The sequence below is a fragment of the Anomaloglossus baeobatrachus genome, chromosome 5, assembly GCF_048569485.1.
Source record: "Anomaloglossus baeobatrachus isolate aAnoBae1 chromosome 5, aAnoBae1.hap1, whole genome shotgun sequence".
Lineage (NCBI taxonomy): Eukaryota > Metazoa > Chordata > Amphibia > Anura > Aromobatidae > Anomaloglossus > Anomaloglossus baeobatrachus.
In genome coordinates, this window is record NC_134357.1 from 400,710,049 (window position 1) to 400,782,137 (window position 72,089).

Genomic DNA, 72,089 nt, shown 5'->3' on the forward strand with positions numbered 1-72,089 from the left:
TTCCTCCAGACTCCCCTCTTCCTCTCTCTCTCTGCCCTGCTTCCTAGCAACCAGCCCCTGAACACACCCCCAGCTGGGAATTGAAAGTTAACCCCTTCTGGCTACCCAAGGGTCCCCTCTGGTAATGTGGGAGGCCTGGTCACTATATGTTTGTGTGTGCACCTCATCCTGGCCTTTGGAGATTACCTGGAAGCATTGCTCCCGCATGGGTGCAATACTCTGTGGTGCCTGACCAGTTCAGGGGCGCCACACATGCTGGTCTTAGCACATCACTGGGTGACACCTGGAACCAAGGGAGAGATGGATGCTGCACGGAAAGGAAAATTGTGCAACACCCTGTGACGGCCTGATAGGCCAGCGCGTCACACGGACATGCCTGCGTGTGTGCGTGCGGAGTCATGGGAGGTCACACGGTCCATGTGAAAACACGGCCGTGTGAGTAACGGCAAATAATGACATGGGTACGTGTGGCATCCGTTTTAAAAACGTACGTCACTCATACCTAAAACACGGATGTCTGAAACCATCCTAAAGGGTGCTTTACACGCTGCGATATCGCTAATGATATATCGTTGGAGTCACGGTGTTTGTGACGCACATCTCGCGTCGTTAGCGACATCGCAGCATGTAAGACCTCTGAGCGACCTAAAACGATCACAAAAGAGGTAAAGATCGTTGGTATTGGAGAGGTCGCTCCAACACCAAAAATTGTTGACAGGTGAGCAGCGAGGTCGTTGTCGTTCCTGCAGCAGCACAAATCGCTATGTGTGACACCACAGGAACGAGGAAACTTACTGTACCTGCATCCCGCCGGCAATGAGGAAGGAAGTAGGTGGGAGGGATGTTTGGCCCGCTCATCTCCACCCCTCCTCTGCTATTGAGCGGCCACTTAGTGACATTGCTATGACGCCGAACAAACCGCCCCCTTAGAAAGGAGACGGTTCGCCGGCCAGAGCGACGTCGCTAGGCCGGTAAGTAGTGTGAAGGGTCCGAGCGATGCTGTGCGCCACGTGTAGCGATTTGCCCGTGTCGCACAACCGACCGGGGAGAACGCCGCCGCTGCGCTTGCTAACGCTCGGGTCCGGCGCTGCTGCGGCTGCTGCTCGGTGGCTCGAGCGGTGCTCCTCGCCCATGAGTGAAAAGGGTGGTTGGTTTTGGGGGGATTTAGTCCGTGACGCCACCCACGGGTTGTGGTGAAGATGGGCACCACCGCTGCTGGTGACGGGGATCCCGGGAGCGATGGTAGGGAGCAGCTGGGATGTTGTTTTCCCCCTCCGTGGGTAGGGGTCGGTGGTCCCGGGGCTCGGTGGTGTGATGGGAAGGCAGGGTTGGTGAGGTGCAGGGTTGCAGGGACAGCGCGGCACGGTGCCGGATGGCACGGGTGTACTCACTCAGTAAGAGATGCACAAAGTCCTCGGTAAACCAAACGACTGGATGGACGGGTCCCGCAGCCGGCTGCAGTGTTTCTCCCCGGACAGGTGATGGCGGCTGTCTTTCCCTGCACCTTTGTGTACTGTTTGACTACGATGGGTCCCCAACGGTAGTCCGCTCCCCGGTGTATGGATGCCGGAGGAGTCCATTTGCCCGCAGGCACTGGCCCTTGGGTCTCTAGCCTTAGGCGGGAGCTGTATACCCTCACGGTGTGGACGGTTGCCTTCTAACGGGTCTTTGGCTGTTAGGAAACCCCGGGGGTTCCTGTCACACTCGGATTTGACTGTTGACAGCGGCTCCAAGCCTAGTCGGGGCCCTGCCTGTGTGTGCTGGCTTCACTTAGCTCCCCGGTTGGTACCGGCGGGCCTCCGCCCGTCCCCGGTCCTACGGTTCCGCGTTGATTCACCACTCCTGCAGACGGCCACCACCGTCTGCCAACCTTGTTGTCAGTGCCTGGGTCACAAACCCAGACACTCTCCACTATACTCCACTCACTTCAACCTCCTCCACTGTTGTGTCACTTTTCCCGCCTCCAGGCCTGTGAACTCCTCGGTGGGTGAGGACTAAAGTACCCTTTAGTCTTACTGAAGCCACATCCATGCACATCCAGTGAAAAGATGACCACATAGGACAAGGGTCAGGGCAAAATAGCCACCCATAAAAGGATCAGCAGACACTGGCTCGAAGCTCTGTGTGTGAGGTATGGGGCAGGCGGGATAGGCCAGCGCAGGAAGACGACCAGGGAAGGAACACAGAAGGGTGAACCGTGTTGTACCTATGAACTACCCGGGCATCGGCTGGGGCCCATCACAGCAGAACTCAGCACTCCAAGGGCAGTGGTTGACTGTCCAAAAGTGTTAATCTGGAACTCTTAACTGTGAGTAAAGACCTTGTGACTGCATCCCTGTGTTGCCCAGTTATTCCCTGTGCGTCCAGCCCTGCACCCCGCCATTACTCTACAACTCCATCCTCAGTCCCGGGGCTCAGCTCTACCTGTGGAGAGCTACACCAACTCAGCTGCATCACCATCGACCCCAGGGGAAACTGAATAGCAGCAGCGGCACCTATGTTGCCACATACCACAGGTGGCGTCACAAACTATTTCCACTTGTAAATAACTCCCTTCATTTAAATGACATCGCCAGGGTCACAGAGTCGGGCCTAGCCGCCGTGACATCCCAGAAACCTAACCAGCCAGGTAAAGAGTGCCCCCAGCCCCTGGTGGGGCGTGCCAACTTGACGTCACGAACAGGATTTCGTGCCCATTACAACGGATACTGTGCGCCTAAAGACTGTTTGAAAAACCGTGTAATCGCCGCCATTAAAAACAACAGGCGCCATTCACCACACGGCGTGCCGGAAGCATTGGGGCGTGCCATCGTGGGTGGAAGCCAGTAAAACGTGCGAAGAGAAGCCCTGCCAATGGAGCCTGGCTGAGTAGGGGAGGAACATGTCCAACCCGGATGAAGACCAGGTTGTCGCTGCAGCCGCAGCCGTGGTGCCTGTAATGCCGCTCTCTATGCCGTACATGCTGGGAGTGGCGTATTCAGGGGAGTCGCACACCCTGAGCGATTTTGAGAAAAGACTGAGCAGTTTATTCAAAGTATACCCCCTGGCTGAGGGCCAGAAAGTGAGCATTCTAATCGGCAGTAAGCCGGAGCGGCTCAGCGGGAGGTAAAGTCCTGGCCAGACACTGACAAATGACCAGTGAGGCAAATCCTGGCCAGGCTGAAGGACACCTTTGATACCCGCACAGTAGCGGAGATAAAGATGAAGTCCTTTGGGTTCAAACAAAGGGTGTAGCTCACTGTACGGGAATATGCTCTGAACCTTCAGGAGGCAATGAGGGTTATTAAGCAGGTGGACCCCGGGAGTGTGCAAGACGAGAACCGACTGATGCTGATGCTCACCGGACACAGCTGCGTATTATGGCCCTACAGAATCCTGATCTCAACTTTGCACAATTTAAGGAACGGGCCGTTCGGATGTTGCGAGAACTGACCATGAGCAACTCCATGCCCCTTCAGTCCTTTATAGCTCCGTGCACTGAGGTGTTTTTCTTCACCCGGAGAATGGCGGGAGCAGAGGCACAGACCCTCGGTAATGACCCCACCACAGATTTAAGGCTTCAGGTCCAGGAACTGAATAAGAGCATGGTTGCCCTAATGAAAATCGTGCAGTCACTACAAGTGGCTCCACAGCCAGTAAACATCGAGCTGGCCTCCAGTCCAGAAGACATCCCATGGCGACGGCAAAGTAGGATTCCACCTGCACAGAGAAAAGACATTGATCATTATGATGCGGTTGGTCAGCCGATTTGTCACTGTTGCAAAAAGGCAGGGCACTATGCCCGGGGCTGTCCTCTAGGCGGGCAGAGTCAGGGGCCAGCCCCCAGAAGTAGGAAGAAGCATTAGAACAGTTGTATGTAAAGAATGTAAATAGTTACCGGTTTAGAACCAATAATAATTTTCTTTTTCTAAAATGTGACAGTATTTCAGTAAACTAAACTGTTGTTTTTCAAAGACTGTAGGGATGTGGATGGTGAACAGCCTGAACTGTTTGTATATCGTTAGCACCATGTTAGAGTGCTCCCTAGTAGATTTAACAGACCACAGGAGTTAAACCCCATCTGGCGTGGCCGAAGAAATTAAGTGTGGTCAGGAACACTCTGTCGCCCGCCCAGAGCCTACGTTGGGGGTTTGTTGGTGGCGGGTCCCTCATTTGTTATACTGCTTTTATTGCTTATAACCGGAGAGGTGTAAATAACATTGGCATCATAGAGTCCTGAAAAGTGTTGATAATGTTGAAGTGATGTTTTATTACAAAGTTTTATATTTTATTGAAAAGTTTTATCATGTTCGAAACGTTATAGAAATGGTGTCTCCAATAAAGGGATGAAGTGTTTTAATGTTACCTGTTGCACTGCATATCAAAAGTTTGCATGTCATAATACCAATTGTATTTCTTTTTCTGTTCCAGCACGCAGACGTGCTGTGATTTGCTGTGGGGAAGTGTGGCGCCCCTGAGGCTCCAGTCGCCACAGAGGTACTGCACCTCCGCCAGAGGTGTGGTATCCCATTCCCGGGTAAGGAAGAGGTCACAAATCGGTATACACACAAATACAGACAAACTCTTTATTTAGCAACACTCCATTAGGCCATAGTTAGGGCAAGTTGCACCTTTGCAGTCGCCTTAGGAACGCACAGCCCAAAGCTAGTCTGGAGGTGGAGTTTAGTTAGTGGGAGCAAACTGTAGAACGTTAGTCAGTGAAGAAGTGGACGCGGAGGACAATGTTCCTGGGGTCTGGAGCTACACAGGATCCCAGGATCAAGAGAGAAGGGGTCCTAGACCCACGGGAAGTGCGCCATACACCCGTGGACTATTTTCTACAGCCAGTATACCAGTGTGGAGGGACTTGGCCACATAGGGGACCGGCCCCTCAACTAGTGGAGAACTACAAGACTCAGCTAGCAAACCGGAGGCTACTGCAAGTACCGAAGCCACATCCACACACATCCAGTGAAAAGGTGGCCATATAGGACAAGGGGCAAGGCAAAACAGCCACCCATAAAAGGATCCGCGGACACTGGCTCGGGGCTCTGTGTGTGAGGCGCGGGGCAGGTGGGAGAGGCTAGCGCAGGAAGACGACCAGGGAAGGAACACAGAAGGGTGTACCGGGTTGTGCCTCCGAACTATCCGGGGATCAGCTGGGGCCCATCACAGCAGAACTCAGCACTCCAAGGGCAGCGGTTGACTGTCTGGATGTGTTAATCTGAAACTCTTAACTGTGAGTAAAGACCTTGTGACTGCATCTCTGTGTTGCCCAGTTATTCTCTGCGCCTCCGGCCTTGCACCTCACCATTACTCTATAACACCATCTTCAGCTCTGGGGCTCTGCTCTGCCTGTGGACAGCTACACCAACTCAGCTGCATCACCATTGACTATTTCCTCTTGTGAACAACTCCCTTCATTTAAACAACACCGCCAGAGTCACGGAGCTGGGCCTAGCGCCGTGACATCCCAGAAATCTTACCAGTCCGGTAACGAGTGCCCCCAGGCCCTAGCATGGCATGTCAGAACCGATGGGGTGGGGGGGCATATAGCACTGGCGGACACTGGCAGCGCTACAGCACCTTTCTTCATCTGTAGTACGTGAGTGGATTGTGCACTAACTCCACCCACAGATGAACTTCAGTGCATGTGCAGCACGGTGGCTCAGTGGTTAGCAATGCAGCCTTGCAGCGCTGGGGTCCTGGGTTCTAGTCCCACTAAGGACACCATCTGCAAGGAGTTTGTATGTTCTCCCCGTGTTTGCGTGGGTTTCCTCCGGGTACTCCGGTTTCCTCCCACACTCCCAAAAACATACTGATAGGGAATTTAGATTGTGAGCCCCAATGGGGACAGTGTTGCCAATGTATGTAAAGTGCTATGGAATTAATAGCGCTATATAAATGAATAAATATTATTATTATATTATCATTATGTACACACACCGTTCATCAGTGAACGCTAAGTGCAAGTGAGGATTTAAAGGTTCGGCCTGAGCGCTGCGGTCCCTGGAAACTGGCCCCAGGGGCTGCAAAATATATCACCACCCCTGAAGATGAGTAGGCCCCCCGGCTGTCCAGTGCCCCGGCTCCGCACTATGCTGGAGACTCAATTGTAAAGAAAGAGAGGCTTTTTTTCCATAAATGAGGGAACTGATTAGCAAATAAGGACATTTTGACTAGTAAAACATGCAGTCAGCTTCATAAATCCTTGTGCCCATTAGTATTGTGGCCAGTATTATTGTGCTCAGTAGTATTGTGTGTGCTCATCCTTGTGCCCAGTATTATTGTGCTCATCCTTGTGCCCAGTAGTATTGTGCCCAGTAGTATTGTTCTCATCCTTGTAGCATTGTACCCATCGTTGTGCCCAATAGTATTGTGCCCATCCTTTAGTAATACGCAAAAAAAAAATTCTCTTCACCTTTCATCCATTCCCTCTTTTTAGGCCCATGATCAGTGTTTGCAGAGTTTTGGATGCAGCATGTTTCAGCTGCGTCCAAAACGCTGCGTTGTACAGTACAAGCACAGTAGATGGGATTTCTAGAAAGCGAATACTGACCTGCGATGAGGCTTTCAAAGGCCACAGCATGTCAATTCTTTGCTGCGGAGTCACAAGCGTCTTCTGTAGGGAGGACACAGCGACAGACCGCAGCTCCCTGAACACTGATTGCGGGCGTGGGCAGCTGCGGTCTCCTGCAGGAGACTTGCGGCCCCGCAGGTCAGGACCCGCTGTGTCCAGGACGCAGCGGGACCTGATCGTGGGCATGGAGGTGATGTTGAAGTGACCAGCCAGGGAGGCCTCTGGCTGTGTAGTCGTGGCAGCACTGTATTCAAGGCACATCCCTGACTTTGGTACTTCTTTAATGTTGAGCAAGTGTGTGTCAGTATCTTCATCGGCCGATGCACAAAGAGTCGGCAGGCAAAAGTCCAGATGCAATAAAAATGACATTTATTCACAAGGATAAAACACTCCGGTCAGCAGATTCCGGCAATATTAGTGGAGCTGGGGACAACCTGCCCAAACGCACCCTCTGGTGGGGATATGCCCTAGATACTCTTCTTCTCCGGGCTCCCACTCTCCGGTCAAGCACGCACTGGACCCACACCAGCGGAATAGACCCTGAGGTTGTGTCCACCTCCTGTTCTCCGGTGTCCCTTGATGGTCCGCTCACACACACACTTGCCGCTGCAGATGTTCACTGTCTGCTGTCCCGGATCCTCTCTCTCACACACACTCAGACTTTTCCTAGATATCCGGCCGACTCCTCCTCCCCGGTGGCAACAGCCGTCCCACCCGGCCACTAGGGGGTGCCCTAACACACAAAATCACATGTAATAATAAAATGCAACATTTTTAATAATAACAATGCTGGGTAACCTGTGCTGAACTTGTAGGGGGTAGGCCCACCCACTACAATGTCATACGGCAACGTCACCTCCATGCATCTGATTGGCGGGTGGCAGCCCTTGCTAGAGCGCAGACAGCTCCACTGCATGTCACCGCAAATGATTCAACTGTAGTAAAGCCCTGCCGGCACCGACCCCCAGCATAGGGCCATCATCGTCACCGAGTCTGCAGGCTGCAACAAGCAGCATCAGGTGCCGAATGCGGGCCGCGTGTTTGAGACCTCTGGGTTACGGTATCACAGACAGGGAGGAGAAGACCCAGTGTACAGTCCAGCCCTGTACACTGGAATCTAATTAGCAAAAAACTTCAAATATTGATTGAAGAAGAACAAAAAGCAAATTTCTTTACCAACTATATCGATTTAATTAGTATTACAGTGCCATTACAGCCATGTCTTTACTTTACATTACAAAATTGCACTGACAAGTTCTTTAGCATTAATTATGTCCCCTTACAATTATTTATGCCCTATAATGCTATGTTAAGGCTGGAGTCACACTACCATATGACTCGTGCAAGTGTGCCGCCCCTGTGTCAGCAGCCGGGCTGCTCGGATCCGGATCCGCGGTGGCTCGAGGGGTGTCCGGACCCGGGGGTCGTGCGGCCACTCAAATGAAGGGGGGATTTACAGGGGATTGTATTAGAGTTTGTGACGCCACCTGTGGTATGTGATAATTTAGAGTACCACCACTGCAATTGGGAGTACCTGGGGGTGATGGAATGGGGCAGCCAGGTGTTAGAACCCTCCACGAGTAGGGGGGATGCCCCGGGACTCAGTGATGGTGTTTGGGGAGTGCCGTGGGGAGTGAAGGGGTCACTTACGTACTCACTCAGTCCATTAAGCTGACACCGACAACAGGATAAACCAAAGTTCTGGATATCGCTGCCGCTGAGGGGAGCTAGTTCAGGTCCCATCCTCAATGGTGCTGCCTGGTGATCCGTGACCTGCCTCCTGGCACTAAGTTCACTTCTCTGTTGGTCCCTGTAGTATGGAACTTGCCGGGTCCTGCTCCCCACTATGGCTAAGTGTAGGAGCTTGCTCTCACGGTTCACGCTTGGAATTTCCTGGACTATTTTAGTGGAAAGTCCTATCCCCCTCGTTGCCCAAGTACCCCGATTTTGGAGTGGGTGGAGAGCGGATCTTGAAGACTCCGTCCTCGTTGGGTAAATTGTCAGGTTGCCTGATGCTACTCCCTGACCTAGGGTCCACGTTCCCCGTCGTGTCCTGGTCCCAGCCCGGTGATGGTGCAAGGCCGCCGGCTGTCCTCCTCGACAGTTCCGTGCCCCTTGCCACGATCCCCTGTGACCAGGGGTCTAGCTCCTCTAGGCCCAGACCACTGTCTGCTACCTAGATGGCTTCCAAGGAGCCCTGCCCCTGACCTCCTCTTTCCTTCATTTCCAACACACTTCTCCCCCCTCCTGACACTCCTGACTTCCCCTAACCAACCCCCCAAGTGGGCGACCCTATTCCACTCAGGCCGTCCACTGGTGTGTCTGGTGGGTGGGGTGCAGAGTGTACCTAGGATTTTACTTAGCTGATGTAGGCAACACCATGTAGTTGGGGACCCATAACCAAGAAGGAGGTGGATATTGCACGGGAGGGCAGATTGTGCAATACCATGTGACAACCTGATAGTCCAGGGGCGTCACGTTTCCCCTTGGTTAAACGTAGCTCGTCCTCGAGCTACAGGACATCAGAGGTTTATTTTTTTTTTTAACTGCAAAAATAGAAAAAAGAACATTTTTATTTACAAGATTCATCCAACATTAGGGAGGCTGGGTACTTAAACGTTACGCAACTTTAGAGTTCGTTATTTCAACAATGGAACGCTACTGATTAGGTTAGTAGCGGAGGCCACCTAAACAACATGACCCGCTGCATACCTATTCGTGGGTCCTTGACCAGGTTAAGGTCCCGGGTATTGCAAAAGACGACTCTGGTGGGCACAGGAGGTGCAACTATTTACAATACACAAGTCTGTGTTGGTCACAACCAGTCCCATGACCATGGTCCATCTTTACTATAAACTTTGGTGCATAAATGTAACGAAGTCCATGCACCCGGGGTACACACTATAATATCTTCTCGTCAATCAAGTAACTTTCTCTGTTCATTCAAACCTTGTTTATTAAAACACTTTTTCCTAACATATTCTCTGTATGAAAAATAACAAACTTTGTAAAACAATAAAAGAAACACAGATGCCTAAGAGCGTACAATTACATATTACAGGTATCATCAATATTCTTCCCTATACCTCCGTGGGGGATGACCAAAGTTAACCCAGGTCGACCTCCTCAGTTCTAGACCCTCATCCACCTCTTGTGACATGGCTACAGGTTCCTCGCCCTCAGTGTTAGGTGTAGCTGGTAGGACTCTACGTGTAGGTGGCAAGGGTACAGGTGCTACTCTAGATGCTGAAGTGGGTGCAGTGTTAGTAAGTCTCTCCTTTTCTGGTTCTTCCACGGGTTGTGGGAATATTAACACAGGGACTATTACTGCTCCATTCTGCATAGGCCAATCTTCTGGAAAGTCGCCTAGAATAGTACGGCTTATTCTCTTCTTTCCTTCTACCACTTGAGGTTGGGGTTGAGGTCCATCTGCTACTCTTAAAGGCTCTGGACATTTTTTTAGATGTTCTCGGGATACAGTAGCTGTGGTCCTTCCATGATCCTCGCTGATTAGGCAGGTCTTCTGGTTATTGAAGTTGGATGGTTGTACCACATATGGCTCCTTTTCCCACTGATCATCCAATTTATGTAGCTTTTTCTTCCTTTTCAGCACAATCTCACGCGGTGAGAAAGGGGTTGCTTTTGCCTGTTTGTTAAAGTTCCTCTCTTGCCGTTCCCTGGTTTGATTCAGACTTTCTTCAACGTACTTTTGAATCTGTTTATACTGGATCTGGCGACGTGAGTCCCAATCTGCTCCGGGCAAGTAGGTTTCAGGCAACGCGACCTCCATTTCTAAGTCCACTGGAAGTCTTCCAGGTCTGGCTCTCATCAGGTAGGCCGGGGTGCATTTAGTGGATCTCACCGGAATGTTGTTATAGATGTCCACAAGGTCTAGTAGCCTTTCAGGCCACTGGTTCCGCTCTTCAAGGGGAAGAGTTTTCAGCAGATTAATCACTAGATGGTTCATCTTTTCGCACATCCCGTTTGTCTGTGCATGGTAGGGTGTGGTGCGTATCTTCTTGCACCCATACAGGTTACAGAACTCCTGGAAGATTTCTGCCTCAAATGCCGGACCTTGATCGGTGAGAACTCGATTGGGATATCCATGCGGCCTACAAAAGTGCGCTTGGAACGCCTTTGCCGCTGTGCTGGCAGTCAGATCTTTAACAGATACCACCAGCAGGAACCGAAAGTAGTGGTCCACAATCGTGAGCGCGTACGTGTACCCACTCATGCTGGGGGTCGACTTGACATGATCCAGGGCCACAATCTCCAGGGGCTGTTTGGTGACTATCGGCTGGAGTGGTGCTCCCTGACTGGTGCCATCCTGCCTTCTCAAGGCACAGGGACCGCAATTCCTACACCAGGCCTCTTTGGAGTCTCTCATTCCTATCCAATAGAAGTGATTTCTCAGCAAGATCTCCAATTTCTTCCATCCAAAGTGCACGGCTCCATCATGGTACGCTTCCAGCCAGGGCCGGCTCTAGATTTTTGTGGGCCCTGGGCGAAAGAGTCTCAGTAGGCCCCATCCACACATAGACATGCACAGATACATACACATACAGGCATACGTACACATATATATTTAAAGAAAAATTCACAAAAACACACATATATATATATAAATACATATATATATATATATAGACATAAATCTAGTCTAGACACGGTCAAATACACTGACATACATAGATGCAGATCATACATGCACACACAGACACATTAGAGATATTTCTAATATTGGGAAGCCGGCAACAACCTTCATTCACCTCCCCACTTGTGTCCATCCAGCTCCTCCTGGGCATGTGTTGGTGCCACACTGATTGGTGGCCATGACTGACAGACATGGCCGCACACAGAGAACACTGACAATGCTGTATACATCACAAGAGAGGTTGGGGACATACACAGTACTGGGGGGCATACATATTACTGAGGAAAGGGGTATACAGCAAAGGGGGGTATACAGCTCTAGAGAGGGGCAGTGGCTCTGGGGTGGGGGATCAAAAAGCTCTGAGGTGGGGCCTCCATATTGCACTATGCAACCCCGATATGGCATTATGCAGCCCCCATATGGCACTATGCAGCCCACATATGGCACTATGCAACCCCCATATAACATTAAGCAGTCCCCATATAGTACAATGCAGAACCATAAAGCATTAGGCACCCTCATGTAGTATACAGCCCCCATATAGCACAATGCAGACCCATATAGCATTAGACACATTCATGTAGTATACAACCCCCGTATAGCACAATGCAGACCCAGATAGCATTAGGCACCCTCATGTAGCATACAACCCGCATATAGCGCAATGCAGACCGAGATAGCATTAGGTACCCTCATGTAGTGCACAGCCTCTATATAGCACTGTGCAGACCCATATAGCATTAGGCACCTTCATGTAGTATACAGACCCATATAGCATTAGTCACCTTCATGTAGTATACAGCCCCATATAGCACAGTACAGACCCATATAGTATTAGGCACCCTCATGTAGTATATACCCCCATATAGAACAGTACAGACCCAGAGAGCATTAGGCACCCTCATGTAGTATATACCCCCATATAGAATAGTACAGACCCAGACAGCATTAGGCACCTTCATGTAGTATACAGCCATATATAGCACAGTACAGACCCAGATAGCATTAGGCACCTTCATGTAGTATACAGCCATATATAGCACAGTGCAGATCCAGATAACATTAGGCACCCTCATGTAGTATACAGCTATATATAGCACAGTACAGACCCAGATAGCATCAGACACCTTCATGTAGTATACAGCCATATATAGCAAAGTGCAGACTCAGATAGCATTAGGCACCTTCATGTAGCATACAGCCATCTATAGCACAGTACAGACCCAGATAGCATTAGGCAACCTTCATGTAGTATACAGCCCTATATAGCACAGTGCAGACCCAGATAGCATCAGGCACCTTTATGTAGTATACAGCCCTATATAGCACAGTACAGACGGAGATAGTTAGTATTAGGCACCTTCATGTAGTATACAGCCCCATATAGACAGTGCAGATCCAGATAGCATTAGGCACCGTCATGTAGTATATAGCCCCCATGGTCGTCTGGCCACAGTAACTAGCACAAACTCACTTTTCCCCGTTCCCCCGCTGCTCCGGTCTCCTCGGCGCGTCCACTGCTGTCACTCGCTCTGACCTCACTGCGGGCGAGCGGTGGTAACGTCACCGCGCTCCGCTGCAGTCCTGTCAGAACGCAGACACTCCAGATACAGGGGAGAGAATGATGAGAGAGGGAGTGTGCTGCTCCGTCTCTCATCATTGCTTTCAATTGTATCGGCAACTGCGATACAAGTGAAAGTGCAATCCTCGGCGGGGGGGGGGAGCAGTGACAGCGCGGGCACCAGGCCCCCTGCCACTGCGAGTGGGCCCCCCGGCAGCCCAGGGCCCTGGCATTTGACCGGGTTTGCCGGGTGCTGATGCCGGCCCTGCTTCCAGCACTACCGGAACATACGCCCGAGGTATCACGATCTGGCAGATTCTCTCATGTGTCTTGAGGTTGGTTAAGCTTTTGCACAATTTGCCCTGGTGGAGATAAAGCCAACCTCGGTCCTGCCACAGTTTTCTGTCTTCTTCTGGGGCGCCCGGCTCAAGACGGGCATCAGCTCTGGCCAGCAATGCTTTAACTAATCTGATTGTAGAGTCCCTATCTTGGGCTTCTTGCCAACTGTGATGAGGCAATGGATCACAGGTCATTTCTTGCTGATGGGTACATGGTCGAGGCCGCTCCATGGGAGTGGGCTGATGGAACGCAGGCAGTTCAATCTCCTCCAGGTCATCTTCATCCCTCTCATCGTCAAACAGATGGGGGATCCTAGACAGCGCATCAGCATTAGTGTTCTTGCGGCCAGCCCTGTACTTTATGATAAAATCATAATTCACCAACCTTGCGACCCAGGGTTGTTCCAATGCTCCCAGCTTCGCCGTATCCAGGTGAGTCAATGGGTTATTGTCCGTGTACACAGTAAACTTGGCGGCAGCAAGGTAGTGTTTAAACCTTTCCGTTACAGCCCATACAAGCGCCAGGAACTCCAGCTTGAAAGAACTATAGTTCTCCATGAGCATAGCAACCAAAAGCTCTTCTGCAGTTGCTTGGAGAATGTAGGTAGCAAATGCTGTGCCATCATTGTGTCACCTGTGCGGGAACACTGATGACCTGAGGAAGGCCTCAGCATTTTGTAAATCACAGTTCAGCAGAATGGAGAATATTGATCCCGCTTGCTCTGCAATCAGTTTCAAGTGTATTGCCATCTAGCAGCACTCACCCAGTAATCTGAGGTACCGGGTGGGCCCAGCTGAGCCTAAGTCAACTGTCTCCCCCTACTCCCTTGCTAGCTAAGCTACTGGTTTGTACCTATCATCAACCCTTTTAGATTACCTTTATTCAAGGAAGTGACAACCATTAGGGGCCACTGTTGTAAGGGTCAGCAAGTATTCACTATGAAAACCATAGGGAGAAAGTGCAGATTGTGATTAGCCTAGAAGAAACTAATAATTGCACAGGACAAGAAGATGAAGGATATTGAATAGGGGGATTCACTGCACTGAGAAGTCATTGAAAAGGAGAAAAGCTTCAAACTATAAGATAAGTAAAAATTTAAAATTTCCCTTTTTCGATTTATGGTACAATAGGGTCCTAGTCCCATTTTAACTTTGGGGCCTTAAGTATATTTGTTTCACCCCTGCCCCCATTACTGACAAAGCAAAGACAACGATCCTTCTGACAACCATCATACAGATTATCAATCTTAGGGTATGTGCGCACGTTGCTTTTTACCTGCTTTTTACCTGCTTTTTTGCTGCTTTTTCTTCTGCGCTGTTTAATGCCAAAATGGATGTGTTCTTCTATTCAAGCAAAGTCTATGGGAATTTGGGTTTCTTGTTCACACTATGTTGTTCAAAATGCTGCCTTTTTGAGGCAGAACTTTGGTCAAAAACTCAGCTTTTCAAAGAAGCAACATGTCAATTGTTTTTGCCATTTGGGTTTTGCACTGCAAAGCTGAGTTTTTGACCAAAGTTCTGCCACAAAAAGGCAGCATTTTGAACAACATAGTGTGAACAAGAAACCCAAATTCCCATAGACTTTGCTTGAATAGAAAAACACATCCATTTTGGCATTAAACAGCGCAGAAGAAAAAGTAGCAAAAAAGCAGGTAAAAAGCAGGTAAAAAGCAACGTGCGCACATACCCTCAGTCCTATAATTGTGAGTACACTTAAAGTGCTTCTGGATTAACTCGTAGGGTGGAGGGAGTGAATGATAACCCGGTCATACTTGCTTTGGATGCTTGCATGAAAGATCCCATTGTGATGTGTTGAACCTGTTCCATCACGATGCTAAAAGCCCCAGAGGTACAATAATTATTAGATAAAACATTTTCACTACATCATGACAAACAAGAACATGACATTTACTCCCTTACGGGATACAGTCATGTCCTCGGAGATTGTGGAATCTAAGAAATAGACTACATTCTGTTATCCATTGTTTTACCGTTTGGTTGTCTCGGCTGTAATGATTTAGTTCCTTATAAAACCTTTTCTGTTTCTGACCATTTCAAATATATTAATATATTTTCATATTTCCCTATGCAACATACTTTTTCCTATATTGATCTTGCATTTCAAATATTGTGGGGAGAAGCTGTAGATTACTTGTAAGAAGGGTGATTTGAGAAGTGCCGCCACACCCCTAAATAGAAAGATGTATCATTGAACTCTATTATTATATTGACTCACCTGAGTTATGTTTTGGCATGTTTTATGATGTTCTGTGTTTTTCTAGTTGCTTCAAAGTAAGGTGGGCACTTGCCCTTTAAAAATCTAGTCACCTTGAGTGAAATGGCTTTTTTGAATATAGTAAGCCAGGGAAACTGTCCTTCAAGATTTATATACTGTAAATCGCTTTTTTGGTTATTTATGTAAACTTACATTTTTTTGTGATACAGGCATCCTCTTTTCACTGTGCCATGGGAGCAGAGTTTGCAAGCTGGTTGAGGTCACAGATCTCATGTGCAGGACGCCCGAGTAGGGTACTACAAAGGCGCCATTCTAGGTGGGTATATGGCGCTCCTGAGGCTCTGGTCACCACAGGGTACTGCACCTCAGTTAAGGTGTGGTATCCATCTCAGGTAATGGGGGTTTAACCATCGGTGTCACCACATTTCATCTCACATACAGTCAGGTGCTTCCCACTGGAGAGCTGTCATGGGGCAGACGGGGGGGTGACCATATAGAGTCATGGGACTTTACAGTTGCTTGGGTAACCGCCGGGGGCGGGCACCATTGGGGGTAGAAGTAGGCGCAACGCACTCACACACAGCAGATGAGTCGGGACCATAGTTCTGACAAGACACATTTAGAACTCTTTGATCTACACAGGGCCTGGGGCTTGGAGCTACTCTTTTGTTGCCCTTTCAGTGTTCTTGGGATCATTATCATGCTGAAAGACCCAGCCACATTTCATCTTCAATGCCCATGCTGATGGAAGGAGGTTCACACTCACAATCTCGCGATACATGGCCCCATTCATTCTTTCATGTATACGGATCAGTCGTTCTGGGTCCTTTGCAGAGAAACAGCCCCAAAACATGATGTTGCCACCTCCATGCTTCACAGTAGGGATGGTGTTCTTTGGATGCAATTCAGCATTCTGTCTCCTCCAAACACGAGTTGTGCTTCTACCAAACAGTTCTACTTTGGTTTCATCAGACCATATGACATTCTCCCAATACTCTTCTGGATAATCCAAATGCTCTTTAACAAACATAAGAGGGGCCTGGACATGTACTGGCTTAAGCAGAGGAACACGTCTGGTACTGCAGCATCGGAGTCCCTGGCGGCGTAGTGTGTTACTGATGCTAGCCTTTGTTACGGTAGTCCCAGGTCTATGCAGGTCATTCACTAGGTCCCCCCATGTGGTTCTGGAATTTTTTTCTCACTGTTCTCTGATCATTTTGACCCCACGGGGTGAGATCTTGCTTGGAGCCCCAAATCAAGGAAGATTATCAGTGGTCTTGTATGTCTTCCATTTTCTTATTATTGCTCCCACAGTTGATTTCATCACACCAAACTGCTTGCCTATTACAGATTCAGTCTTCCCAGCCTGGTGCAGGGCTACAATTTTTTTTCTGGTGTCCTTCAACAGCTCTTTGGTCTTCACCATTTTGGATTTTCGAGTGTGACTGTTTGAGGTTGTGGACAGGTGTCTTTTATACTGATAACAAGTTCAAACAGGTGCCATAACTTCAGGTAATAAGTGGAGGACCGAGGAACCTCTTAAAGAAGAAGTTACAGGTCTGTGAGAGCCAGAAATCTTGCATGTTTTTAGGTGACTAAATACTTATTTTCCACCATAATGTTAAAAAAAAATCTAGCCAAATCAGACAAGGTGATTTTCTGGATTTGTTTTCTCATTTTGTCTCTCATAGTTGTGGTCTACCTATGATGTCAATTACAGACCTCTCTTATCTTTTTAAGTGGGAGAACTTTCACAATTGGTGGCTGACTAAATACTTTTTCCCCACTGTAGACTAGCTATTGCTCGCATTAATGGAAATTGTACAGCCAGAATATATAGGAGGGGAGCAAATATGACTGGCTCCCCCACAACATGTAAAAAAGAAGCAAGTAACATGCAGCCCAGCAGGTATTAACTTTTACTAGCCTGCCTATGAACTACAAGTTGATGCCTGAGTCTCCCTGCACTGATCACAGACATCAGAGAAGTTAACAGACAGAGTGCCAGAATCTGTAGTCTGTACAGATCTATCTTGATGCTGCCATGACAGTTGGAAATGCCCGCAAAATGTGACAAATACATCACCAAAACCACCATCAGTACTTGGTACATCAATTGTAATGTCAGATCAGAGTCATATACATTTGTTTTGCATGAACCTACAACTCTTCTAATACTATATGTCCTTAATAATGGTACAAAGATACTGGGCGTTGTTCTGATCAGTCATCACCAAACTGCAGACCATTGGGAGTACTGTTGAGAATTAGTCAATATTACAAATCATCCAGGGTCTTTATAGATGACGTTGTCTCTGATCACAGTCATTCTCTTCCTTTTATTTAACTTGATGCCATAATGACTTTTCACATTCACAGCTCATCTCTGCAGAATTCCATCTTCTCCAGTCATGTGTAGCACATCCCGCCACAATACCCTTAAAAATAGTAGTGTCAATATAATGCTGAGTCCTGAATAAAAATATCTGCCCTATGCTGCGCCTGAATAAATAATTATTCATCATTGTGTTCCTTGCACAAAATATGACACACACTGTCTCTCTTATGATACATGCGCTCTACACTGCCTTTTCCTTTCCATACTGGGCTCCCTTTTCACAGTGTCCTTTCACATTGTACCCTTCCCTATACTGTACAGCCTCTATACTGTGCCCCCTCATCACACTCCCCCTCCTCGGCATACTGTACATTCCTGGCTATACCCTCACACTGTCCTCTCTCCATACAACCCCCCACACATACACACTAGAGCCAGTCTCTATTGTGTCGCCCCTTCACATTTTTCTCATGCCATAGTGTCTCTTCACTACCCCTGCACTCGTTACCCCCCTTACTCCTCATACTCTGTCTGCATAAATTCCCCCCCTGCTCCCCATACTGTGTCTACACCTATGTCCCCTCAATGCTCATAATGTGTCCGCATACATTACCCCTCTCATTCTGCATATTGTGTCCACACTCATCCCTCCTTACTTCTTATACTCAGTCTGCACTCATTTCCCCATCACTCCTCATACTCTGCATACATTCACCCCTTGCTCCCCATACTGTGTCCACACCTATCCCCTCTCAATCCTCACACTGTGACCGCAACCATCCCCTTTACTCCTCATACTGGGTCTACATACATTTATCCCTCGCTTCCCATGCTGTGTTCACGCCCATCCCACCATCGCTCTCTCCATACTGTGTCCTCAAATTTCTTCCCCTGTTTGTAGAAATTGACCAGGAATACCTTTAAATAAACAGTCTTTTTCTCTATTACTGGGAAAATAATATTTGAATTGATATGCAAATGGGGCTGAAAGGCTTTGGTAGATCTGAAGCTTCTGTGACTCCAGCTCTATTCCCCTCCCAGCATCACCTACTCATGCTTTAGTGATAGCTCATTTGCTAGAGTCACACAGCCTAGAGGATGTCAGTCAAAAAGGAGGAGATGGTGCTTGGTGGGAGATAGACCTGGAGTGACAGAAGCTTAAGGTCTACAAATAGCTCTTCAGCCTCACTTGCATATTAATTCAAAAGTTGATTTCTCAGTAATGGAAGAGCAGACTAGCCATGTAAAAGTACTGATGGTGTTTTCTTTGAAAGAGCTACATGCTCATAGACATAGTTTGGAGGTGAAATACTGCTGACAGAGTCCGTTTAGCTATATTACTATGTTTGCAAACGATTGGAAGACATGTCTGCTTTCTTCCAGAAATAACGCTACAGGTATCAATGGGTTGTCTCTGGTATTTAAGCCGAGCTCCACTCAACTGAATGGAACTAAAGCTGCAATGGCACAAACAATCTGTTTTGTCAGAATGGAGAGTTAAAAGGTACTTTACACTCTGCGACATCGCTAGCGATCTCGTTAGCGATGTGAAATTCTAGATCGCAAGTGCGATCTTTCGAGATCGCACATGCGTAAAATGACCTATGTGCGATCCCAAAAGATCGCACTTGCGATCTAGAATTTCACATCGCTAACGAGATCGCTAGCGATGTCGCAGTGTGTATAGTACCCTTTAGGATTACAGTTGGCTTCATTGGGTCACTAAATTGGAAATATCAATCTTTGTAGATGACCATGATCAGGACAATTTTAGGTGGCTGTTATATATCTATACTGTATAGCTGTTCAGGAGAAAAATACTAAAGGACAATAATATGCTAGTGTGATGCCCTGGCAAAACCAGGTTGTCACAGGAGACTGCATCCATCTTCCAGATGCAGGATCCCCTCCTCCTTGTCCCACCAACACAACCCCACACACAGGTACAAACACCAGCCACAAAGCCTAGTCACCCCCCCAGGACAATAGGGACACACCAGTGGGCGGGGCAAGGCAGATGGTGATGCCCACCTAGGGGTTCTGAGGTGTCAGGGGAGGGAACAGTTGAGTTGTGGAGACAGATGAGTCTGGACAGAGGAAGTGAGAGGAGTGAAGTGGTAGTCGGGGGTTGTAGCTCCCGGACTACCGGACTACCTGAGCTGACTAGGTGGCAGACGGCAGAGCAGGGCCACAGGCAACAGAGATCCGGTCGCGGGAGACCTTAAGTGGACCAGGCCGGGTTGTAGCCCGCCGGTGCCAACAGCGATAATCCGGTCTGGAGGCCGTGCACGGTCGGGGTACCTGGACCCCAGGGCGAGGACAGCTTCAGGCACCTTTCCAATTAACCAGCAGGGGACAAAATTCCACGTCTTGTCCCACGAGTAGCCCAGATAGAGCGAGACGGAAGCCCAACGCGGGGGATAGGGCGTCTGCAAGTGCCTGCAAAAATCCCAAGGGTCAGATCTCGCAGGCCACAGCTCCCACAGCAAAGACACCGGGAGTGGACTTACCCCGTTTCATGCGAACTAATCAACACACGAGACACCAAAATAGAGTGCAGGAGGAAGGGCCCCTGTTCTGATCACCGGTGTGTGGGACCCGAGCACACCCCTCTGGAGACTACCGGTATCTGGCACTTGGTTTACTACTTGGACTTTGTGTGACTTATTTGAAAACTGTGAGTACACCGGTGTCATCCGGTCCAGCATTCTACTCCTACCGACACCTGGGCCCCGGGACTACACCTCCTCTACCCGTGGAGGGGATACCATCTTGCTGCCCCGCTCCATCAGCCCCGGACGCCCCATACAAAGGCAGCGGCGGTGTCACTAAACTATCATCGCAACCCACGGGTGGCATGACTGACAAACTCTCCCCTGTAAATAACCCCTTTATTAAGTTGTGGGCGACGGGCTGCTGCACGAGCCCCGGATCCGGCTGCCACTCGAGCCACAGCCACGATCCCGGATCCGAGCGCCTCGAGTAGCCCTCCCCCTGACGTGGTCAGCGCCCCCGCCTGCGACACTAACAACACCCACAGTTTTCTTTGCTGAAATAAATAAATGTTAAATGCTACCTTTACTTTCAAGTAACGTTAGAGAACAATCTCTCCTGTGCGTACATGAGGAATAACACTACTTCTGGCAATTAGATGACTTGTATACTGCATTTTCAATAATATCAATAAAAAATGTAAACGAAATATAATGAAAATATGAGAAAGGAAACTAAAAGTTCAAATCACTTCCCTTCTGCCCATTTGAAAATCTATCTCCAAACTCGTACTGACCTGGGAAATCATATTGTCACTTCAGTTTTACCATATAGTGAACACGGTAAGTAAAAAACCCGAATGACAATTGTGAAATTGCAGTTTTTTTGCAATTTCACTGCACTTGGAGCAAAATGAATGGTGTCGTTGAAAAGTACAACTCGTCCCACAAAAAACAAGTCCTCATGTTATGGCTCTTCAACGAAAGGGAAGGAAAAAATGAAAACGAAAAACAGAAAATCCCCGGGGGGAGGGGGTAAATATATATATATATCTATTTTTAAAAAACGGCTTGGGATTCCCCCTATTTTTGATAACCAGCTAAGGTAAAATGGAAAGCTGGGGCCCGTATTTATTATCAGGGTGGGAAGACCCATGGTTATTAGGCCCTTCTCAGCCTAAAAATAGCAGCCCACAGCTGCCCCAGAATTGGCGTATCCTTTAGATGCTCCAATTCTGGTCCTTTGCTCAGCTCTTCCTTATTACTCTGGTGCTGTGGCAATTGGGGTAATGGTTTATGAGGTTGATATCAGCTGGTAATTGTCAGTTGGCATCAAGCCCGCGAGTTAGTAATGCAGAGGCGTCTTTCAGACACCCCCATTACTAGTCCAGTAGAGAAAAAATAAAGAGAAAAAAAACACAAAAAAAATATTTTATTTAAAAATAACATCCTAGACTCTAGCCCTCATTTACCAATTTAATAAAAAATAAAAAAGCCATGAAGATCCAATGTAGTCCAACAAATTTGAAGTAGTACAGAAAAGTAAACCTGAAAGACATAAAAAGGGAGAATTAAAGATATAAAGACAGGACACAGTCCCTCATTCACCAATTTATTCCCCCAAAAAGTTCCAAGCAGCTCCAACGTAGTCCACATGAAGGTCGCACAGCGTTCTCCAACTAATTTCCCCAGCATATCGAGCCTCAATCAGAGAACAAAGCCCTATAGGCTTTAACAGCAGCCACTGCCAGACTTCACGATGCACTCCACGAGAGATGGCGAGTGTGCCGATCAGTGATATCATAAGGTATCTGTAGTTCATAGCGATTTGGTCATATAGAAGATAGCGCGAGAGCCGGCCACTGTAAACTGCAATAACCTTACGATGTCACAGTTCGTCACTGCCTCCGGCTCTCGCGCTACCTTAGCCTACGGGGCTTTTTTCTCCAAACGAGAGTAGCAGAAAGGTGAGGGTAGCGGGGGGGGGTGTAGCAGCGGCGGCCCAGCACCAGTACTCACACATCCCGAGCAGGTGACTGGGGGAAACTGCAGCATACGCTGTGGGCTCCAGAGATGGCACTGATCTCCTTCCTCTGCTGTGATCTGGACAGCCCAGGAGGCTTGTCCATTTCACAGCAGAACCTGTCTCTGTGTTACGTATAGGGCTCGGAGCCCGACAACGGTCTTCTATGCCTAGGGCGTTAATCACAGCAAATCCAAGATGGCAGCACCCAGTGTAATTTGCCGCACCGCCTTGTGAGAAGCCGGGCCCACTACCTCAGAGGATGTTCAGGTCACGGTGGCTCAGATGGCTCCAGCAAATCCCTAGGTTAGGTGGCAAATTATAAAGAGAAAAATAACAGAGATAGGAGACTGAGTTGTGGTGATATCTGCCAGGTATAAGGCCGCTGAAGGAAGACAGACACCAAGGATTCTGTGAAAACGTAAATGATGAACTTTACTGAAATCTTGTAGCCAACCTTTAGTCAATCAAAGTTGTTTTTTCCATTTCCAATAGACAGTTATTTCCTAGCAATAAATAAAGAAATCTCTTACACAGTGGACTAGTTCAAGCGTTTTTCCTATCCCGGCCTTGGGAGGATGGATGTCACTATCAATTGGATTAACTGCGTTTTTCAGTACTCTGTTGTTGCAGAAACGGGGCGCTCCGAATAGGGTGATAATTACACTCCCCGCATATCTCAATGGAGGTCTCTTTTTTTTTTTCTGCTGCATCACAGCAACTCAACCGCATCTAACCGTTTTTTCTTTTAACTGCCTCCTCAAGCTCCGCCCCCAACAGCCACTTCCTTGCTTTCAAATCAATTGCAATACCAAAGCAAGGCAGTAGAGGGCAGCGCAACGCTAAATAATTTACCTCCTCCCAAGGTGGGGAATAGGTGTCACAAATGTAATCACATAGATAATACAGAACACACATTAGTAGTGGCTTTTCTGGTCACTACACCAGTATTTCAGTAAAACTAGAATTAAATAAAAACTAAATAAACAGTGAATTTATTTTTGTATTAAAAATACTTGATTTCATAATCACTATTATTGATACAAAAATAAAAAAAGCGGCACCTTCCCTTTAAATATACTTTGCTGCCATCTACTGGTCAATGTATGCTTTTGAAAGTTAGGTATTCATTCTCCTCACAACAAGCTGCCATGAAAATGGCTGGGAGGACTCTCCACCTCAGAGCTGACACCATACCTCCCAACCGTCCCGGATTCTGCGGGACTTGCACGATTTCTCAGGGCTGTCCCGCACTCCCGCGGCTCACAGCTGATGTCCCAGCTCCTCCTCAGTGGAGTGAAAAAATTAAATTAAATTATCATCGGCTCTGGATTTTCGGGGCAGCCGGGACGCGAACTCGTGAGTCATTGGTTCAAAGGCAGCAGCTCTAACCACTGAGCTACTGCCTCTATTGAAACCAAAAGGAAGATTTTGTTATCTTGACCTATATACTGCAGGTCAGACACCAGAAGCCGGTTATTCAGCTGCAAAGATGGATGGAGGGATGAATGGTGGGATAGAGGGAGGGATAGAGGGAGGGATGGATGGATGATAGAGGGATGAATGGAGGGATACAGGGAGGGATGAATGGAGGGATACAGGGAGGGATGAATGGAGGGATAGAGGCAGGGATGGATGGATGATAGAGGGATGAATGGAGGGATAGAGGGAGGGATGAATGGAGGGATAGAGGCAGGGATAGATGGATGATAGAGGGATGAATGGAGGGATGAATGGAGGGATAGAGGGAGGGATGGATGGATGATAGAGGGATGAATGGAGGGATAGAAGGATGGAGGGATAGAGGGATGAATGGAGGGATAGAGGGAGGGATGAATGGAGGGATAGAGGGATGAATGGAGGGATAGAGGCAGGGATGGATGGATGATAGAGGGATGAATTGAGGGATGAATGGAGGGATAGAGGGAGGGATGGATGGATGATAGAGGGATGAATGGAGGGATGAATGGAGGGATAGAAGGAGGGATGAATGGAGGGATAGAGGGATGAAAGGAGGGATAGAGGGAGGGATGAATGGATGATAGAGGGATGAATGAAGGGATGAATGGAGGGATAGAGGGAGGGATGGATGGATGATAGAGGGATGAATGGAGGGATGAATGGAGGGATAGAAGGAGGGATGAATGGAGGGATAGAGGGATGAATGGAGGGATAGAGGGAGGGATGAATGGAGGGATAGAGGGATGAATGGAGGGATAGAGGCAGGGATGGATGGATGATAGAGGGATGAATTGAGGGATGAATGGAGGGATAGAGGGAGGAATGGATGGATGATAGAGGGATGAATGGAGGGATGAATGGAGGGATAGAAGGAGGGATGAATGGAGGGATAGAGGGATGAAAGGAGGGATAGAGGGAGGGATGAATGGATGATAGAGGGATGAATGAAGGGATGAATGGAGGGATAGAGGGAGGGATGGATGGATGATAGAGGGATGAATGGAGGGATGAATGGAGGGATAGAAGGAGGGATGAATGGAGGGATAGAGGGATGAAAGGAGGGATAGAGGGAGGGATGGATGGATGATAGAGGGATGAATGGAGGGATGAATGGAGGGATAGAGGGAGGGATGGATGCATGGATGATAGAGGGATGAATGGAGGGATAGAGGGATGGATGGATGGATGATAGAGGGATGAATGGAGGGATAGAGGGAGGGATAGAGGGAGGGATGGATGGATGATAGAGGGATGAATGGAGGGATAGAGGGAGGGATGAATGGAGGGATAGAGGGAGGGATGGATGGATGATAGAGGGATGAATGGAGGGATGAATGGAGGGATAGAGGGAGGGATGGATGGATGAATGGAGGGATGAATGGAGGGATAGAGGGAGGGATAGAGGGATGAATGGAGGGATGAATGGAGAGATAGAGGGAGGGATAGAGGGAGGGATGGATGATAGTGGGATGGATGGATGATAGAGGGATGGATGATAGAGGGATATATAGATACACGACAGATAATAGATAGATAGAGATAGAATCATAGATAGATAGAGGGATAGAATCATAGATAGGTAGATAGATAGATAGATAGATAGAGAGATAGAATCATAGGTAGATAGATAGATAGATAGAGAGATAGAATCATAGATAGATAGATAGAATCATAGATAGATAGATAGAGGGATAGAGATAGATAGATAGATAGATAGATAGATAGATAGATAGATAGAGGGATAGAGATAGATAGATAGATAGATAGATAGATAGATAAATACTGTATCTCACTGTTGGTGAAAGAGTCAGATTCATTTGTTCCCATAAAACTACTATAAAGAAATGAAGAAAAAAATACAAATACAATTTTTTTTTTTATCTTCACCACCTTGGATTCAAACCAGCAACGTTCAAAACTTGTGTCCAGCAACCTCCTGGCTTTCCTAGCTGCTCTAGCTGTTGAGCCACTAGGATTGATGATGTCAGAGGGAGGATTTCACATAAATGAACCTACAATGCAGCCTCTTACACAGCAGATTACATAGGACACAGCTACATTGTACAGAGCAGCATCTCTATCTCCTGTATTCTGGAGGGAGAGGAAAAGAGGATTTTTTTTTCTTCTAATAAAGTTACTAAAATAATAAAAAAAATAGAATAATGTAATTTTATTGCACTTTTTTATAAAATAATAAACATCACAAATCAGCAAATAACATGGACATATTTGGTGTCCCTGTAATCGTAATGACCTGAACAACACAGCGATCAGGTTATTTATGGGGATCGGTAAATGGCGGGAAAAAAAGGCGCAATTTATTATTTTTCTTTATTAAAACCCATAAAAAATGTAATAAAAATGGATCACTGAGGCCGTGTTCACACATAGCGTAAATGCGGCATTTTTTCTGCAGGTGTCCGCGCCACGAGTGCAAAAACAATGTTCTCTGATTATTGCGTGTTTGCGGTATTTTTTATGCATTGTTCCCCTTATTTGATACATGTTTGTTGCTGATGTGAATCCTGAAGCTTATAAAGAAAGAAACACCAAATCCGCACCGTTCAGCGGCGTCTTTCCACGCACCAGGAGCGGAGATTTCAGGATGTCTCATCCACTTTGCTTGGAAATTTAGTCCTTGTTCACATGTAGTGTAAATGCTGCATTTTTTTCTGCTGTTTCTTTGCACATTTATTCTGCTGTGTTTAATTGTCCAAGTAAAGTGGATGTGATTCCATGAAAAGACGCTCCTGAATTCTGCGGTTTTCGGGGGGGGGGGTTTCTCTGGAGGTTTCTATGTGGAGCTTAAAAAATGCAGGAAAAAGCTTCTCTGTACGATAAAAACACTTAAAAACGCAGATTCACATCTGAACCAAAAAAACAGAGAAGATTGTTATTGTGTAGTTTGGTGCAGACAGAAACAAAAAGAAACAGAATTTATGCAACGTGTGAACACGGATTGATAGGCACAAATAAGCAACATGTCATATAGTGACACATAGAAATATAAAAAAATTCTGACTGCTATAAATATGAATGAACAGTCCAGGGCATCTGCTGAATGACCCTTACTGCTAAATGGGTGTGGCTAGGGGTGTGGCTAGGGGCGTGGCCAAAAATTGCCGCGGCGCGCAGCGCGCCGCATACTTTGTCCCTCTTTCCTTTCTTGAAAAGTTGGGAGGTATGCTGACACGTCCAGTAAACTGGTACAAACATGTTTGGTCCAGTCTAGTCAAGAGAGAGTGAGAATCACTACTGTTCACAGAATCTCTATCTCAGCCATGTTGAGGGGACAGCTTTCTCTCCATATAATCACCTCCACAAAGGACTGAAGCTTCCTACAGCCAGGAGAGATAAGGCTGAACACACGCTCTCCTGCATACTGGTTTCCTATGGGCTTCCAGCCAGAACCAGCGTAACATGAGTTCTTTGCCATAAACTCTGTCTATCCTACCCCCTGCAAAAGGGAACGGTAGCACCAAAACTGTGAATAGCTACATACCACCAGCCAACCCATGAAGTTCCCTACATCAGCGAAGCATTACCTGGACTAGGTCACCATATTGGAGCTCTCTAAACTATTAATATAGGCATGCAGTTTATAGTATGCTGAAAAATGTTATACCTGTCTGCTTCATATCAGATGACTTTGTTGTGGATAAATTATCTTTTTATCACTTTATGTAAATGACCTCTTCCAGGCTATGGGGCGGATGCTGCCTGGAAGATAACTCCGCCTCCAAATATTGTTTTCAATAAAAAGGGCCTTACCACTGTGGCTCCAGCTCCATTAACTTTAATGGAGGCAGGTTTTTTGGCAAATAACCGTAAAGCGCGGGGTTAACATTTCTCCTCAAAACATAGTCTATGACATTCCCTGAGTCATATGGAGTGTCTGTGCAAATTTCGTGATTGTACATGAAACGGTGCGAATTCCTTTAGCGGACATACATACATATATACATACACTCCGCTTTATATATTAGATAAAAGATGATTTATCCACAAGACATCTGATATGAGACATACATGTATGACTTTTTTCAGCATTCTATAACTGGTATGCCCATATTAATAGTTTAGATAGCTCAAATGTGGTGACATTCCCTTTAACCCCTTCACAAGCAAGGATGTGCCGGTGGATCTCCGCATCCGTTAGCTCCTTTTAGCCCCTTAGATTGCGCTGTCAAAGTCTGAGACTGGGATCTAAAGCACTCCAGCTGGGATCGCGCCGCAATCGACGGCCACGTGACACAATCACGGAGCACCGATGCCACTACCCTATCCCGGTCCACCACGGATCCACCGAGCCATCTTCCTGGCTCCTGTAGGCTAAGGCCACTGTTTAACTCCTAGCCAAGGTACCAGGGCTCCGACCCCGGCACCTGTCAGACTGTCACAGGCCTGTCCTACAGGCCTGACCTCCTCCACTCCTCAACACTAAGGCCATGTGCCCACAGGAGCTTGTTTCTGCGGAATTTGCCGCGGAAAACCTGCGGAATTATCTGGATTTTCCAGATAAATCCGCAGGTTTTAGCATGTACAGACACTCCCCATGTTATCCTATGGGACATGGGGAGTGTCTGTGTCCACGTTGCGGAATGTGCGGCTGCGGAACATGGTGTGGATGTCCCTCAGCCACACATAACTGCATGTCAATTATTCCCGCGGAATTACCTGCGGAAATCATGGCCCTCCACTATGGAGATAGAGGCCGGGACGTCCGCAGGTAATTCGCGTGAAAGTCCGCAGGTTTACCGCTGCTATATCGCTGGAATCCCGCTAAAAATCCAGCTAAAAATAGCTGCGGATGCCGGCGGGCAGCTGCGGGAAACCTGCGGCCGTACCTGCGGATACATCTGCAGGTGCGATCGCCTGTGGGCACATAGCCTAAAACTCATCTGACTGTGTGTTTCCTGTCTCAGGCCCTCTGAACTCCTCGGTGGGCGTGGCCAACCGCCTGGCTCCGCCCCCTGGTGTGTCCATCGAGCACTGAAGGAGGTGACAAAGTTTTACTGGTTGGCTAATGTTACCTTATTGGGGGACAGGTGTAATGTGGGGGTCTACCTGTGACTACCTGGCTAGTTCAGGGCATCACAGATGCAGCGGGTCCGTGAGTCTCTCGCTTGTGTTTTTCCTATGGAGGACGCATGCGAATCCACAGCAAACAATTGACATGCTGCGATTTGGAAAGACGCACCGTAGGTCAGTGTTTGCTGCAGAAAAAACAAGCACAGTGGCCACTGACCTTCTAGAAATCCCATCCACTGTGCTTGTACTGTACAAGGCTGCATTTTGGACGCAGCTCAAGCATGCTGTGTACAAAACGCTACAAACACTGATCATGGGCACGCACCCTATGAGACAGACGGTATCCTATTATTCCCTTCAGTAAAGTGTTATGTTTGTAAGTTCACCCATGTGTCTGGCTGGTTGTGATTGTACAAACATCACAGACGCTCAAACACCTGTACCCAGACACCACCTCCATAGGAGCGCTCTCGGGAGGTCTTGTACCATCTCTGTAAGTGCCACCTCCCACTATTGACAAATGTTGTTGTGGCGCCCTGGACAAGCCAGGACGTCACAGGAACTACATCAACACACCCCACACCCCGGTCAGGCACACCGAAGTCAAACACAAATCCTTGTTGCCTTCCTCCAGGGGATGATGTCCACACCAGGGGGTGGGCCAGGCGGTTGGTCCCGCCCACCGAGGAGTACACAGTCCTGGAGGCGGGAAAACAGTTCAGTTAAGTGGAGTTCAGTTTTGGAGAGGAGTGAAGTGAAGTGGTAGCTGAGCAGTCTGACAGCGTCCGGGTGTGTGGCCCGGACGGAACAGCAAGGTTGGCAGACGGTGGTGACCGTCTGCAGGAGAGGCCTATTGGAGCAAACTGTAAGGACCGTGGACGGGCGGTGGCCCGGCGGTACCGGACCGGTGAGCAAAGAGAAGCCAGCACCATCCGGCAGGGCTTACGGACCCCGACAAGGTTAGGAGTCGCCGTTGAAATTGTCAAATCCGTTAGCGAAGGGAACCTCCGGGGTTTCCCAGCAGTCAAGTCCCGATTGAAGGCAACAGCTCAAACCATAGAGGGAAGCACAGTCACCGCCAAGGCTACAGTTCCCAGGGCCAGAGCCTCACAACCTCACCACAACCGTGGGTGGCGTCACGGACAATATCCCTAAACCCAAACCACCCCCTTTCACTCACGGGCGAGGAATGCCGCTCGAGTCCCCGGATCTGGCCCACCACTCGAGCCACCACCGAGCAGCAGCAGCCGGACCCGAGCAGTGGGTGAGTGCAGCGTCCACTCCTCCGCCAGCGACATTGTGGACAGGAGGGAAGTGTTTAGGGGTCTAGTGACCCACTTCAGCTACCGTGACACTACCCTTTACTGCCATTGGAACTAATATCCAAGCTGGCCCCTCTGCAATATCTGGTGCCTCCCCCATGGATCACCCCATATCTATCTATCTATCCTTTATGTATCTCTGCACACATTTTACACAGCCAAAACATTAATTTCAGCGACATGTGTTTTTCTTCCAGTACATGTCATAAGGATGTCACACGGATAGCACACTGATGACACATGAATGACACACATGTACACACAGATGGATAAATGGACCTTGAAACCAATGTGTTTTTGCAATGGATGTGTGAGGTGGGCCCAACACAGAGATGAACTGTTTGGTTTTTCTTCAGTGACATTGGTGAGTTCAGGGGCAGGAAGGAAAGGAAGAAGAGTCTCATACTGTATGTGGAAAAATAAGTTCTTTGATGAGATATATTACATAGTTTCATATGTTGTCATGAACTATTGATTTGTGCAAAGTTTGTTGAAAGTACAGTTCCATTTTAATTTTTTTTAAAACCATTTGTGATCTAAGCTCAAGTCAATAGAACCACAAGCGTTCTGGCAGCATAGCCATGATATGATCCCTAAAATGTGTCCACATTACAGCCATCTGTACCTGACTTAAATATACATGTATGATAATGTAGTGCCCCTGAAGCCATCAGGGAGCTACAAGGTACGGCATCCCCACCGGGATGCAGGGCCTACGCCCTTAGGGACCCGGAAATCCAGTGCCAGAGCTACACAAACACTACACAATCCCAGTTTTCCCAACAATCCCCCATACAATGGTACCCATCTTAGGGTCAGACCCAAGGATGGCCGCCTAGAGGTGAAGCCAGTCCAGTCCACTAGTTGACCAGGTTGGAGGGGCGGACTGTGGTGAAAGAGAAAGAGATAGTAATGGAGTAGGAGTAAGAGAGTGAAGGTGAAGGAATGAAGGTATGGAGACGGACTGTCCTGTAGTGAGGAGTAACCTGGTGCCCAGGAGAGTAGTTGCCGGTGGAGTATGGTGGAGTATGGTGGACTACTCCCGGAACTACGCACCGACGGGGTACAGGGCCTTAGGACAAGCAGAAGCTCCAGGCAGACTTGTTAACACCTGCACAGCAAGGGGACCATCAAGGACCTTGCTGACCCTAAGAATCCGAAGATTCAGTAGCAAACGGAGAACCGGGGACAAGACCAGAGACTCCAACCCCACAGGGTGCACGCTACCGTCAGGCAGACAGCAGTGAAATAATACCACCAGACGGGGACCCCCAGTTTCTCTACACCACGGGGACCCACTAACCAGAGACAGGTGCGGAGGAGGAAGGCACCAGATTACTAACTGGCACTGGGTACAAAGGAACCTGAAGGTGAAACCAGCCGGCCTCAGGTAACCAGTTACAATCACCGGACAGGGAGTACAACCAGTTGCACTGAACTTTTATGTGAACTCCATTCTTCCAGCATCTGTCACAACACCTACCCTCTGGGCCCCGGCCCTGCTTGCGGACGGCGTACCATCCAGGCTGCCATTAACACCAGCTCCAGCAGTGGACATAGTGCAGTGGCGGCTCCATACACATAGCCGCAGCACCGCAAGTGGCGTCACATGTGAACATTATAATCCCCTGTAAATATACCCCCCTTTACAAAAAGCTCCCAGGGCACGGAACCGGGCAACGGCCACCATCCTGACACCCTCCAGATGTACACTGCCCGGGACCGAGTACCCGATATCCCTGGGCGACACAATGATGTAGAATATGCACTAGTCTAAGAACCCTTTTTTCTGGCATGCAATAGCATCAAATGTTGAATGCGAAGTACAGTCAAGTATGAACCAATCCTATAACTTTAGTTTCTCTCATATAAAAATTTATGACTGTTGGCACGGTGTGTTTTTTACGTTTCTTCATGACTCCTACATTCTCTAAATGACAGTTTTATATTACACAGGATCAAAGGAATGGATGAGATTACTGGCAAACTGCCTAAGCCATGATGATGAGGTGCATCCATCCACACAATAAATGTTCCAATCAGAATATTGGATGAAATTCATATAGCAAAGCTTTATTAAAGACTTCGAGAAGACTCCTGCATGCAGCGAGAAGTATACATAGTGAAGAACCACTGAGCCAAAGAACAATGTGGTACGGCATTATGACGTCAACTGTGGATAAAAGAGTATGTGTATCTATACTAAGCGTTCGGTTCTTGAAAATCTTAAAGGGTTTCTCTGCTTTAGACAATCCTTACTTGTTTGAGGGTCCACTAACAATAAGCTGATCTCAAAGAATTCCCATGTTGGGAGCCTCAAGGATAATCTGTAATCTGTGGGCAAACTGTCAACAAGTGGTGAATTTTCCCGCAGCGCCACTAAAGGGGATATTATGCAGTACATAGTGCAGATCGTCAGATCAGTGGGTTGTTTGTTTAAAACAGGACAAGACTAGTCCTTCAGAGCAAGAGATGCTCTTTGTAAGTGATCTTTGCTCTGACCAATAGATAATCCTAAATAGAAGAGCTCCACACCCTAATTTACTCAGAGTTTTCTAAAAGGGTGCATGAAAATGGGTTTTCTAAACTAGACAAGCCCTTTAAGATGATCAATGAATTAGGTTGTTTTACAGAAATATAATTTTTAGGCCATCAACTCAAGCATCCTATTGGTTTCTTGATAGACTTGGAGAAAGAAGCATCCATAAGACTAGAGCCCGGAAATGTTGCTAGCATGGGCGCTGAAGTCAATTCACTTTCTGTATCCAGATTGATAGTTCTGCTGATCACGACTGCTCGAATGGTAGGAGCCACCTAAATTGGACAAGAGACACAAGTTTTCTCTGAGTTTCGCTTCTTCACAGATAATCAGCCTAATCTTCAGTCAGTATTCATCACCCAGCCCAGAATAGAATTACATACACAATTGTTCATTACATATTCTGCAACAGTATAATTATAAAAAAAAGACTATAAAATAGATAATGGGATTGTCACAAACCACCGGGGGGTCACTCAAAAATCCCCCGCGCTGGCTACCAGTACGTCACAATCGGGGGGTAACAAGTGGGGGTCACCCCTCCTTTATACCTCCCGACCGACAGACAGAGCACGTGACGCGCTCTCTAGCGCCCCTCTTATAGTCAGGCCAATTATGGAATTGCCCGACAATAAGCAAGGAGGCCGCTATACTACTTATGCCGATTATTGAAGGGTCCCCGGTGAGAGTAGGGTATATATTCCCCCGACCTCCGCGGGCGGAATATATAAAATCTCCCCGAATCTCACTGGCCTCCCCACAATAATCCTTGGCACAATTCGCTGCCACCAACCGATTTACGGTAACTATTAGCCGAACACACAGACGTGGGATTCAAGATCGAGATAACAAAACAGCCCAAGATTAATTATATAATTTAATCAGCCTAAAGCCACACTAGAAACTACAATATATACAATAGGGAATCTACAGAATATACATATGTCAGAGTACAGTTACAATCAAAGCATGGGTTACAAACAGGCATACACAGTTCCAGCAGTTACCTTGTTGCGTCTGGCCACAGGGGGGCGCTGTACCCAGGTTTCTAGGATCCTTCCCACAGATGTTTCCTACACGTGCCCCCAGCGAAAGAACCCTGGAAAATGGCCGAAGTAGGGTTATCAACCTGGGCAGATCCAGGTCCCCTCCTACCTTAGTGACCTCACAGGGAAGCACTGCCACTCCCCCTGCATGGATCAGAATTATCCAGCAAAGGGGATATTGGCCATAACTTTGCCTGGGAGCGTCGTAGGCAGACGCCAATGCTCTCATTGTGACAGTTATGAATTTAGCTACAGAACGAGGGGACTCATGACCTGTCTGCCAGTTCCCCATTGGCTGATATCACGCCTGGGGCATTTCCCAATGTCCTGCTCCCATAAAAAGGGGGTGCCGGCATCGTCCACATGCGGAGACACCATTTTTATGGTTGCCATATTTATCGGAAATATGGCTTGCGAGATATGAACCATTTTTTACTGGAGTCGTTCTGTCTGGCTATTTCCATAGCCTTGTAATGAGATACAACTCTTGTTACAGGGTGACGGCAGGGAGTCATCCTGTGTCCTTTGTTCCCACATCACCTAATTTCCATATCACAGGACATGGCCATGGGATTTGTTGCTAAACCAGTTGTGTGAAGGAAAGGGGGGGTGACACCAGGAGAGGGCTTCCTGACATACTTGAATATCATGATTTATCGTCATATCTCCGGATTTACCTCACACCTCCCCCCTTTTGAGGGCGCTAGGGGGCAGCACACTCCGGTGTTCCCCCGTGCGCCCGTCCACGACCTCTCCTTGTCGGGACAGCCCGTCTGCGTTACCGTGGTCACGGCCCCTTTTGTGGCGAATGGTGAAGTTGTATTGCTGGAGCGCAAGGCTCCATCGCAACAATCGCCCATTCGTCCCAGAGACGGTGTGCAACCAGCTGAGGGGATTGTGGTCCGTCTCCACGATGAAGTGGCGCCCGTATAGATAGGGTTGCAGACGCTGCAGGGCCCACACTATGGCCAGGCACTCCTTCTCCATCGTGGAATAGGCAACTTCCCTTGGTAACAGCTTCCTGCTCAGGTACAAGACTGGGTGCTCTTGGCTCGCAGAGTCCACCTGGCTGAGCACCGCACCGAGGCCGAAGTCACTGGCGTCGGTCTGTACTACAAACGGCCGCGTGAAGTCGGCTGCCTGTAGCACGGGCGGGCTGGACAGGGCGTCCTTTAGGGCCCGGAAGGCTGTCTCGCAGTCCATTGTCCAATCGACTGCAGAGGGCAGCTTCTTCTTGGTGAGGTCCGTCAAGGGCTTTGCCAGGCTACTATAGCATGGAACAAACCTCCTATAGTACCCAGCGGTCCCCAAGAAGGACATCACCTGCTTCTTGGTCCTGGGGGTGGGCCAGGATGCGATGGCTTCCACTTTCTCAGGCTCGGGCTTCAGTGTTCTCCCACCTACCCGGTGACCGAGGTACTGGACCTCGCTCATGGCCAGCTGACACTTTCCCGGCTTGATGGTCAAACCTGCCCGGTGGATCCGCCTGAGCACCTGTGCTAGATGCTCTAGGTGGTCCTCCCAGGTGGGACTGAAGACGGCAATGTCATCCAGGTACGCGGCCGCGTACCCTTCAAGTCCCTTGAGCAGGGTGTTGACCATCCGCTGGAAAGTGGCAGGGGCATTCCTCATCCCGAATGGCATCACCGTGGACTCGTACAGTCCAAATGGGGTAATAAAGGCAGAGCGTTCCCTGGCCTTGCGAGTCAGGGGGATCTGCCAATATCCCCGGCTCAGATCCATGATGGTCAGGTACTGAGCCCCGGCCAACTGATCGAGCAGGTCATCGATGCGTGGCATTGGGTACGCATCGGCGACCGTGACCGCATTGAGCCCCCTGTAGTCCACGCAGAACCGAGTGGTTCGGTCCTTCTTAGGGACGAGGACTACAGGCGAGGCCCAAGCGCTGTTGGATGCCTGGATCACCCCCAGCTTCAGCATCTCGTCAATCTCCTGGCGCATGTGTTGCTGCACCTCCAGGGAGACCCGATATGCTGAACGCCGGATCGGGGGATGATCCCCAGTGTCCACGTGATGGACAGCCAAGTCAGTCCTTCCGGGCTGGTTGGTAAACAACCCCCGGAAGGGGTGTAGGGTGGCCCACAGCTGGGACCGTTGGTCCTCCAAGAGCTGGTGGCCAACCTCCACATCCTCAATGGATCCGCCTGCCCTAACCTGGGCTAGCATATCCAAGAGGGTTTCCGCTTCTCCCTCCTCGGGCAGGTTGCACACGGGGAGCGCACATGCCTCCCGCTCATGATGTGCCTTCATCATGTTCACATGGAAGGGCTTCCGCCTTCCACGGGCAGGGTCCAGGGTGACCAGGTACGTTACAGGGTTGAGCTGCTGGTACACGAGGTATGGGCCTTCCCAGGCTGCCTGAAGCTTGTCCTGTGGTACGGGGACCAGTACCCACACCTTTTGACCCACTTGGTAGGTCCTCTCACAAGCGTTCTGGTCGTACCAACGCTTCTGATCGGCCTGGGCTTGAGCCATATTGTCGTGTACCAGTTGCGTCAAGGCCTGCATTTTGTCCCGGAAGCGCATGACATACTCGATAACCGACACTCCAGGGGTGGCCAAATCCCCTTCCCAAGCCTCTTTCACCAGAGCCAGGGGGCCCCGCACACGTCGCCCGTACAGGAGCTCAAACGGTGAGAATCCTGTTGAGGCCTGTGGAACCTCCCGGTAAGCAAATAACAGGTGTGGGAGATACCGCTCCCAGTCACGCCCATGGGAGTCGACCAACATCTTAAGCATCTGCTTTAAGGTGCCATTGAACCGCTCGCACAGGCCATTAGTCTGTGGATGGTACGGGCTGGCCACCAGATGTCGCACCTGGACTTGCTTACAGAGGGCCTCCATCAGCTGGGACATGAATTGGGTCCCCCGGTCAGTGAGCATTTCCTGGGGAAAACCCACTCGGGAGAAAATCTCCAGCAATGCGGTGGCCACCTTGTCAGCCCGAATGGACGACAAGGCCACTGCTTCTGGGTACCGGGTGGCATAGTCCACTACCGTCAGTATGAAGCGTTTCCCGGAGCTGCTGGGGATGGCCAGCGGGCCGACCAGATCCACAGCCACCCTCCTGAAAGGCTCATCGATGATTGGCAGAGATACCAGTGGGGCTTTGGGGCGTGGCCCCGCCTTCCCCACTCTCTGACAGGTTTCACACGAACGGCAGTAGGCAGCCACATCGGCCCCCATTTTTGGCCAGTAGAAATGCTGGTTTAACCTGGCCTTGGTCTTAGCGATCCCTAGGTGTCCGGCCATCGGAATCTCATGTGCGATCCGCAACAACTCCGTCCGGAACGGATAGGGTACCACCAACTGTCGGTCCCTGGGCCACGCCTCCGGTGAACCCTGCTGGACCGTGGCCCGGTACAGCCGTCCTTGGTCCCAGACCACTCGCTCCGGGTCCGAGTCCGAGGGAGGCTGTGCCGCCTGCTCCTTAAGAGCTCTCAGGCTGTCGTCAGCTTCTAACGCTGCCTGAAACCCCTGACTAGATGTAGCCAGAATCGACGAGACTGTCACATCTTCAGTCAGTACCCCGGGACCTGTGTCCTGGCCTCCACCTGACTCGGCTGCCACTTGGTCAGAAGGGGAAGAGCTATCGGACCTCCGGGAGGCCCCTTGGCTTCCAGCACTCCCACTGCGGGTGACAGCGGCCACAGCCGCTGCGACCGTGGGTCGTGCCTGCTCCTCCTCCGTTCCTGACCAAGTCGCCGGTTCAGGCAGACCGACCTGGCTTCCTGACACCCCGGTTGTGGGGGAACCATGCACCGAGATCTTACCTGGGAGCACTTCCGCTCCTGGACCGGCCCCAATCTCACCTGCCTGTTCCCCTCCTGCAGCAACAGAACCCCGCTGTGAAATCTCTGGGGACCCCACATTGGCTGTGGTAGCCCCCACCCCACACACTGGTCCTCCCCCTGCAGCACCCTGCTCTCTGCTTATCCCTGCAGAGGGCAGCAGATCCCAGCTCACAGGCTGATTACTTGCGGAGGCATTGTCACACCTTTCTCTGACCCCCTCCCCTGTCACAGCTGCAGCTGAGTGTGTGTCTATGGTGTCTATGCAAGCAGAAATATCAGAGTTCACTCCCTCCTCCCTTACATCATTCATAGATGACACATTAACATTGTCCGGAGGCATGTCAGCACTGGCTGAAGGTTCAGCCCTTGGTTGGGGCCCAAACTGGGAGGTTATCTGCCCCAAATCTGTCCCAAGTAGCACGTTTGCAGGGATCCGATCAGTTACCCCCACCTCCCTCACCCCTCGCCCTGCGCCCCAGTCCACATAAATGTCAGCAACAGGCAGCGCCGGGTCAATGCCTCCAATCCCGGAGACAGCGAGGGTTTTTCCAGGGATCAAGTCTTGGGGGGACACCATCTCAGGCCGCACCAGAGTCACCTCCGAGGCGCTGTCTCGCAGTCCTATGGTCACAGACCGGCCGACGGTGACAGGTTGGAAGCTGTCCAGGGACCTACCACCACCCCCACCCACACAATACACCTTGGGCGGACCTTGGGACGGGGACGGAGCCGGGGCCTTGGGACGCTGAGGGCACATGGCCTTGAAGTGTCCAGGTAGGTTGCACTGGTGGCACCGTCTTGGTTCCGCCACGGGCCTGGAGAGGGGAGTTGAGGGGGACACCCCCTGCAGTCTAGGGGCAGGTGGGGCAGTCGCAGAATTCATCTTACCCCCTCTCCAGGTGCTGCTGGTGGCCGCTCTCCTGGCCTCAGGGGCCCGGTTGTTGGTGTAGTCATCGGCAAGGGCAGCTGTAGCCGTGGACCCCTTTGGCTTCTGGTCTCGGATGAACTGGCGGAGATCCTCAGGGCAGTTCCACAAGAGTTGCTCCGTGATGAACAAGTCCAGGATCTCCGGTCCGGTGGAAAGCTGCAGGCCTTGGGTCCAGTGGTCGGCAGCTCGGGCAAGTGCCCGCCGGTGGTCAGCCCAGGAGTCCTTTGGTCCCTTCTGTAGGCTCCGGAACTTCTTGCGGTAGGACTCTGGAGTGAGGTTGTACTGTTGGATCAGGGCCCGCTTGATGGTGTCGTAGCCCTGATCTGCCTCAGCAGGCAAATCCCCAAGGATATCCAGGGCCTTACCCCTTAAACGGGGGGTCAGGTATTTGGCCCACTGGTCCTTGTCCAGATGGTGCTGCAAGCAAGTCCGTTCAAAAGCAGTCAAGAAAGAGTCCAAGTCTCCATCCTTCTCCAGCACTGGGAAGTCCTCAACACGGACCTTTGGAAGTTTGGTGTCTCGAAGGTCACATGTGGCTGATGAGGGCCGGAGCTGAGCTAGCTGCAGCTGGTAGTCACGGTCTGCCTGTCGCTCTCGCTCTTCACGCGCTGCCTGCCGCTCTCGCTCCGCAGCCTCACGCTCTGCGTGCCGCTCTGCCCTGCGCTCTGCCAGGAGTTCCTTGTAGCCCTTCTGGTCTCCAGCCTGGAGAAGGGCCATAGCCATTTGAAGAAGGCTATCCGAGCCTCCCAGGCTCGGTGGAATGGCACGTGGTGATCTGCGGCACGCTGCAGAGCTAGGCGATTCACTGTCCCTTTCAGAGCGGAGGGCTGGCATCTGGCTCGTTGAGGAACCTTGGGTGAGCTCCTCCTCATCTTGTCCAGCAGTGCCAGGTTGCGCAATGTCCTCGGCAGAACGGTTTTCTGGCGTCGAGCTCCTGGAGGACTCGTGGGCAACCTCCTCATTGCTGTCCACAGCACCGTCCTCCCTCTCTTCGGCTCCTGCCTTAGCATTGGCCAGTTGCATAGCTCTGCTCCTGGTGCCATCAGCCATTCTTGCAGACTTTTGGTCACTGACACAGAACTGACACCTGATGCCTCCACACACCTTACAGTATCTGCACTCTGACACTCTAGTGTTGAGCCAGTCTGAAGACCCCAGCAGCCACAGCTGCTGCAGGCAGTCTTTAGTGTCTGGGAGTATGGGTCTCACACTCACACACACTATTATCTCGATCCCACCGCTTGCCACCAATATGTCACAAACCACCGGGGGGTCACTCAAAAATCCCCCGCGCTGGCTACCAGTACGTCACAATCGGGGGGTAACAAGTGGGGGTCACCCCTCCTTTATACCTCCCGACCGACAGACAGAGCACGTGACGCGCTCTCTAGCGCCCCTCTTATAGTCAGGCCAATTATGGAATTGCCCGACAATAAGCAAGGAGGCCGCTATACTACTTATGCCGATTATTGAAGGGTCCCCGGTGAGAGTAGGGTATATATTCCCCCGACCTCCGCGGGCGGAATATATAAAATCTCCCCGAATCTCACTGGCCTCCCCACAATAATCCTTGGCACAATTCGCTGCCACCAACCGATTTACGGTAACTATTAGCCGAACACACAGACGTGGGATTCAAGATCGAGATAACAGAACAGCCCAAGATTAATTATATAATTTAATCAGCCTAAAGCCACACTAGAAACTACAATATATACAATAGGGAATCTACAGAATATACATATGTCAGAGTACAGTTACAATCAAAGCATGGGTTACAAACAGGCATACACAGTTCCAGCAGTTACCTTGTTGCGTCTGGCCACAGGGGGGCGCTGTACCCAGGTTTCTAGGATCCTTCCCACAGATGTTTCCTACACGTGCCCCCAGCGAAAGAACCCTGGAAAATGGCCGAAGTAGGGTTATCAACCTGGGCAGATCCAGGTCCCCTCCTACCTTAGTGACCTCACAGGGAAGCACTGCCACTCCCCCTGCATGGATCAGAATTATCCAGCAAAGGGGATATTGGCCATAACTTTGCCTGGGAGCGTCGTAGGCAGACGCCAATGCTCTCATTGTGACAGTTATGAATTTAGCTACAGAACGAGGGGACTCATGACCTGTCTGCCAGTTCCCCATTGGCTGATATCACGCCTGGGGCATTTCCCAATGTCCTGCTCCCATAAAAAGGGGGTGCCGGCATCGTCCACATGCGGAGACACCATTTTTATGGTTGCCATATTTATCGGAAATATGGCTTGCGAGATATGAACCATTTTTTACTGGAGTCGTTCTGTCTGGCTATTTCCATAGCCTTGTAATGAGATACAACTCTTGTTACAGGGTGACGGCAGGGAGTCATCCTGTGTCCTTTGTTCCCACATCACCTAATTTCCATATCACAGGACATGGCCATGGGATTTGTTGCTAAACCAGTTGTGTGAAGGAAAGGGGGGGTGACACCAGGAGAGGGCTTCCTGACATACTTGAATATCATGATTTATCGTCATATCTCCGGATTTACCTCACAGGGATCATGAACAATCTCAGGGCTGGTGAGAAACATTGTACAAAGAAGCTATACACAGAAGACATTTTCACAAAGGAGATCTATATGGTCATCCTGTAAGGTTGCCATCTCTCCACAAATTCCCAAACAGCCCATAAAAATAGGCTACTTTTTAGCCCTGTCCATAAAAAAATGTAATGTGTTCGTGATCTATGTTAAACTGGAAAGACTTGTACAGATTTTTTCTGCCCAAACAAAAGAGAAAGAATAATCACAAAAGATATCTTGGGAAAGTGTAATACCCCTTTGAAATCTATCCACCTGCTCAAGTACTCAAAGCCTGCAAAGATAAACATAGTGGCCCTAAGGATCTATATTATGAAGCTGTCATGCTCTGTGTCACCATATAGTCTTTATATGCCTCCGTACTATGAACATTTTCTTCCCTAGAAGTAATGTGACATTGTTTGCCTCCAGATGAATTAAGAGACATACAGGGGTCCATTATGGCCCTGTAGACATCTATGGGCACAATATTATGGTTCTCCCCAACTTAGGGCCTGAACAGAGTTCTTATACTGTGCATGAAGATTAATGCCTCTTTTCTGGATTATATAATGTCCCATATGGAACATCTTGGGTCATGATGACCCACCTCTAGTGTAGTCACCTGGAGGTATGATAATATTGTGAACCTTAATCCAGTAAGAATGCATCCTCAATGTGTCCTCAATTGATGTTCTGCTGAACATAGACCCTAAAATGTATAAAAATTGAACTCTTCATGAATAAAGACACACTAATAAGGATGATCTCGGTAATTACAGGAATTTCTCCCTAGCAGAGTTCAGTCCATAATTTTTGGGTTAATAACCAGAAGGTTCTTCATGCTAAGGTAGCACCATAAATGGTCTGTCTAAGATGGGACAAGCATCCACCAGACTTGGACATTACCTATATTTTACTCAACTGAATAAGGCTATGTGCACACAGTGCGTTTTTTGCGGCGTTTTTGCGCGTTTTTCGGGTGCGTTTTTGGCCTCAAAACTGCAGGACTTTGCTTCCCCAGCAAAGTCTATGAGTTTTAATTTTTGCTGTCCCCACACATCTGTTTTTTTTCAGCTGCGTTTTTGTGGTGCCACAAAAACGCAGCATGTAAATTATTCCCACGTTTTTCACTGCGCTTTTCATCCATTGAGTTCAATGGAATGTTGAAAGACACAATGAGAAACGCAAATAGCTGCGTTTTGGTGCGTTTTGGTGCGTTTCTAAGACCAAAAACGCAGCTATAAACGCAGGAGGTGGGTAGTAAAGTGACGTGTACAGGAAGAGGATTCCTTCTGTCAGTAAACACAGAAGCGTGAATCCTCCCGGTACCGTCACCGCCGCTTCCACCTCCCGTCCTGTGCATGTATGCTGCCGTGAGGCGCCATGTCTGGGCGGGAGGTGGAAGCGGCTGCGAAAACAAAAGTTAACAGTAGAAAAAAAAAAAAAAAGTTATACTCACCTGTCTACAGACTCCCAGTGCCATGCCCGCTCCCATCTCCTCTCACGGTATCGCCGCTCCGGCTGTGTGCAGACGGCCGGGAAACCTCCGATGGATGCAGGACCTGGCGATGGATCACCTGATGCAGTCACCTGACGCATCAGGTGATCGTAAGTATCGCGGTGACGCGGGCGCCCGGCCGGTATCAGCGGATGCGTCAGGAGACTTCATCCCTGATTACCGGCAGCTGCTGCAGCGATCGGACGGGATCAGACTCCCGCCCCATCGCTCCAGGAGCTGCCGGTAATCAGCACATAAGTGAGTATTTTTTTTTTTTTGCACCGATGCATCTGCTGATTGTATAATCGGCTTTTATACAATCAGCTGATGTGTGATGGGATTCAGGCACTTGATCCTGACACATCATCTGATCGCTTTGCCTTCCAGCAAACCGATCAGATGATATTGGATCCGGATTGGACGGCGCGGGACCCTGACCCAGGATTACTGCGGAGGGGGGGTTCTTTATTTCAATAAAGATGGAGTCACTAATTGTGTTGTGTTTTATTTCTAATAAAAATATTTTTCTGTGTGTTGTGGTTTTTTTTTATCTTTACTAGAAATTCATGGTGGCCATGTCTAATATTGGCGTGACACCATGAATTTCGGGCTTAGGGCTAGCTGATAATATACAGCTAGCCCTAACTCCATTATTACCTAGCTAGCCACCCGGCTTCAGGGCAGCTGGAAGAGTTGGATACAGCGCCAGAAGATGGCGCTTCTATGAAAGCGCCATTTTCTGGGGTGGCTGCGGGACTGCAATTCACAGCGGGGGTGCCCAGAAAGCATGGGCACCCTGCACTGTGGATTCCAATCCCCAGCTGCCTAGTTGTACCCGGCTGGACTCAAAAATTGGGCGAAGCTCACGTCATTTTTTTATTAAATTATTTCATGAAATTCATGAAATAATTTAAAAAAAAAAGGGCTTCCCTATATTTTTGGTTCCCAGCCGGGTACAAATAGGCAGCTGGGGGTTGGGGGCAGCCCGTACCTGCCTGCTGTACCCGGCTAGCATACAAAAATATGGCGAAGCCCATGTCATTTTTTTGGTTTGGGGGGGCAAAGAAATCTTGCATACAGTCCTGGAAGGAGGATGCTGAGCCTTGTAGTTCGACAGCTGCTGTCTGCTCTCCTGCATACACTATTGGATGGAGTATGCTGAGCCTTGTAGTTCTGCAGCTGTCTGCTCTTCTGCATACACTAGTGGAGAATGAAGAACACATTGAAGAAGGAAATGACATCAGACCTTTTTTTTTTGTTTACTGATAAAAAACGCATAAAGACACAGTGAGCAAAAACGCAGCAAAACGCAGCAAAAAAACGCACCAAATCGCGGCAAAACGCGTGCGTTTTTTGCCGTGTTTTTTCGACGCAGGTGCATTTTTGTGCATTTTTAGCGGCCAAAAACGCACAAAAACGCAGCGTCAAAAAGACGCAGTGTGCGCACATAGCCTTACAGTTACCATAAGGTCCAATACTGATATGGATTTTGTTCCATAGATTTATAGGTGGTCTAGGTTCTTCTGTCATACCACAAAAGTTAATATTTAGCTATGGTGTGGTGTCCTGAAAAAAATTCATACCTTGTTTATCAGATTGGGAACCTGATGAATAATTAGAGCTGGAGGAGAAAGAGGAGGAGCCTTTAGGAGTTCTGTAAGAAATGAAACAATTTTATTATTTACATCAGTGGATGAAAATCTCCAGTATATGACAAAATCATATTTTTTTCTAACCCTATACAACTATATTAATGAGTGGGTTATTTCTGCTTACATTCTATTTATATCATAGGAGGTGATATATGGAATAACTGAATGTCCATAAGGAATCAAGTAAATACTACTACCAAGTTTTCCTTAGCAAGATCTAACATATCCTAATTCAAGTTTTTCATATCCTAACTATATAGCAACATAACTTTTATCAATACTTTTAAAGGGAATCTGTCAGCAGGTTTTTGTTACCTCATCTAATGCATGATGTAGGCAAAGAGATTCTGAATCTAACAATGTATCACTTAGATTAGTGGCTGCAGCCATTCTGACACAGTGAAAAATATTATTTTTATCATGTAGCAGTGCTCTGAGAGCAGCCTCTGCCCACACCAGGATTTCACATCAGGCTTTTTCTATAGACAGAAGCTGCTAATTACAGAAGGGGGCGGAGTCGGACTACAGCTCCTGAGACCCACTAAAGATAAAAGGTTTAAACAAACATTGTAGGTAAACAAAATCAGACTTTGAGATAAGAGAAGGCTGGCTGTAAACTTCATGTTAACTTTTACAGCATGCTAGCATGCTTCAGATTACGTAGAAAAAAATGTCCTGACAGACTCCCTTACAGGGTGTTCAATGCTCCACTCTTTTACTAAACCTTATCATATAATATGCTGACTTTAGTCCAGATCCATAGATGGAAGATTATTCCACTTACTGGCTTCCCTGGCCATCCAGAAGACTACGATAGGTGTTGATCTCTTGTTCCAAACGAGACTTGATATCCAGAAGATTCTGGTACTCATGACTTTGGCTTTCAAGATCACAGCGGATTTCTGCTAATTCTTCCTCCACTCTTTGGATGAGTTCCTGGCGTTTTGCCAGTTGCATACAGTAGCGTCCCTCTGTCTCCGCCAGGGTGCTATCCAAAGCAGATTTCTGCAGTAAATACATTTGTAGGTTTTAGAAACGCTTGATGAGAAATAATACTTTGCATACTTCTAAACAATGCCATTACAATGTAGTTGTGGCAGTGTTTTCAAGCACGGCCATCATCATCATCCATTAAAACATGTTTGAGAAGATCAGGCTAAATGTATGAAAAATAACCATTCTGTTTTGATAAGGCTAGCTTTTAGAAGAGTCACTTGCCATACTGATCTGGGACTGAAGGTCAATCTCAAGGCTCTGGAGGGTGCGCCTTAACTCTGTGACTTCAGACTTGGTTGTTTGGATTTCATTGGAGTCCTTGTTCATTTGCTTACTCAGCTCAGCAGTCTGAAGAATAAATATATTATTTCAGTAGATGAATTAAACATAGAACCTATACATCAAACATTTTTTTTGTAACTGTAACAACTCACCTTATCATGATACCAAGCCTCAATATCTTTCTGGTTCTTGGCAATGAGTGCCTCATAGTCCTGTCTCACTTCACCAAGCACTCTCTGCAGGTCAATTCCTGGAGCTGCCTTCATGTCCACATTAACAGTACCCTGGACTTGTCCACTCCTAGCCTTCATTTCCTGAGCAATCAGATAATCATGAGATGTGTTAGGTTATACAAATACACAGCGCCTCCTTGTGCTTGTCATCTACTATAGTTTCAAATTATGTTATACCACTCAATAAATGAAGAGATTTAGTAAGATATTGTGCTACCTCCTCATGGTTCTTCTTCAGGGCTACAAGTTCTTCTTTCAGACTCTCTAGTTGAGATTCTAGGTTGCTTCTTGAAAGAGTCAAGTCATCAAGGACTCTCCTCAGACCATTGATATCAGCTTCCACTGATTGACGAATGAACAGCTCATTCTCATACCTATGAAGATATAAATCATCATTCTTTGCAGTCTTTTGGTCATCATACTGTATATCAATAAATTGACATCATGTTCATCTTACTTGAGTTTGAAGTCATCAGCTGCCAGTCGGGCATTGTCAATTTGAAGGACCACACGGCCATTGTTGACAGTGGCTTCTTGGATCTCAATTTGAAAACAAAAAATTAAAACTTAAGACTTAGCTTTATTTCAAAAAGAAAACACAGTTGACCTGGTATTCAGCACTTGTCCAAAAACCAAAGTTCCTTGGGAATTATACAGTGTGTCCCCCGCCATTAACTTGAGAACGGCGGCAGCTATAGGCATAGAAGTGGTGTCTAGGTATAGTAAAGTAGCCATGCGCTACGCAATGAAACCACCTATAGCGCCACCTGGTAGAAAACAACAGAGTTAGAATTTTTATCTCAAAATGGAACGAGATAGAGAAAAAAGGTGAATTACAAAGTTGTAGGGCATCATCAATTCAATACAAATCGACACCTTGCATGCAGAAATGCTATGAATAGAATGTGTAAAACTCACAAGGCTGCGGATGTGAAGCGATACCTCATGGAGACCTTCCTACAAGTCATTGGGCATGTGGCTGCGTGGAGTGGCCTCCACGCTCATCTGACCTGACCCCATTGGACTTCTTGCTGTGAGGTCACATCAAACAGCAACCAACAACATTGCAGGACCTACGACGATGTATCATAGATGCTTGTGCAAACGTGTCACCTATTATATTGCACAACGTGCAACAAGATACAGTATGCTGTCCAGAGTCCAGATGTGCATTGCAGCTGATGGTAGCCACTTTGAGCATCAAAGTTAAATGAGCACCATATGCATGACCAGCATTCAATGTTTTGGGGGGTCATGGGTTTCATATCATAGCATTTCTGTATGCAAGGTGTCGATTCATATTGAATTGATGATGCCGTACAACTTTGTATTTCACTTTTTTCTCTATCTCGTTCCGTTTTCGAGATAAAAATGCTAACTCCGTTGTTTTCCACCAGGTGGTGCTATAGGTGGTCTCATTGCATAGCGCATGGCTACTTTACTATACCTAGACACCACTTCTATTCCTATAGCTGCCGCCGTTCTCAAGTTAATGGCGGTGGACAGGATATGGTGGACACACTGTATACAGACAGTGACTTAAAGATGCCAGTGCTGGTAAGGAACCTTTAGCACACATGTGGTTAATTTGTATGTCTTTGCCAGATATGTTTTTAATCTGTGACAAGTCTATACTATGATCCCCTACAAGAAAGGAATTGTCTGTGCTATGAGTAGGAGGAACAATATTTTTCAAGATGATCCTGCAAAAGAAGTGAGATGCTGCCCTCTCTCGCTCATCCAAATATTAAATTGTAGAATATGATTCAGAGGTATCTGAGAGATATGCAGTGCACAGCAATGATAGGAGACAGTTCGATAGATAGATGGATGGATGGATGGATAGATAGATAGATAGATAGATAGATTGATTTTAACACTTGGAAGAAGCACATAACTGCAAAATATGATGGAACGTGAATCCAAGCACAGTGCAGAGGACCATCAAAGGATATATTTTTAATGTATTTTTTTAGAACATCTGATAATCTCAAATATTTGCTAATACTAAGTCTTTATGGCCTCAATGATGCTAAAATAGAAAGATAGAGAGATAGATAGAAAGATATAGCAAAAAATGGCAGCACTTCCAATAGTGTGAACAGGTGTGGTAATATTTACCAAGAAAGGAACAGTCGCACACTATAATAGCAGAGCTTTAAACTACTAATAATCTAGAAAAAAAATTTTTTAGGTCTTTGGCATAATAGAATGGCCATTTCAATACCTGCCCAGCAGCCACGTCTCGGCAACCTCATTATGCTGGGTCCTACTCTTTCTTTCTGCCTCTGACTGCCAAACACCTCAAAAAACATCTTTCTAGATTGTTATTAGTAGTTAAAAGCTCTGCTATTATAGTGTGTGACTTCCTTTTCTTATTTAGTAGTGGGTCTATCTTCGCCTACACATGTAGGTTTTTTCAACCCAGTCAGAGGCAGAAAGGAAGAGTAGGACCCAGTATAATGAGGTTGCCGTGATGTGGCTGCTGGGCAGGTATTGAAATGGCCATTCTAGTATGCCAAACACCTCAAAAAAACCTTTTTTTTAGATTGTTATTAGTAGCTTAAAGCTCTGCCATTACAGTGTGTGACTGTTCCTTTTTTGATAAATAGATAAATAGATGGATGGATGGATGGATAGATGGATAGATAGATGGATAGATAGAGAAACAGAAAACTGTACAACACCATCTAAAAGAAAAGTGTGAACAGGTGCAAGCTGCTTTGATTCTTATATACAAACCAAATAGTGTAAGAGCACACTGTAAGCACTAAGCTGTATGCAGACATTGAATATGTACAATTTAGGCATTACTGCTATATAGAATATACTTAAGGAAAGAATGTACATTTCACACATTCAATGTTTGTATACATCTTAGTGCATAAAATCTGCTGGTGTATTTTTTGGTTTGTGTATAGAACACACACAGCCGCTTGCATTTGTTCACACCTGGTTTATTCTTAGAGGAGATGCTGGTCAGGTTTTTTTTGTTTCTCTCTAACATACATTTTGAATTAGTGCCTTCCTCATTAGTTGAGTGAACACTCCTCCCATCAGCCTAAGGCCTCACTCACACGTCCATATTTAATTTCTCCTATACTTTGTTTTGTTAAATATGTAAAAACAGGTAGAAAAAACAAAATGAGCAAATACCCTGTTGTAAGAAAATAAATAATTAGGAATAATACATAAAAATAACATAATTAACACTATTTTGATCCAAAAAGTGTAAAAGTCATCCCACCGCAACAAGGTGTGGCCCAATCAGTATGATCCTATCTGTAATATAAATCCTGTCTTTGTGTCAACAGACCTCAATATAGATGGAGTAGAGTAGGACTCCAGCCCGACTGTTCAGACACCTGCCTATGGGAAGCTATTTAGGCACAATGCCAGCGGAAGAAGAGGGAGCAATGCCTCTGATTATACAAAGTACAAGAAAGTGAAGCGAAACCAAAGAATTGAGCAGGACCACATATTGGTATTAGTGCAAAATGTAGGTGCCTGTTCACACACTGACAATTTAGCGTGCTAAATACTTACAGCACACAGATGGCATATGGACGTCGTCTGTGTGCTGTATATGTTTTTCACAGACCTATAGGCTTGAATTGACCCTTTTCATCCATGACACCATGACACCGGAAAAAAATGAACACGTCTCTGTGTGTTTTGCATGGATATGCCATCCATGTAAAAACAGAGACATGTGAATAACAACATGGATTATAATTAGCAATGAGCATCAGAGTTTAAAAGTGCATGAGTTTCCCATTGGCTTCCATTGTCCTCGAGTTATGCCCAAGCACCTTGATGCTCGATCGAGTAACGAGCAGTGGATAGCATGCTCGCTCATCACTAATTTGAATGGGTACATGTTGTATGCATAAAAAACCGGATGCAACAAAAATGTGCCACACAGACACCTGAATGAGGCCTAAGGCTGGCTTCAATCAGTGCTGGATATTAAATTTGTCATTCTTTGGTTTGTAGATAGATACTAGGAGAGAAACAAACAAGTTACAGTCTCCATTAATTTACAGTAATTACAGTATCCACAATTTAAGTATATAAATATGCAAATTTCCTAATGCTGGCTGTACTGCTGTTAACATGATCATTTCTTACATCATTGCCTGCATAAATTAACTCAATACCTAAACACGTCTGCACCTCATCCCCTAAAAAGCCCTGACCATCACTTTACTTAAAATTTGACATTTCTGTAACACAACACTTCTCACCTTTTTGTGCAGATCTTCAATTGTTTTAAAATAGTGACCATAGTCTTGGGCTGGTTTAGGAGCCTGGTTTTGATACCATTGACGGATTTTTCTTTCCAGTTCTTCATTGGCCTCCTCCAAAGATCGCACCTTATCGAGATATGCAGCCAAGCGATCATTCAGGTTCTGCATAGTACTCTTCTCATTGATAGAGAGAAGACCTTGGTCTCCTCCATATCCTGCACCTTGATTAACTCCAAAACCTAAACCATAACCTCCAAAACCTACTCCTCCAGCACCACCAAATCCAGAGCCACCACCAAATCCAGAGCCACCACCAAATCCAGAGCCTTGCCCAAATCCAGAACCAACTCCATATCCTGAACCAACACCATATGCAGAACCACCACTAAAACCTGAGCCACCAAATCCACAAGCAGCACCAATGCCAGATCCACTGCTAAAGCCAGATCCACCAAAGTGTCCACCACCAAAACCACTACTTAGGTTTCCACCCCTGACACTTCCCACATAGCTTCCTGAAGTTTTACCACCACCATAATGTCCACCAGAGCTTTGATTTCCTGAAGATACTCTTATGCTTGATGTTACTGAGCTCCTGGATCCAGATCCCTGCTTAACGCTCATGGTGAAGAAGAATTATTCTACCTAAATGTACTACCAAGAAGATTCCACAGCTGGATCTGAGATAGGACCACAGATGTATGTATTGGTTTAGTCATTCCTTTTATACCAAATACTCTTGGGTGTCACCGTTTAATTGGAGTAGTTTTGCATCTGCCAATTTTCTTTTCACACATCTTTCTCCCCAGGTGATGGACATTCATTATCTACATAGCATCAGGGTGTTATCTTATTTTTCCACCAGACATATAGCAGAAAGCTGCAATTCATGTTCAGCTGTTGTTTCTGGACGTCAGCCTAATGCAATTAAATCAATAACAAGAACAGTTTCGCTAAACAACCAATAATAATATATCTGGGAATCTAAATACAAGTGTGGAATTTCTTACAGGATACATTGTATATAAAACAAAAGTAACCAAGTAACAATTGAAATATTTAAGAGTAACTAAATCTCTGATCCAGTTTGTTATATTTTTCCATCCTTTTAATTACAAGCTGATTACGGAGGGTCCGGTGCCTGAGACGCCAACTGATCATTAAAAAAATTCTTGTGAAGTGTCCAGTTCAGGAGACAGGAACATACATCTTAGAGCAGGGGTCTCAAACATGGTGCCCGCGGACCGCATGCGGCCCCTGAGATGCAGGGGTCCCGCTTTATTTCAGATGACTGATTTGCAGGTGCTGCGCAGTCAAGCTCTGTGCACAGCTATTCCAACAGTAGACGCCGGCCAATCAGAGGCGAGTAGCTGAAGCGTATGACGTCATTTGCTGGCCTTTGAGTGGCCGGTGGCTGCCAGCAGAATAGCTGTGCACAGAGCTTGACTCTGCGCAGGGCATTTCAAATAAAGTGCTGACTGAAGTGGCCGCCAGCACCGGCCTTAAGGGGGGCATGGGCCTGCAAGAAGCAGGAAAGACAGGAAAAAGAACACCAAGGAAGCAGAGGACAGGTGAGAAGCATTGTTTTGTGCGCGTGTGTGTGCGTGTGTGTGTGTGTGTGTGTTTGTGTGTGTGGGTGTGTGTGAATCACACAATACATGACACTTCTACAGCATGGGGCATTGCTACAAGAAGAGCACCAGCATGGGCACATTACTACAGGATGTCTCACATTACCACAGGATGAGGACCAGGATTGGCACATTACTGCAGAATGGGGACAAGGATGGGCACATTACTACAGGATGGGGACCAGGATGGGCACATTACAACAGCATGGGGACAAGGATGGGCACATTACTACAGGATGGGGACCAGGATGGGCACATTACTACAGGATAGGGACCAGGATGGGCACATTACTACGGGATGGGGATCAGGTTGGGCACAATACTACAGGAACAGGATGGGCCCAGGATGGGCACATTACTACTGGATGAGGACCAGGATGGGCACATTACTACAGGATAGGGACCAGGATGGGCACATTACTACAGGATGGAGACAAGGATGGGCACATTACTACAGGATGGAGACAAGAATTGGTACATTACTACAGGATGGGGCACATTACTACAAGAATGGGAACAGGATGGGGACATTACTAAAAGATGAAAATCAGGATGGGAAAATTACTACAAGATTTGGTCAAAATTACTATATGGTGCTAATTGTAAGACAATATTACTTACAAGAAGGGGATAAAATGTAAAAAGTTACCATTAAAAATGCTTTTTATATATATATATATATATATATATATATACTTAAAAAGTGCATATTTTCTATAATAAACAAGTGAAAAATGTTCAAAAAGAGTGATCCAACGGTGTATAGAAAAATAATGGTACTATTAAAAACGTCACTTGGCCCTGCAAAGAATGCCACCCCCCAAATTATTTTTTTTCTCTATATGCTGCCCATACACCCAGTCGAGTATGATACCCCTGGCTTAGAGTATTATTGTTTTTTTAGGTTGAAGGTAGATTTAAGTCCATTGAGTTCAACCCATGACCTACAATAGAAAGCATAGACTACAAAATCCAGTTTTCTCATCAATACTCTGCTAAGTATGTGCACTCATGCAAAAGCTGTGTGCTTCTGTCTTCTGAGATGAGCACTTCATAGGGATTTTTTGAGTGATAGGTGGGGTTTCAGGACCTCAGGACAATTCTGGTCACCGATATATAAGAAGGACATAGCTGAACTGGAGAGGGTGCAGAGAAGAGCCACCAAGATTATTAGAGGAATGGGTGGGCTGCAATACCAAGACAGGTTATTAAACTTGGGGTTATTTAGTTTGGAAAAACGAAGGCTTAGGAGGGATCTAATCACAATGTATAAATATATGAGGGGACAGTACAGAGACCTTTCCAAAGATCTTTTTACACCTAGGCCTGCGACTGGAACACGGGGGCATCCGCTACGTCTTGAGGAAAGAAGGTTTAATCATAATCACAGACGAGGATTCTTTACTGTACGAGCAGTGAGACTGTGGAACTCTCTGCCGCATGATGTTGTAATGAGTGATTCACTACTAACATTTAAGCAGAGCCTGGATGCCTTTCTTGAAAAATTTAATATTACCAGTTATGTATATTAGATTTTATGACAGGGTATTGATCCAGGGAACTAGTCTGATTGCCGGATGTGGAGTCAGGAAGGAAATTTTTTCCCCATTGGAACTTGTTTGCCACATTGGGTTTTTTTTTGCCTTCCTCTGGATCAACATGTTAGGCTACGGGTTGAACTAGATGGACTTAGAGTCTCCCTTCAACCTTAAAAACTATGATACTATGATACTATGACCTAGACCTCCACCAATCTTGGTGCAATTAAGATGATGAAAAAGTATAAAAATAATGCCTCTGGTCCAAACTGTAAATTAAGGAGGAGTACTCACACTCCAAAGAAAAACTAATAGGGAATTTAGATGTGAGCCCCAATGGGATCAATAATGATCATGTCTGTAAAGCACTGTGCAATTAATGGAGTTTTATAAGTTTCATAATTTTTAAGGTTGAAAGTAGACTTAAGCCTATCAAGTTCATCCTACAGCCTAACATGTTGATCCAAAAGAAGGCAAAAAAACCATGGGGTTAGCTCCATATTAGGGGAAAAAATTCCTTCCCAACTCCACATACGGCAATCAGACTAGTTCCCTCGATCAACGCCTAATCACAGAATCTAGTGCACATAACTGATAATATATTTTTCAACAAAGACATCCAGGCCTCTCTTAAATTTTAGTAGTGAATCAACCATTACTACATCATGTGGAGAGAATTCCATAGTCTAACTGTGACTCGACCACCCTAGGGCTCTGGGACACCCGGTGCCGGGCCGGACTAGTCCGGGGGTAGTCAGCGGTGGCAGGGCCCGGCTCCGTGACCCTGGCGGGGTCAACTAATATGACGGCTGTGGGGATGGTGATTATAATTAAGTTTATGGAAGTTTCGTGACGCCACCTGTGGATTGCGGCTATGGAGCCGCCGCTGCTGGACAGGGCCTCTGGGGCTGATGTAAGTCTATGCAATGGTGGGGCAGTGTAGAACAAAAGGGAGGCGACACCAGGAGTTGCAGTTTCAAGGTCTTTACTCACTGCTGCCACTATCTCCGGTCCCAAAATATGCCTGACAATAGGTGTAGTGTGAATTTGCCTTTGAACCAGTATGTACCCTTGTCCTTACCCAGGATGGGACATCACACCTCTCGCTGAGGTGCAATGTCTCTGTGGCGATGGAAGCCTCAGGGGCGCCACACTCCCCCACAGCAAATCCCAGCACGACCGCAGGCTGAAACAAGAAAATACAGTGGAAAGAAACTGCAATTTTTTATATGCACATAACAGTAAAACTTTAGAACTTGTTCTTCCCTTTATGGGAGACACCTTTCTTAAACGTTGCATAAAGAAGAAAAACTCTTAAACAACTCTAAAATTCTTGTGTGCACTTTACAGTCCAATGTACTGGTTCAGGTCACTCCCACCATAATTCTGGTAGGGGGCACAACTGGTGCAACTATTTACATTGGGGTTACTGAACACACATAGTCCTGTGGTCCAAACGTCTGTTCAACTTTAACTTTACATAAGGGGCAGAACCAGCCACTAAGTCCAGTGGCCTGGTTAAACGATTACACGACAGACCAGCCAGACAATGTCCAGTGGCCTGGTTACACACACTTTCAGGAGTGGGAAGGGGTAAGGGGCGTCTTCAAAAAGAGCAGGGCAAGAGGGTGACATCTTCACAAAGCACATTGGGCAGACATACAGGGGCTATTTACAGTTCTATTACTTGTTCATCACTTAATCACGAGGGTGGATGCGGGGATCCCACTCTGGCATAGCTCCAGGCAGCAGGTAGGCCGAGGAGATCATTGTCTGGGTCTCCTGCGTGCTTGTTGCAGGTCTGCTGCAGGGTGCTGCGGCCTGGGTTCAGGCTGAAGTGGGGCTGCGGCATGCTGTTTCTGCCGGGGCTGCTTCCTCACGAAGTACGTGGACGTTCAGGGCGTACCACCCTCGGTTTCCCATCAGCCGAGTATATTCTCCCAGGTCGCCAGGCTAGACATCGCGCCCTGGGTGGCCTCTCTCCAAGTGTTCTTCTATATCCCGGCAGGAGACAAAGAAGGCCTTTCCCAGGCCGGGCTCCCGTATGAAGCCCCAGCCCTCCTCCAGTCTAAAATCCAGGACTTGGCCCCTCCTGACTGGGCCCTGGGACCCTTAGTGAGACCTCCTGATGCGGGCCTTGGAGGCCAGGTTAGCTGCCTCTTTTGCTCTTCTCTTCTCCTCCCGGGACTCCCTTTCGTACCAGAATTGTTCCAGCTGCCATGCGCAGGCTATGTGGGTGACAAGCAGGGTCAAGGCTGGGAGTATTGGACTAGCCAGTCCCAGGTCGTGACCGGTGCTGCGTCCCAATTTATCCCAGGTGAGGACGCACCAGGTATGCCGGTTGGAGGGCCCACGAGGTGATCGGGGCCCGCGCTGTCTAGGGAGCCATCCTCACTGTCGGGGTCAGCGGTAATCGCCCAAGCCTCGGTGTGGTCAGCAGGCACCTCCTGCAAGGCTGCAGGAGGGCTGGGCGGCGGTGCTTCATTGTGCTCTGGGCTTGGCCGGGTAGCATCACTACGGCCTGCTCTCTCTGGTCCACGACCACGGGTGTCGCCCGGTCCTTCTTGGCACTTGCCCCTCCAGCTCCTTCATCCATCCGCCTTTCCACCTCCGCTTGTAAGCTGCTCAACCTCCGGGTGAGGAGCTCCACTTCTTCCTGGAGGAGGTTTAGCTCGGGGTCCAGCTGCTTGCTCCCTGGGGTGCCTGGCTGCAGGTGTTCTGCCATGTTTCCAGCCTGGTCCCTGCTCGCGTCCGCACTGCTCGAGCACTCGACCACACCACTCGGCTGCGCCCTTTTCCAGTCCAGAGGTGGGGTTAGGGGACGTACCATCGCTTGGCGCCAAACCGGCACCCAGCCCACGACGGCTGGCATCCCTGCCCCCACGATCCAATACATGCTGGCAGTGTTCCTGTCTGGCATCTCAGATCACTCGGCCAGACATTCAGTCTCTCGCCGCGTCATTTTTCAATTCCTCTTTCTAAGCAGCAACGGGGTTAACAAACCTCCGCTCTGATGGCGCGCTTTCTTCGCTCTCCTTTTCGGGCACGCCCCCCTTCTTCCTGCGCTCAGCAAGGCTAATGGTGGCGGTTTTCAAACAGTAAAACGCAGTCTTTTCACACAGTTTCTTCAGGCGCACAGTACCCGGTGGGTCCGGGCACGAAATCCTGTTCGTGACGCCAAAGTTGACTCGCCCACCCCAGGGCTCTGGGACACCCGGTGCCGGGCCGGACTAGTCCGGGGGTAGTTAGCGGTGGCAGGGCCCGGCTCCGTGACCCTGGCGGGGTCAGCTAATATGACGGCTGTGGGGATGGTGATTATAATTAAGTTTATGGAAGTTTCGTGACGTCACCTGTGGATTGCAGCTATGGAGCCGCCGCTGCTGGACAGGGCCTCCGGGGCTGATGTAATATCAGCTGGGATGGTTCTGCTCCCCACAGGTGGAGCAGTACCCCAGGGCAACCGTTGGTGCTTATGAAAGTCTATGCAATGGTGGGGCAGTGTAAAACAAAAGGGAGGCAACACCAGGAGTTGCAGTTTCAAGGTCTTTACTCACTGTTGCCAGGGCTGCAGCAGACTGGTTGCCGTTGGAGTGCTGGAATTCACTATCCGGTGCCTCCACCGATCCCAGGTAATTCTTAGGGTTAAGACCGTTGCACCACTTTTAAGTCTCTTTCCTTGACTGACTTCTTAGCCTCGACTTTGGTAGATGAACTAGTCTTGGCCTCTGCCCAGAATCTGGTCAAGAGGACTTGCCTTACAGGAATCTTGACCTCTTCCCAGGGGATCTATGGCAGGAGGTGGCCCTTGGCGCTTGCAAGCACCCTGGGCCTTCGGTGTTACTTTATGAGGAAATGTCTTTGTTCCCTCTGACTAGGGATCGTCCCCGAATGCAGCCAGACCCCTCCACCTGATCTTCCTGTGGAGCAGGCCACGAGCAAATATGCCCTTCCGTGGCCCTGGGATCCTCTCTTCTCTGTGTGTGGTGTCACCTGGGCCTAGCTGGGCCCCAGGATCTCCACCAGGAAACTTCTCTCTCTTCACTTTCTCTTCACTCTCCTGAGGTAACTACCTCCCTCTCCTTCTCCCTCTCACCGACTACACACTTTTTCTAACTGACTTTGAACTTCCTGTTTCTACTCTTACTTTCACTTGGCTCCTCCCACTTTCCTTGTTGCTAGGCTCCACCCTATGGGAGAAGAGATGGGTCTTACGGCCCCCCTGACTACAGCACGGGGGTAGCTGCCACTATCTCCGATCCCAAAATATGCCTGACAATAGGTGTAGTGTGAATTTGCCTGTGAACCGGTATGTACCCTTGTCCTTACCCAGGATGGGACATCACACCTCTGGCTGAGGTGCAATGTCTCTGTGGCGACGGAAGCCTCAGGGGCGCCACAACTGCTCTTAGGACGGCTTTGCACGTTGCGACATTGCACGTGCGATGTCGATGGGGTCAAATCGAAAGTGAGGCACATCCGGCGTCGCAGTCGATATCGCAACGTGCAAATCTTTTTTGATACGATGAACGAGCGCAAAAGTGTCGTTATCGTATCATCGCTGCAGCTTCCGACATTTCCATAATACCGGTGCAGCGACAGGTGCGATGTTGTTCCTCGCTCCTGCGGCAGCACACATCGCTGGATCCTGCTCATCTCCGCCCCTCCACTTCAATTGGCCGCCTGCCATGTGACGTCGCTGTGACGCCGCACGACCCGCCCCCTTAGGAAGGAGGCGGGTCGCTGGCCAGAGGGACGTCGCACGGCAGGTATGTGCGTGTGAAACTGCCGTAGCGATAATAATCGCTACGGCAGCTTTCACTAGATATTGCACGTGCGACGGGGGCGGGACTATCGCTGCAGCATCGGTAACACATTGTTACTGATGTCGCAGCGTGCAAAGCCCGCCTTACAGTAAAGAATCTGCGTCTGTTATTATGATTAAACCTTTTTTCCTCTAACTGTAGTGTATGTCCCCTTCTTGTCCCCGTCACAGATCTAGGTGTAAAACGATCATTAGAGAGAGCTCTATACTGGCCTCTCATATATTTGTACATTATAATAAGATCCCCCCTAAAGGTGGCGTCACACGGTAGGATCTATCGTGCGATCGCACGAGCGATCGTACCCGCCCCCATCGTTTGTGCGTCACGGGCAATTACTTGCCCGTGGCACACAAAGTCATTATCCCCCTGTCACACGTACTTACCTCTCGGACGACATTGCTGTGGGCGGCGAACATCCTCTTCCTGAAGGGGGAGGGATGTTCGGCGTCACAGCGACGTTACACAGCGGCCAGCCAATAGAAGCGGAGGGGCGGAGATGAGCTGGACGTAACATCCCGCCCACCTCCTTCCTTCCGCATTGCCGGCAGGACACAGGTAAGCTGTGTTCGTCGTTCCCGGTGTGTCACACGTAGCGATGTGTGCTGCCTCGGGAACGATGAACAACCGGAGCACAGAAGGAGGACCGACATTTTGAAAATGAACGACGTGTCAACAAGCAATGATAAGGTGAGTATTTTTGCTCGATCACAGTCGTTAAGAGCTGTCACACGCTACAACATCTCTAACAATGCCGGATGTGCATCACGAATTCCGTGACCCTGCCAACATATCGTTAGATATATCGCAGCGTGTGACGGGGCCTTTAGTCTTTGTTTTTCCGAATAGAATAACCTATCTTGGTATTGCGGTCTACTCATTCCTTTAATTACCTTGGTTGCTCTTCTCTGCACCTGCTCTAGTTCAGCTATGTCCTTCTTATATACTGGAGACCAAAATTGTACACATTATTCTAAGGGGCACTTTGCACACTGCGACATCGCAGGCCGATGCTGCGATGCCGAGTGCGATAGTGCCCGCCCCCGTCGCAGCAGCGATATGTGGTGATAGCTGGCGTAGCGAAAATTATCGCTACGGCAGCTTCACACACACACTCACCTGCCGTGCGACGTCCCTGTGGCCGGCGACCCGCCTCCTTGTTAAGGGGGCGGGTCGTGCGGCGTCACTGCGACGTCACACGGCAGGCGACCAATCGGAGCGGAGAGGCGGAGATGAGCAGGATGTAAACATCCTGCCCACCTCCTTCCTTCCGCATATCCTACGGAAGCCGCAGTGACGCCGGTAGGAGATGTTCCTCGCTCCTGCGGCTTCACACACAGCGATGTGTGCTGCCGCAGGAGCGAGGAACAACATCGGACCATCACGTCGGCGTAATTATGAATTACGCCGATGCTGTACCGATGATACGATTACGACGCTTTTGCGCTCGTTAATCGTATCATCCAGGCTTTACACACTGCGATGTCGCATGCGATGCCGGATGTGCGTCACTTTCAATTTGACCCCACCGACATCGCACCTGCGATGTCGCAGTGTGCAAAGCCCGCCTTAGTGTGGTCTCACTAGTGACTTGTATAAGGGTAAAACTATGTTCTTCTCATCAGCATCTATGCCTCTTTTAATGCATTCCATTATTTTATTAGCCTCGGCAGTAGCGGCCCAACACTGGTCAGTAAAGTTGTACCAATACACCCAAGTCTTTTTCAGTGATAGTTTTACCCAGTGTTTTATATTGAAATACATAGTAATACATTATATTTCCTCTACCCAAGTGAATACCCTTACATTTATCTATATTAAACTTTAATTGCCAGTAAATGAGTAAAATAAATAAAGGTAATTAATGTAATTCATAGTCTCCATACATTTTCAAAGATCTTCCTGGGAAGGTTCTTCAAAGAAAAGATTGTTCATAGAAGGAAAATAGTTTATCGGATGAAAAATGTCTGACAGCTGGGCTAAAATTTCAAGCATGGCCGACTTTGTTGTAGATGTCATTTTTTAGGTATCTACACAATCTTTACTGTAAAAAACCAAGGAGAAAAATTGTAGGAAAAATACCCTGACTATAAATAAATAAATTGCAAGTGCTTAATAACAGGGTACTTAGTATATACATTTTTGCAAAAAGGTAAGAAGCTGTCTCACCTCGTCACGGTGTACCCATCTGAGACAGTCCCTAACCTACTAAAGTTAAAAACATATTCTGTACATGACTTGTGTCATGTCAAAACTTCAATATGAATGGTAAAGTGGTCAGCTGGGTCCCAGATTAAATACACAGCAAAAAGTGAGAAGCAGGTAATTGTTCAGCCTCAGTATCAGGAGGGCTGCACCCCCAACTTGCATTAAAGCAAGATAACAGACAAAAAACACCAAAAAAACTGAGCTGTAACAAATGTTCAATAAACATGCAACATTACTAGCATGTGAATTGCAGCCTCAAGACTAGAAAAAAAACAAGGAGAAAAATTGTAGGAAAAATACCCTGACTATAAATAAATAAATTGCAAGTGCTTAATAACAGGGTACTTAGTATATACATTTTTGCAAAAAGGTAAGAAGCTGAACAATTACCTGCTTCTCACTTTTTGCTGTGTATTTAATCTGGGACCCAGCTGACCACTTTACCATTCATATTGAAGTTTTGACATGACACAAGTCAGGTACAGAATATGTTTTTAACTTTAGTAGGTTAGGGACTGTCTCAGATGGGTACACCGTGACGAGGTGAGACAGCTTCTTACCTTTTTGCAAAAATGTATATACTAAGTAACCTGTTATTAAGCACTTGCAATTTATTTATTTATAGTCAGGGTATTTTTCCTACAATTTTTCTCCTTGGTTTTTTTCTAGTCTTGAGGCTGCAATTCACATGCTAGTAATGTTGCATGTTTATTGAACATTTGTTACAGCTCAGTTTTTTTGGTGTTTTTTACAATCTTTACTGTGAACGTTTACCTAACAAAGGTTAGTGATGAAAAAAGTTTTTGTGAGAAAATTTAAAACACAAAATGGCCTTTATTTCACATCAAATATAGTTTTACCACACAGAATACAGGATAGGATATAAACAGCCGTGTGATGGTGGTAGGTTTAATATAAGGACATCGGAGTGTTGGAATGACTCAAATACACAAAACCAACCATACACGGTCATAGCTTTATGTTGGTGCTGATTTGCAAAAAAAAAAAAAGCAGTACTCCAATTTATCTGTGAAAAAAGATGAGCCTCAATTCATGATTCGTGGATTTTTTAAGTCATGTTGCCTGTTATTTCTTGTGGTATTAGTTGCCATTTTTGGCTCCAAATTCCTCAAGATGGCATTCGTTCAAATTCATGAATTTGATGCAAAGTCAAAAAATTATTTTTTTTTTTGTCTTAAAATATTCTTGCAACTTTTTGGTGCTAAAAGATGCATTTTTTAAAAAATAGCACAAAAATACTGGCATGCTCAAGAATACAACAGGGTAGAAGGAGGCTGGAGTGGAGATGCGACAATTTTTAACACTTTAGAAAAAGTCACAATTGACGAATTAGGCGGAAACATCTGGAATCATTAAACTCCACCCAGAATGTGGAGATCAAATAAAAAGAAGGCAAGCACATATAAAAAAAATTATATAAAAATAGAATATTGAATTGGTTGCAAAAAAAAGCATCATCAGAGACAGGATAACAATGACAGACAAGACCGCTATAGACAGTTGATAACACAGGACCCACCAATCTCATAGTCAAACTCATAGGGAATCTCATAGTCAAACTTTTTACTATTTAATTTGTTTTGTTTTTTTTTTAAGGATCAAACAGCATGAATCAGTGATAGCAGCTTTTTAACATACAACCCAGAGGAATCCTTTCAAGGCTTTTTTGCTACATGGATGGAAAAAACAGTGCTGCATGTTTCAACAATGAACCAGTGCTTTCCTCAGTCCATCAGACGACTGCCTGAGCAAGGCATTAGTTTAGGGACGAAATGCGTGGCCCTGTTTTTTATCCATATACCAATACATACAATACGTTTTGCAGCAGCGCTGTGTTACTCCGCACTTTTTTAGCTCTAATTTTTATTAGCTTAGACGCATTCTACAGCTAACCAGTTGTATGGGAAAAGCCGTCGCTGATTATCCCAAGATGTCGTAGCACATCTGATATAGGTGAGCATACTTCCTCTAGCACCTTGTTTGCCCTTGTATGTGTCCGGTTACGGTTCTGCACAAGGCTGTGCCATGTGTTTTTTCTGATACTTTCTTCTCTATACCATTGCCTAGCCAGTATTCCAGCGAGAGAGTCCCCACATACAATTCCCAGACTAGAGAGAGCCCATATAGCACGCTCCACCTACAGTGTGATTAAGCCATCAAGCGCTAGCATATACCAGAGAGTGTACCAATGTTCAATGTACTAGCCAAATAGATCTCTTATACAGTGGTCCAGACATACAGTGTCCTCATATATACTACCTCCTCCAAATAATGCATTGCGAACACAAATACATTTGAAAGAAGAAGAACTAGGAGATGGGTCCCTTAGGCCAACATTCAGATTGATAATTTCAGGTTGACTGCCATCTAATGTCTAGAGGTGGCTCATTCATACATTAATCTATTTATCTGATAGCATGAAAGCACCATTAGTTATTATTATTATTATTATTAATAATAATAATTATGATAATAATAATATTACTAGTATTATCATTATTATTAATATTATTATTTAACTCCTTCACCACCTGACGATTTTCCGTTTTTAGTCTTTCCTCCCCTTTATCCAAGAGACATAACTTTTTTTATTTTTCTGTCAATATAGCCATATGAGGGCTTGTTTTTTTGACAGACGAGTTGTAATTTGTATGACACCATTCATTCTGCCACATATTGTATTGGAAAATGGGAAAAAAATCCAACTGCAGTGAAATTCCAAACAAGATGCAATTCCACGCTTATTTTTTATTTACCATGTTCACTATATGGTAAAACTGACCTGGCATTATGATTTCCCAGGTCAGTACGAGTTCGTACATACCAAACATGTATAGTTTTATTATTATTTAGTGGTGAAAAAATTATCAAATTTGTCAAAAAAAAAAGAATTGCACTTTTGTCGCTTTTTCCAAGGCCCCTAGCGTTCTCATTTTTCAGGATCTGGGGCTCAGTGATGGCTTATTTTTTGCTTCTTGAGCTGACATTTTTAATTATACCATTTTTTGGTAGATGTGATGTTTTCATCGCCTCTTATTGCATTTTATTTCACGGTTGCAGCAACAAAAAAACCATAATTCTGGCATTTTTTTTTCTCGTTGCACCCTTTAGAGATGAGATTAATTCAATTTACATTTTAATAGATCGGCATTTCTGAACACAGTGATACCAAATATGTGTATTTTTTATTATCATTTTCTTTTCAATGGGGCAAAAGGGGGATGATTTGAATTTGCATTTTTTTACTTAGCAATTTTAACTTTTTTTTTTTTACACTTTTTCTTGTTTTTACTAGTCCCCCTAAGGGACTTGAAGCTGACACAGTATGATTACTTCTGCTGTTCAGAGCATTACTTCAGCATTTAGAAATACTGATCTCCTGTGGATGCCTGCGTTCACAGGAACTACGTCATGACAGTGACAGGGGTCATCAGCTGACCACTGCCTGTCATGACAAACTATCGGAACCCCGTTATCAACTTATAGGGCCGCCGATAGGGGTGGGGAATGGCGCACTGCCCAGAGTTCGTGTAATCCTGTTATCAGAGATAGACAGCGGGATTTAACTAGTGAACAGGCGCAGGTGGATCACTCACTGCGCAAGCTCACATTAAAGGGACAGACACAACCTTGGACGAACTAGTACATTGTGAAGTAGTTAACAGCCTTCAGCTCGAACTCGAGCCATGATGACTTAATGGTTGAATGCTCTGTTGGAAAATCGATCTTGTGCAAGCCTAGATAGGTCCACGAGGGTCTTTTCCGCCATTATCTTGATAGTATAAAGCATTGAGTTGCTGGTCATCCTCTTTGCCTTGTTCCTTCTATTTCTCCGACCATGATGTCCTTTTTCAGTGATTGCTCTCTTCGTATATTGTGTCTAAAGTAGACTAGTTGCAGCTTGGTGATCATTGTGTTGAATGTCATGTCTCGCTTGATTTGTTCCAAAATTGATTTTTTTGTTCTTCTTGCCATCCATGAAATTGATAACATCCTTCTCGAGCACCACATTTCAATTGTGTTGATTCTTCTGCACTGTTTCTTTATTGTACAGGTTTGGCATCCATATGTTATTACAGAAATGACTGGAATATGTACAAGATGTGTCTTCGTCACCAGTGAAATGTTTCTCAATTTGAGGACCTTGTCCAGTGACTTCAATGTTGATTTTCTCATAGCTATTCTCGTATTGACTTCTGGTGTCGTCTCTTGCGTCATCAGTGATCAAAGTAGGTTGAAGTCCTTCACAACTTCCAGTTTGATTCCATCCATCTTAAATGTGTCTCGGTCATACCACGCAGTAGTCAATATCTTTGCTTTCTTTGTATCAAGTAGGATTCCTTTGTTCAAGTTTTCCATCTTGACTCTCCATAATAAGTCCTTCATTTCATCTACACTTGTTGCTATGAATGTTGTATTGACTGCAAATTTGAGATCATTGATGATTCATCCAACAATTTTGATTCCTTCTTCTTATTCGGCAAGTCCAGCCTACCTGAAAATTCAGCAAATAAATTGAAAAGATATGTTGTTGGATATAACCTTGTATGAAGCCTCGCTCTACTTTGAACTATGCCATGTTACCGGGACCTGTTCGGACTGTTGCTTCTTGGTCGATGTATACCGAGCTTTAGTGATGACCTTTAACAATAGTGGGTCAATTTAAAAAACTTCATGTCATCTTTCATCACACGTTCTTCAATTTACATTACGTTGCAGTTATCATAAATCCATAAAATGGCATTTTATAAGCTTCTAATCCAGAAAATCACAGAAGCCTCTACTTACAATAAGGCTTAGTACAGACAATAAGTCACTTAATTTACAATGCTACCCATATCTGTTCTGAACTCATAAAATATTTATGGTTATCCGCCATCTAGTTAAACCATCAATCAAAAACTGAAAACCAACCTAATGATTTGTACCCCCAAGACTTTATTTAGAAATCCTATTTACACCAGATTTATGAGTACTTTTTAAAGCAATTAATGGGAGGGGTAACTTGCAGTCTATTTTATTGGCGTCTTCTGATTCCATGGAGGGCTGGCCAGATATCACCTGAAAAGAATTCTGCTTAGTGTGATATTTTATCTATGAGTTGTGTTCATGGCTCATAGTTTCTTCCTCGGCAACCAATTGTGAGTCAGTATTAATATGATTAAAACTCTCATAAAATCGAATAATAGACACAGATGTAACATGTTGTGGCAATGATGGAGAAATCAAGATGAAAATGAATTCCTAGTACCTAACTTAACCATTTCTATGCTAGGCAGGTTTACATGCTGAGGACCATATTGTGAGATTTCTGGGAAGGTACTATTGCTTTCTAGTTCCAGAAAAAAGACTCATCACTATGTAAAAGAGTCAGGACCATCATTACTTGAGGTCCAGCTTTAGATGTGGAACCTTAAGTAAGGATGGCCCCATCGTTGCATGTATAGAGAGGTTTCGGAGACAAACTGGTCTTTGAAGATACAGGTTTAGGGTACGCTCACACGAGCGTGAAAATCGGACGAGTGCAATGCGAGAAATTCTCGCATTGCACTCTGACCAATGTTAGGCAATGAGGTTGAGCTGTTGGTCAGCTTTTCTTGCATCCAGATTCTGGATGCGAGAAAAGCGGCAGCATGCTGCGTTTTGCTGCTACCGCCGTATCTCTCGCACCCATTCAAGTGAATGGATGCGAGAGATACATCGGACTGCACTCGGATGTTATCCCAGTGCAGTGCGATCTACGCACAGGCTGACAGTGGAGGAGATGGGAGGATTAACCCCTCCCTCTCCTCCGCAGCGCCTGCACTCAGCTTCACAGCTGTGACCCGATCGCAAGATCGGGTTACAGTCGCATGACACCCGGCTCACGCTCGCAGCAGAGCCTGAGCCGGGGGACATTAGCATATCGCATCCGATGCTCTCGCATCGGATGCCATACGCTCGTGTGAGTCCAGCCTTAAAGGGTAGACTGGAATAAGACAGGATTGATGAACTCCTCCAGAAAGTGATTAGCACATTGATCCTAATTGTCATCAGTGAACAATCTGGGAGTTGGAGATGCAAAAAGGAAATTGACCACCACAGAAAAGATTTGTTGGAGTCCAAAAGAACAGAAGTAAACCAGCTAGTTGAGCGCAGAATTTGGGAGATGACAGAGACAGCCTCTTTACTTACACTGTGTTGGATCACAGAACTGCCAAAAAAGAAGCACTACAGCATAATAATGGCAGCAGTGATCCCATGTAATTCTCCAAGAGTTTGGTTTGTATAGGATCAAAAATCAAAGGTAAGCCTGCAGTGCTAACAGTGGCATTACTTGAAGCTTGTGATCCCCAATTATGGTAAGTCTTTGTATACAAGCCAATGGGACATTTTGAGCACCTCTAGACCCCAGGGCCTGGGTGCGATTGCAACCCCTGCAGCTATTGTAGTTACACCCCTACACATCGTATGAAATATAAAAAATACTAACGTATACTTACCTTATTAATCCCCCATCACTATGCACCCAGCACTGCTTGGGACCCCCATATTTCCACGTTATACATCATGTTCTAACCATAGATACTTGTGATCTCTGCAGTCTATCAAAGGCCACAGCACTGACAAGTCATCATTGCATACTTGTCTGGATGAAGGGGAAGCAAGGCAAATAGCAGCGGGCCTGGACAGAGCCTGAAGAGAAGTCAAAGGGAATTGATTTATTCTTAGTGTAAGCTAGGCTGTTGTTGAAAGAAAAAGATCAGGGATCGGGGTCAATAACCACAATAAGGTCAGACTGTGTTGCTGGTCCAGTGTAGCAACAAATTACCCCAGCGTGACACAGTAGAGAAATATATTAAGAAACTATGTGTTTAGCTGTAATAGGCTTCCCTGTTATCCCTGCCAATAGACTAATCCTCAGAAAACATTAATCTCCAGCTAGAAGGAGTTTCTTACCAATAAAGATTGTGGTAAAGTTCTGTCAGTTGATCAATCCACCATATTTTTCAGACACTGAGTGCAATCACTATTGTTATTATCTACAGACTTAGATTTCTTGGATCTTGATTGTTGATTGTGTGTTTAAATCCTTAAGGGGGCTTTACACGCTACGATATCGTTAATGTTTTATCATCAGGGTCACGTCATTAGTGACACACATCCGGCGTCATTAACGATATCGCAGCGTGTAACACTTATGTGCGACCTTAAACGATCGCAAAAGTGGCCAAAATCGGAAAGGTCATTATAAAACAAAAAATAGTTTACCTCTCATTAGCGATGTTGTTTCTCGTTCCGGCGGCAGCTCACATCGCTGTGTGTGACACCGCAAAAGTGAGGAACATCTCCTTACTTGCCTCCATCGGCAATGCGAAAGGAGGAGGTGGGCGGGATGTTTACGTCCCGCTCATCTCCGCCCCTCCGCTTCTATTGGCCACCTGCCGTGTGACGTCGCTGTGATGCCGCACGACCCGCCCCCTTAGAAAGGAGGCGGATCGCCAGCCAGAGCGACGTCGCAGGGCAGGTAAGCCGTGTGACGGGGGAGCGCAATTTTGTGTGCGACGGGCAGCGATATGCCCGTGTCGCACAAACGATGGGGGTGGGTACGCACGCTAGCGATATCAGTACCGATATCGGTACCATGTAAAGCTCCCTTTACAGTATACCATCACACCAGCTAAAGAAGATGGAGCAAGAGATGTATACCAAACTAAGCCAAATTCCAGAAAGATCGCTCTTTACCAAGGATTGGAACTCCTCAATGTTCTTAACTCTCCCTGTGAACAAAAATATTCTCTCTCTATAGTCTCCATTATAACTGAATATACCAAAAAAGCTATAACATAGAATGTACACACTGATTTCATTGCCAGTCATGCAATATCTGAAGTTTTGCATGCCAACGAAACTATTGCAAGGCTGCTCTCAGAAGCAATAATAGAACCTATTTAACAAATGTGTCTTGTTGGCCAAACATAGTAATCACATCTTTATTAAAGTGCGTCATAAATACAAAATACATAATTAAAGGATTAGTCACAAACTAACATGAAGGCATCATAGTCACATTTGTTAGCCTTCTCTATAGCATGGTTTATCACAAAATGTTGTAAGGTATAATGGAATGACATATCATGGTTGTATTAAAGGGGTTGTCCCCTACTAGGACAACCCCTTCTCATTCCATATGTTCCATTAAAATGAAAAAGCTTTTACTCAGCTCTCATGCCAGTGGCATTTCAGCAGTGCTGGCGCTCACGTTCCCGAGGCTTATATAACATCATGCACGCTCAGCGCCCAATCACCACCGGCTTCACTGTCCCCGTTTTCAGATATCTGAGTAATCAACAGGAAGTGAGCACTGCAGCTAGCCACTCACTTCCTCTTAATGACTTATATGTTCGAAGGCAAGTAGAGAGAAGCCAACAACCTTATGTGAGCCCCGGAAACATGAGCACCAGGACTACTGGAACGGTGTCAGCATGGAAGGTGAATATAAGCTTTTTTATTTTAATACGGGGGCAAACATGGGAAAAGAGAAGGGGTTGTCCTGGTAGTGGACAACCCCTTTAACCCATCATTTTATAGTATAGATAACAACCAATAAATAAGAGGCCAAACAGATGGTGTCTACTCTGGCATGCATTTTTTATTTGAGCCCTCAAATGTTGGTAGACACCATTCTTATGGTCTCTTCAGTATTGGTTTATCTGTCATTAAAGGCAAATCATACAATACAGTACTGAAGTATTTCAGAGAACTATATAAGTTACCAGAGTATCACAAGTTCAAGTCCCCTACTTAAAAAAAAAATAAAGAAAAAGGTTCAAATAAGGTTTTTTTTCAAAATGGAAAAAAAATCAAAGAACAAGATTAAAAGATAATTGCTTCCTTACAACCTCACTTATTGTACTTGTTTATTAAAAAAAATATTAAAAATAACAAAGGCAGAATTGTTGTGGGTTTTGTTTCACCTCAACTGCTCAAAAAAGAAAACAAACATCAAAAAGTTGTATATACCTCAAAATGGTACCATTAAAACCAACAGTTTGCCCTGCAGAATTATAAGAAAAGACAAAAAAATACTTATCAGCCACTCCACCACCATCTGCAATTCCTGGTATAGAGAAGGGAATGCACGGATCAGAGTCCAGCTGGTCACCAAAAGAAGGAATCCAAAAAAATCCAAGAAAAATCAAGCAATCCCAAACGATAAAAAAATTCCAAAACTTTATTTCACATTTTAAAATTGGATAGTTAGAACTCTGTTAAAAGAGAAACAGATGACGTGTTTCAGATCTAACAGATCCTTACTCATATCTTAGATGAGTAAAGATCTGTTGGATCCAAAATGCGTTATCTGTTTCCCTATTAATGGAGTCCTAACCATGGAATTTTAAAATGTGAAATAAAGTTTTGGAATTTTTTATCGTTTGGGACTACTGGATTTTTTTTTTGCCCTGCAGAAACCAGACCATGATACAGTTCTATTGATGAAATATTAATAATAAAAATAATAATAATTATAATAATTTTATTTATATAGCGCCAACATATTCCACAGCACTTTACAATTAAGGCCGTGCTCACAAGATTACAATCTATGAGAAAAAAGGAGCGACACAATAGCTAAAAAGTGCATGTCATGTATGGTCCAGCCATCATTATAATAAATAGGGGTTTTCCAATAAAACTGTGTGAATGATCATCAACCAGTATCTGGAAAAGTAAAAATGAATAAAGTTATTTCTGAATTTTCTTCACAATTTTGAAAATGAAATCGAATCGTGTCATTCACAACTTCAAACCTCAACTGAAAATTAAGTTATAACATATAATACGATGTAATACTGATAATTCATCAGACACAAGCAAAAGCATACAGCAGCACTCTGTAGGCCGTAAGATAAACGCAAACGTAGAAAATCTGAAATTTAATCTGCATGAATCTATATGGAATATATGTTAGAAAAATTAATGTAGTTAGCTCATAAATTGGCCAATTCATGTGAGCCCATCAACTGTGGCAAGGTGACCTTTCTTTGATGGGACCTTCTCCTAATGTAAAGCCTCTCCTGGACTAAAAATCTACAAATTCAATATTTGGTCATGTAGTATGAAGGGAGGTGAGCACAGTCAGAATAGGAGGCTGTCTGTACTTCCAATATATCCAGCAAAAAACTACATCTCCAAATAGAATATAGCAAGTGTGAATAGGTGCCAGCTGCTATAACTAAACGAAACACAAGCATATGAATGCAATAGCACTCGGTAAGCACTGAGATAAATACAAACATAGAATATATGACATTTAATCTTCATAAATGCTATATGGAATATACTTTAGAAAAGTGAAAGTACTGTACTTTGACCGTAAATTGGTCAATTCATGTGAGCCCATCAACTATGAAAAGGCGACCTTTCTTTGATGAGACCCGAACTTAATTTCATGCCTCTCCTGGACGAAAAGTCTACAAATACAGTATATGGGTATGTAGTGTGAACAGGAACCAGCTGCTATAACTACACAAAACACAAGAAAATAAATACAGCAGCACTCGGTAAGCGCTAAGATAAATGCAAACGTAGAATATCTGAAATTGAATCTGCATGAATGCTATATGAAATATACTTTAGAAAAATGAAAGTACTTAGCGTATAAATTTACCAATTCATGTAAGCCCATCAACCTTGGCAGAGTGACTTTTCTTTGATGGGACCCTCTCCTAGTGTCATGCCTCTCCTGCGCAGGTAGGATCTGGCATTAATTAAAACCACTTATTATATCTTTGACCAGAGGATCACACACACAAGTCCCTTAATGGGACTAAAAAAAGAAGAGGGTTCAAAAACTGGATTTGCAAAAATTAGAAAACAAACCCAAAATACCTTACAAACTCCCTTATTGAACTGACTTAGTGAAAAGAAAATCAATACAACTAAAAAAATTAAGAGTTAGAAGTGCTCTGTTATCTTGTCACCTCGCTTCACGCAAAAATTATATAAAAAGCCATCAAAAAGTTGTATCTATATCAAAATGGAATCAATAAAAACTATTGCTGACATAGTTTTATTGAAGAAAAAATAAAAAAGGTAGGGGTTTCAGATAATGGTAAAACAAACCAATTTTAAAAAACTTTTTAATTAAATGCTTTGAAACCTAAAGAACCAACTATTTACGGCTAATGCGTAAGGAAAAAAGTTTGAGCTGTTTTAAAATGAAGAGATGAATCAATTAATATTTTAAATTAAAGACCAATGTATGAAAAAATATATAATGATAATATGGAGGCGTATTCTCTCACATTTTGTATAATTAGGAATTTTCAATAATCAGCGGGTGGAAACTATGAATACAAAGGTGCGGTTCATACATTAAATTAAAGAAAAACAATATTGGATGACGATAAGTTAATAACAAGTTGTCCTATTCGAATCTTTAACAATCAGCTGTAATGTGAGGGAGAACCTTGTAGGAAGTGTTTAACTCCTCTTCAGTGAAATATAATTATATTGTGCCCATGAACATACTGAGTCTATACACCTGATCAAGGACACTCTTTGTAGCTAATGTGCGTGCAAATAGCTGATAGACATGAATTAATGTAGAATTTAATCATTGGATTTTATAATAAGTGCTTCCTAAACCAAACACACTTTAATGTTTTTCTATAAAAAAGCATATTTCTATTAGTCAACCTGCTAGAAATTACAAAATAAACCACAAAACCGAAACAATGAAAAAATTATAGAGGTGATAATAAAATAAACCAATCTAGTCCCCCTAAAAATAGATACTTTATTAATATTCAATGTTAAAAATAAGTTAAAAGAAAACTTAAGTGCTGTGTAAAATGCACACACGGGATACCTCAGATGGTTTAAAGTAGTGAGGGCAGAAGTGCAATGAGAACCTAGAGATTAAGGTAAAGTGGCCTGGGACTAGACTCAGGGAAAAGTAGTCTCACCCTTCACTACTCCCTACCTGACAGTGGAGGTTAGACACCTTAAGATTCATGGTGCCCCTGCTCCATTTCGGCTATCCCTCATATGCCCATATCTACCAATTGATAGGGT

General features: G+C 46.3%; 1 protein-coding gene across 1 annotated transcript; it reads right to left on the reverse strand.

Annotated features, from left to right (window-relative positions):
• Nucleotides 1-32,067: 32,067 nt before the first annotated feature.
• Nucleotides 32,068-50,518, reverse strand: LOC142311628 (keratin, type I cytoskeletal 19-like). The gene is made up of 8 exons (XM_075350190.1): nt 49,809-50,518; nt 46,019-46,101; nt 45,779-45,935; nt 45,481-45,642; nt 45,269-45,394; nt 44,835-45,055; nt 43,982-44,052; nt 32,068-32,829 (listed from the first exon to the last, which is right to left on the reverse strand). The coding sequence occupies exons 1-8, from the start codon at nt 50,433-50,435 to the stop codon at nt 32,768-32,770; spliced, it is 1,509 nt and encodes a 502-aa protein (XP_075206305.1). The 5' UTR covers nt 50,436-50,518; the 3' UTR covers nt 32,068-32,767.
• Nucleotides 50,519-72,089: the final 21,571 nt, after the last annotated feature.

Excerpts from the sequence above, each read along its gene's own strand:
- LOC142311628 (XM_075350190.1), bottom strand. The coding sequence starts at position 50,435 with ATGAGCGTTAAGCAGGGATCTGGATCCAGGAGCTCAGTAACATCAAGC. Across the intron at positions 46,102-49,808 it reads TTGAAGATCTGCACAAAAAG|ATCCAAGAAGCCACTGTCAA; the intron begins GTGAGAAGTGTT and ends TTTCAAATTGAG. Across the intron at positions 32,830-43,981 it reads TTCCCAATCTGATAAACAAG|GTGGCTCCTACCATTCGAGC; the intron begins GTATGAATTTTT and ends TGTCCAATTTAG.